Source organism: Lactuca serriola, chromosome 3, assembly GCF_051521515.1.
Source record: "Lactuca serriola cultivar US96UC23 chromosome 3, Lser_US96UC23_V15, whole genome shotgun sequence".
In the NCBI taxonomy this organism is placed as follows: Eukaryota; Viridiplantae; Streptophyta; class Magnoliopsida; order Asterales; family Asteraceae; genus Lactuca; species Lactuca serriola.
The window spans coordinates 241,938,263-242,010,351 of NC_136410.1; the positions used below are offsets into that span (position 1 = coordinate 241,938,263).

General features: G+C 35.7%; 1 long non-coding RNA gene across 2 annotated transcripts; it reads right to left on the reverse strand.

The window, feature by feature from the left end:
- Positions 1 to 9,206: 9,206 nt before the first annotated feature.
- Positions 9,207 to 20,102, reverse strand: LOC145093786 (uncharacterized). 2 transcript variants are annotated; one of them, XR_013703090.1, is made up of 6 exons: positions 19,693 to 20,102; positions 19,517 to 19,599; positions 19,326 to 19,384; positions 10,677 to 11,919; positions 10,215 to 10,349; positions 9,207 to 10,100 (listed from the first exon to the last, which is right to left on the reverse strand). It is a non-coding gene; the product is annotated as an uncharacterized LOC145093786 (long non-coding RNA). The 2 variants fall into 2 exon arrangements; XR_013703089.1 differs by having other exon boundaries at positions 9,207 to 10,104.
- Positions 20,103 to 72,089: the final 51,987 nt, after the last annotated feature.

The following is a 72,089-nucleotide window of genomic DNA, read 5'->3' on the forward strand; positions in this document are numbered from 1 at the left end:
GTGACCATATCGAGTCCTGAATGTTGTCTTGGAAACATCATTCTCGTGAACTCGAAGTTGATGGTACCCTGATCTAAGTTCTATCTTCGAGAAGTAACTGGCTCCCTGAAGTTGATCGAAAAGGTCGTCTATTCGAGGAAGAGGATAACGGTTTTTGTCGGTCAATTTGTTCAACTCACGGCAGTCTATACACATCCGAAAGGATCCTTCTTTCTTCTTCACAAATAATACAGGGGCTCCCCAAGGTGAGGAACTCGGTCGGATGAACCCTTTGTCGAGCAGCTCATTAAGCTGACTAGATAACTCCTGCATTTCTGTTGGAGCTAAGCGATACGGAGACTTGGCCACAAGATTAGCTCCAGGAATTAGGTCGATACGAAACTCGACTTGACGTTCGGGAGGAATTCCCGAGAGCTCTTTGGGAAAGACATCAGGAAAGTTGCAGACTTCGGGGATGCTCTCGAGGTCTTTAACTTCCTGTTTCTCGTTGATTACATGAGCTAGGAATGCGTGACACTCCTTTCGCAGAAGCTTTTGAGCTTTGATGCAGGAAATGATGCGGAGATTGGAACTAAGTTTATCGCCGTAGATCATGAGAGTCTGGTTAGATGGGAGATTAAGACGGATGGCTTTTTCATAACAAAGGATATCAGCATGATTGGGACTCAACCAATCCATGCCAATAATAACATCAAAGCTCTTTATGGAAACTGGCATTAGGTCAATGGGGAAAGAATGATCATTCGGGTTAAGGGTACAGCCTATGAATATGTCGTTAGCGTTCTCTTTCTCACCGTTAGCCATCTTGACGGTAAATGTTTCGGTTACTAGACGAGGACTATGTTTAAGAAGATGTTTGAATGAATGGCTAATCAAATTTCTTTAGTACTAGAATCAAAAAGGATGCGAGCATAAGAATTGTCGAGAAGGAACGTACCCGTGACGATGGTGGGATCGGCGATTGCCTCCTCCTGCTTTACAGTCAGAACGATCCCGACGTTGTTGGTGGTTGTTGCTCTTGGGCAGTTTCACTTGAAATGCCCGATTTCACCGCACCCATAGCAGGCTTGATTGATACCCGCTCCGGAAGCTTGATTGATTGGTTGAGTTGATGCTCTGCAGTTTCGCGTAAGATGACCCTTGTTGCCACAACTATTGTAGATCAACTCATGGCATGGGCCAGGGATATGATGGTGGTAACTGCAAATGTTGCAACAAGGGAGGTTACCAGTATACCCATTGGTAGGTGCTTGAGCTGTAGACGCAACGACAGAAGTAGTAGTAGCTTGGACTGCCACAGTTTTGTGCTTCTTGGAGGGTCCTTGTGAACTCTGGCCCTTTCGCTTTTTCCAGAAAATTTTCTTACTCTCATCATCACACTCATTCTGATGCTCCTGATTATCTTCATGGTTTTGGGGATATGTGTTACTTCCTGGTCCACTGGACCTGCTGGGGTTCAAGTGCGCCATTGCAGCCGTCACTGCGGCAGTAACAGCTGCCTGAAATAGGACAGGGTCGAATTGAGAAGGATACGGTGGCGGAGAGTTGTTGTTCCTGGAGTTGGGTCCTTTCTTTGGAGGCATATTGATCTATAATGATTAGGAAAGAGAGAATGGTAAATCCTCTGAATTGAATAATGAGATATAAAAAAAGAGATATCTCATTAAAACAGATAAAGTGTTCTACTAAGCGATAATATATAGGAAAAACTACCAAAACAAGGGAATTTATCGCTAAGGAAAGAATGAGTAACAATACTTGGAATGAATCTCTACAACATATTCGGCTTAGTCTAAATACTTTTATAGTTTTTATGGTTTGATGCGACGACGACTCATTATTTGGATATTTGGTAAGTTTTAGGCATGTTGCACACCACAGTCACTCCCAAGCACATGTTGGTCGTGTCTCGAATGAATATAGTTGATCAGGCAATATTGACCCTAGACACGACTACATAACTGCCCAGGTTTAACCGCAGTGCATAACACCCAATTACTTATGTTTTGTTCTACTCGAGGTTACGGTATCTGACGTTTAGGTATTCTTGTATACTTTTGAAAAATACTTATAATTTTAAAGTATACTTTTAGTTCAGAGCACTTCGGCCCCTTAGTTTTTATAGTCTTATACCATGTAAGGTTTGGTATACTTAGTTCACTATAAACAAGGGCTCTGATACCAATCTGTCACACCCCGAAACCGATGGCAGAAACGTTCTGCGGCGGAGGACATCATGTAAAGTATCACAACCAATGTACATAGTCAGCATAGTAAACAAAAAACATTACATTACATAGGAATCATTACATTTGTTTGAAAGCAAAGTAATACATGTTTTATAGATACATTAGTTTGAACAAAAGTAAAGACGTGAATTCTATATGCTCCGTCTTCTGCAAAAGAACGCGGGATACCTGTCTAAGGAGAACCTGAGAATATAAGCAGTTTTAAAAATATCAGCATAAAGTTGGTGAGTTCATAAGCGGTTTGTTTTCAGAAAATGAACAAGTTTCCTTTAGTTCTTTGAAAAAGTTGTTATCCAAGAAAATCTCATATTTTCTTATAAATAAAGTTTAGTTATCCGATTGTTACACAGTTTGATTAAGAACAGTTATGTTATCCTAGGAAAAACCCTTATTTTCCTTAAAAGTTGGTGGTTGGTGGTTGGTTATCGGTTCGGAATAGTGTACTAGTATCTACCATACCTGTAGTGTTAAGATAAGTATTCTAAAAACCTAATTGTCCTTGGAAAGTACATTAATTTTAACACGTATATATAACTAATAAGTAAGTAGAAAAGTTTTCATAATCTAAATTGCGAGTTCCATAACCATACAATAGACTAGATGAGGCTCGGAACGGGGCCAGTATCGTTTTATGACTTTTGTCACCCTTGGACCTTTCGGTCCGACTGTAGCTAGCAGCCAGGTGTGGGGTAGTCAATCACGTATAGATCTATGCACTCAAGTCACGTTCTCCCTCAAATAGATTCTGGTTACGGGGGTAGTCCTACAGTCTCGTAACTAGGGGGAGTGTTACAAGGACGTGCCTCCAATCTTAAGATTAATGAATTAAAAGATAATAAAACGGGAAATTCTATTTTATTGGTCCTTCACTCTCGTATCTAGGGGGAGTGTTATAAAGGACGTGCCTAAACTTCTAAATTTAATGTTATTAGTCCTTCACTCTCGTATCTAGGGGGAGTGTTATCAAGAACGTGCCTAAAGTTCTAAATTTAAAGTTATTAGTCCTTCACTCTCGTATCTACGAGGAGTGTTATCAAGGACATGCCTAAAGTTCTAAGGTTCACGCTTTTAACAATAATGATATGGAAAATCGATTGTGAAATATGTAATATATAGCATTTTATAATGAGTTTCACAAATGGTTTGACAATTTACTCTACAAGTTAAACGGTTGGTTAATACAGTTTCCGGTGCTAAAAGCATACGAAATATGAAACATTTCAAATGAAATAATAACTTTGACTACAAGATTTCCTTGTACTTTTGCTAGTATTACCCCTGAAAACATTGAAAAACACGGAAAAAAGGTGTAGCGGTATGAACTCACCAGACGAGAAATGTGCCGGTTAGGATGCTAATTGTCAGTTCGGGGCTTGAATACACTCAAGGTTCCTATGTAATATGAAGAGATACATAATTGCATCTAATTAGACTTTGAACTACTAATTAATTGAGATAATACACTCCGAGGCGCGAAAACACTTCAATTCAAGTGTTAGGAGTGATCCGGGTTGCATCTAATGGTGTGTAGGGCCTAGATAAGGAGTTTACTCTTCAAGAGTAAGCCCTTAGGGGTGTTTACGGTCCAATGACCATATCCCCATGAGTTTACGGCCGTAAACTCATGGGCAGTGTGTTCTTGGATGTTTAAGGGTCTTACAATGCACAAGGAAAGGTTCTAGGGTTGATTCAAGGGCTATGGAAGTGATCGGGACTTGATTTGACCTTGGAAAATGGGTTTACGGTTCTTGAAGGACACTTGGCGAGTTTACTACCTTAAACACATGAGTTTACGGCCGTAAACTCATGTTTGTCCATGTATCATGTGATTTGGTGGTTGTAGGTTAAGCATACAAAGTTATAGACCCAATTCTAAGTCCTACAAGGTGTTAAGGGCACTTAAACACCCCATTGAAGGTGTTTACGGTTTTGGGAGACCTTCCCAAACCGTAAACTCATTTTTAGTTCATTTGTGTATGTTTTGGTGCATCTCATGAAGGAATATAAGGTTCTAGGCACTCATGGAAGCTTTTGGAGGTGTCTAAGGGGCAATTTAACACCTTAAAAGGTGTTTATGGATTATGAAGGTGTGTTTATGGTCCTTGAAGGTGTGTTTACGGTCCAAGAATGTTCTTGGGCCGTATACTCATGTTTACTACCCAAATAACATGATTTTGGTGTTCTAGGCTCTTACATGCAAGTCCATAAGTCATATCTAAGCACTAGAAGGGACTTGGAAGGGTTTTGGGGCTTCAAAACCCCCTTTAAGGGAGTTCACGTTTTTGGGAGGTGTTCCCAAACTATAAACACTTGTTCTTGAGTGTTTTGGGTGATTTAAACCTAGATTTGCATGTCTAACAAGGTAAACAAGGTAAGGTAGATTACTTACGATTTTGGAAGCTTGAAGAGGCGTTTTTGGATCAAACTCGAGTTTTAGAGAGAGAGTAGAGAGAGAAAGTTATGAGGTGGGTAAAAAACATAAAAGAATGTCACTCATCCTTTATATAAGGCTTGATTTTGTGGCCCATTGGAAATCTACCCGATACCGACGTTAAACGAGGCTTATGGTCATACCCGATTTAATTGTCGTAACCCGACTTAGTTGTAACTATAAATTTTCCAATTAAATAACGAGGGTATTTTCACGCGTTTCTAATGGGTTTGGACACTCATGAGGTCACAATAAAAGTCTTAATTTAAATGACCTAATCCAAAATGTTAACGGAAAAAATGAAATACAAACGGTTTTACTGACGGAAACGGGTTACCGTGATGGAAAAACTTTCAGATTGTCACATTACGAAAGGAAATTCAAGGTAAATTTATAATAAATATATCAATTATTTTATCATACATGTGCATAAATATTAGTTTTTCTAAAAATAAGTTTTATATGTTTCAGGTAAAAAGCAAGGAGAACCAAAGGCTTTTGATCAGACGATTGCATATGATGAGGATGATGTTGAGTAATTTTTCAAGCAAACAAATAGAACCAAAGATTGAAATTTCTTTTGTGAAATCATATTCTCATTTTGATGGTTGATAGACTTTATGATTGATGTAAACACAATCTAATTATGACATCTGGTTTGGATATCTTACATAAGTTGAAGTTATTTTTTGTTTAAGTTGATTTGAACATAGAACAGGGATGAACCGGGGATGGGTCGGGGATAAGCCCAAAATTTAAAGGGGATGGGTGTAAATTCCCCGCATCCGTTGGGGATGAGGATGGGGATGGGGATGAGGTTACGGACTCGGGGACGGGGACAAGGATGGTAAGGCCCGCCCCATTGCCATCCCTACTCTCATGTTTAACAATAATTGTTCTTGAAAGTCCCATGTTTAAGATTATTCCATTCAAGTTGTGATCCACCAAATCGTTTCCACTCTTTATCTTGTAATGAAAAATTCTACTATTTTCAATTACATGTTTGTTTAGAGACTCCAAACTACTTGTTGCATCAAGACATTTCTTTATTCGTTGACTTGTGGGAGTCCCACATGGAAGAAAGTAAGAAACAATAAAACCTTATCAGTGTGGTCTATACACCTTATTAGATGTATCAAGTAAGACAAAAAAGCATTTAGGCTAGAATTGTGGTGTTGGCTAATAATTGAGTCTTGATTATGCATTTTATTAATTATAAATAATAGTTAAAGATACGGCTTTGGACCTTGAGACTCTTGGGATCTTCTTGACTATATACTAAAAACATGGTCTAGCATATATATTGTTATTTTTAACTAGCAACAACATACTTTTTTAAGCGAATACAACATATTGTTATTTTTAACTAAAACATTAATTTTTATTTTTAACATAAAACTACATATTATTCTTTATAACCGAAAAAAACATACTTATATTTTTATTCAAACAACATAATTATATATTTTTTTTAAAAACACTAATATATTGTTATGGATAATATTTCTAGTTTTCTGTAATTAAATCTAATATCTTGAATATACACTAACAAGTTGAATGCTCTAACATTCTGAAATAGTCAACATCTTGGAACTGCCATCGTATTCTTTATGATTGATCTTTTCAAGACTAATAGCTTATCTAATGGAGCATGAACACGAGGTCAATGAGAAAATACGTTTAGCCTCCCCAGTCAAGCAAGAATAAGGTGAAATTGGAATAATTATGACAGTTTTTTATCTTATCTTTGTATATAAAAACATGTTGATCATTATTCATACACGTACACTAAGTCATGCTTTCAACTTATACGATGGTAAAGATGAAATTTGCCGTTGTAGAAGTAGAAACATAAATCTTGTTGAAGATCCCGTCATTTCTCACTTTCCACGCACACCAAACAAAAACTTAGATGTATTTCTCAAGGTTGCCTAAAGAAGTAGAAACATATATGTGGGGTCGGTGCCCAACGTGAGAAGTCTAATGGCCCAACAAGGCCCAAACCGTAAAGTCCAAAATATGGCCCAAACCAAGAAAGTCACCTGAAAGTTAATGTTGTTGAGTACGCCCGGGATACTCAGTCTTATGGCCTGCATTCTACGTCGGTTGCCAGTACGCAGAACGTACTAGCTGCGTACGCGCAACGTACAATGCAGTTGACAAAACTTCACCATTAAGCACTTAATCGGTTAAGTCACTAAGCCAAACTCTCAAATCTGATCCCAAACGGTGACTTAACAACTAAAGTTGGCAACTTTACTCCCATGCATGACTTAATAGGACCCAAAACTCAAAAAGAACCATATTAAGGATCCTAGTGCATGAATGGACCAGTATAACTCATAAAGATTACATTTTTATGGTCAAGGGACCTCAAAGGTGCTAAGATCTAACATCCATGGCTTCTGAAGTGGACTATACTCATAAATATGGTTTAAGGACCCAAAAATTCACAAATGAAGCACTAAATTGGATCTAACATAAGGAATCATCAAGTAGAGAACTTTATACCTCAAATAGCTTGCAAAGATAATGCTGATTATGGATCTAAAAGATCAAGCCACTCTAACATAACCTCCAAGTGTTCTTCCTTCATATCAACAAACTCACTTCCAAGCTCAAACAAGCCACTCTAAAGTAACCTCTAACTGTTCTTCTTCCTTCAAATAAGCAAAACTCACTTCCAAACTCAAAAATGACAAAAGGCACTTAGGGTTTCATTCTTAGGGTTTAGGGGAGTGCAGGCTGACCAAAAGATATGACTAAGGCAACATAAGTTGCTTAAATAGGGCACAAACCCTAAAAATTAGGGGTTGACCTTGCTTAGCGTATGCTCCACATATGCCCAACATACGTGTCCGCCTATGCAACTATCAGAAGAGCCAATACACCCAACGTAGTCATAGAGTACGCCCAACATACTCGGCTAGGGACCAAATTGTAAAGAATTCACCTAAAGGGTTAAAAAAGAACATACCACTAAATCTCGAATGTTACATTTGGTGGCATATGTAGCAAGATCAGGACACATGTTTGCATAGTGACCATTCTTTCGGAAAAAGCTGGCAATATAGTGGGCGTCTCCCACAACCATCACCACCAGAGAAGGTAACCCTCGAGTTTCCAGATTGGCCACAAGTGGATGGTTGGTTGTTGCGACGAGTTTGTGTAGTGAAGGGAGCAGGTGGCGGTGAGTTGGTCACTGAAGCAAGAAAGAGTTTATGGATTTTAGCTTGGCCATTAAATCGATCAGTGTAGGACGAGGACGGACGACTCTTTGTGTTGTAGAAAAGGTTTCAAACGAGGAACCAAGGTCACGTAAAAACCAGTGACACTTATCATTATCACTGCAAGATCGCCGATAACACATAATTGGTCGCATATAGCTTTGAACTTGCGTCCAAATTCTGCAACTGTGGAGGTACCTTTTTTTAGTTGTCGAAAAAGCCCTTGAATGGTTTGCATGCATTCTTGAGAACCATAGCAATACACACACTGAAGGGTTGTCGAAATACCTTTGGCGGTTTGGAGACCTATGGTCTCATACATAGTTTCCTCAGAAAAAGAAGATTGCAAGGTGAGGTAAGCTTTTTGATCAACTTCTTTCCAGGTTGAGAAGGAACGATTGGAGGTAGATTTTCCCTCTAATTCGATGGTTGCAGCTGGAGGAAGAAGGGTACCTTCGACATGATCAATCAATTTCTGAAAAGAAAGAAGTGGTAATACATGATTACGCATAATAGATAGTTGGTTGAGTTGAGTTTAACCATGAGCAGATGAAGTATAGTGGCAAGAGGAATAGAAGCCTTTGATGTAGACATGATCGACGAGCATGGAAGAAAAGATCTATAGGGGCAGAAGAAGGAGACGAGGGGGAAACATTTAGGGTTGGACCATAATTATGGTTGATACCATATAAGAGTATGTTCCCTTCAATATGTATCTTGTATATTGATGAATATATATATATATATATATATATATATATATATATATATATATATATATACACACACACACAACAGATAAGGTAAGAAACTAGCCTAACATATATGGAGATACAAGAAATCTTTTCTAATTATTCTAAATTATCTCTAATACGAAGTCATTAATAGGTCCACAATGTCATAAGAAGTACTTAATAAATTGATAATGATAATTGTTGAGAACGATATATTAGATAGTATTGATTATAAACAGTTGAATAACTTTGTTGCTAAGAATGCTAAGAGATCCTTGATATTCATGTAACTATATAAGAGTATTTATGGTACTATCATTCATTTGTTTTGATTATTTTATACTCTTCTGTCCCAAAATAATTGTTCATAGACAAAAACACACAGATTAAGAAATATTAATTACCATTAATTTATTAAATGAAATGACAGTTTTACCCTTTTGTTGCATTTAATTTCATGGTATGTTAACTAATAATGATGGGTATTTTAGTAAAAGGGATATTTATTTTTAGAAATAGGCTATTATTTTGGGACAAACCAAAAATGAAACATAGACTATTAATATGGGATGAAGGGAGTAATAATTATCAACTTATCGTACCATTAATGAATTTTGCTTACATTGTGTACATAGTAACCTCACTACAAAACACTCCCCTATCCTACACTCAACTATATTGAAGAAAAAAGAAGATTACACATGAAGAACTTTTCTATAAACAACGAAGAATCCCTATGACTGAGAGAGCTAGAGAGCGAAAACAGATATGTAGTGTGTTGTATCTTGTTGTTATGACTGAACAACACACACACAATCTAATTTATACATCGGGTAGAGATTCGGGGCATGGACCGAAGTAAACACCGATCATAAGCAATCGGGTAAAACCTGTTTGTCCTTCAACCTAGAAGTTTGTAATAAACGAGCCGAAACCCAAAAGTTCTGAACATATGACACATTAAGTCCCTCTCAACAATTCTCATACAAAGGCACTCTCAATATATCTATAAACTAAACCTCCAAAAAATACAAACTTTTCAGACTTGATATGTATGTATTCTCAATGAGAAGTTTGTAAGTATAATAAAATATTTCAATAAGTAGATTTCTCTACCGATGCAGATTGATTGATAGTCCTCTGTAAATTGTTCTCCTTGGACATTGGTCTTTGTTTTTTTCTTTATAGTTAGCTTGGTCGTTCTAAAAATATATATTGACCTGGAGGATGTAAAAAAGTGTCAACGAGGGTGTAATACAGTAATTTCCGTCATGTTTTTGCTAAATTGTGGGTCTTCTTTAGGCAAACCAGAGGAAGAGGCAATGGCATGATCCTTTTGTGAGTCGTGAGTTGGATCGGTTGAAGTTGGGAGGGTGTCGTGTTCACTTCCTAGCATCAAAATCACATTTGACAATGGCATGTTTTGCTCATATTGTTGGACTCAAGTTCAATCCTACGTCTGTCTTAGATGAAACCAAAAATAGGTGATGGTAAGCCTTAGCATATAAACATACAAATAATACATTTTTAAAGGAAAAAAATGTGTTTATCTACAGTATTTGTAATAACTTACCTGCTATTCTATTCACCAATCTGGTATAAGACATATACACAACCACACAAAAGATTGTAACCCCCAAAACAGAAAGACCAACAACTAGAGGAACAACAAGTTTCTGAAATTCTGATCGCCCTTTGACTTGATGCCCTGAAAACAAGTTTTCGTGAAAAATAAATAAATAAACTATTTACAAGATTTTTTTACGCCGAGTCATGCAGTTAATAAAATTTACTAAATAATCAACCACAAAACGTGACTAAAGGGCTATCAGATATTTTGCTTGATTTAGAAATGAAACGTGTAGAATTTCCTATGTTTTCTTAACAAACTTATCTGCTCTTAATTTTATAGACATGATCATCTCTCATTAATTTCTTTTTATATATCATTCTTTCGCAAATTAATGCAAATTCTGTGAAAGGTACAATCGGTTCAGAACTGTAGCAAGTTAAATTGACAGATATTAAAAAGTACCTGCAGAAACACGGATGGAGATATTATGTCTGCCCTATGCTTTGAGATTATGAAGCTGAGAATGCCAGAACCAACAACCTTGGGTATCAAGGCAGCTTTCATCCACCAGTTGTTCCTCTTGCTAAGATGTATAAGCATATGCTACACACTCATGACATTTCTCTATGCATACAGACTTGTTATTTGATTTTTGGAAGGTCACATATGTATCACCAACACTAATCATAGTAAGATTCACGAATGTATCTGTAGTATTCTCACAGATTTCAGATTTTCTCTTGCATCCAACCTTATGATCCCTTTGTAAAGCACGCTGAAATCCAATCAAACAACTACTACACAATGGCTAATGATCATTTGTTTGGTTGCATATCTTAATGACCCACACACATGGTATTCGCTACAATAATCTCTAGGCGCTTCCCATTCCAAAACCCATTGTTTACTCGCTTTTCACCAACTAAAATACTGTAAATGGCCTGTGTAGTTCATTACCAACCTTGAGTAAGGATTGGTCACAATATAAGTTATGTTATAAGTTGTAATTACTTGTTGATCTCCTGTGGTTGTGTTTGATAGCAAACTCACAGCCTCGAGGAACATTTTGCTGTCATCAAAGTTGTTCTTTGGATTTCTGCTTTTCCAATGATATGTTGTATCTTTCATAATAACGAAGTATTGGTTGCCTCTTTCATCTTGCCGAAATAGGTAGCTTCCAGTTCCTGGATCATTGAGACTTTTCCATGATGTCACCGTTAAACTTTTGTCCAACTTCATTCCAGTATTTGTTGCTGTTTGTTTTTTCTAAAAAAACCACTTCAGACCACTTATTGTTGCGCAGCGCAACACACACGCAACACTTGACTCTTCATAGCTGTTTGTTCTTCAAAGCTGTTTGTTTTTTAGAAGACTTCTGACTTAAAAACCATTGCGCGTCTGTTGCATGGCGCAACACTAGGTCAATTGTTTCAAACCTCTTTACACCTTACTTTAACTTACTACAGCAGTATGCAGACGTTAAAAAACAAACATACTTTTTATTAAATGTTGCAGCCGTTTGGTCCACCTCTTCTGCTACAAAGAGTTGCAGAGATGGTCTGCAGACTTCAGGCATTTTCGCTTCAAAAAAACAAACAACACCTTGGTGTTTTAAAACTCTGCCATAATGTTTTTCCTGCTGCATCCTCGATAAACTTAACATTTCGGGTACCAAACAGCTTCAAGGTCCTTGAACCAGTTCCTTCTGAAAACACCATAATGTAAATAATTCGTCATTTTTCCATGAAAATTGAAGGTATTATTAGTAACTTGGCATCACGGGATTTATGAACAAATATTTGCACTTAATGCATGATGACTTTTTTAAAAGGCAATAAGCTTAAGTGAAGTCTCAAACTATGCTTTTTTATCTTTTTGGTCCTTCATTTGACTAAATACAAATATTCACCAAATTTATGAACAAATATTTTTTTTTATAAAATAAGTATATTTGTTTAATAAAAATAAAGATAAATCTCAAAATAACATCACATACAAATTAAAAATAGATAAATTGATGTTTTTATACTTCAATTTTTTAATTGAAAACGAAAATATTCAATGATGTATTGTAGTTTGAATATTTTAGATAAAGTTTAAAAAAAAAATTATTTTTATATTAAATAAAATAAATTCGCATTATGATTAAAATTAGTATGTTTTATTTTTTTCTTATTTATATAAATATTACATTTTCTATGTTTTAGTTTTATGAATTTTTATATGATTTATGTTAATTAACATGATATTTAATAGATTTTCTTAAATTTCAGAAACGGTATTGAGACGGAATTTCACAAATGATCATTAGACAAAGTTTCATAAAATGTCTAAAATAATTCTTATCTAAAATTCATAACCTTAACGTATCCATGTAATGAACATTCATCGCAAGGACCAGTAAAATGCAAGGTATTATCTAAGGGACCATTCATTATATATATATATATATATATATATATATATATATATATATATATATATATATATATATAGAGAGAGAGAGAGAGAGAGAGAGAGCGCTAGGTTCAAGTATTGTAACTAATTATTGTGCGGATATCGTATGTATGAAAATTACTAAGAGAATAAGTTGTTTAGCAATGCGAATACGTTCAACCTTACAAACATATCGTCATTTTCATGCATCTTTGCTAATTATTATTTATTTTTGTTCTCACACATTGTTTTTCAGTCATTTTCATTCGAACAAAATACGACCCAATAAACATTCTGACAATTCTGACAGAAATGAAAATAATAATAATAAGTGTATAATAACCTTATATACGATTTAATTAGTGAAATATATGTTAATGACAATATTTATGTAAGATTAAACGTATTATATTATCAAACAATATACCCATTTTTATAATTAAATAGTTCATTATAAAATAATGATGGATAGATTTTTTTATAATATACAAATCATTTTCATTTTTTAAATCTATTTAATAAGACATTTTATTAAAACTATGTTATAAAATATTATAAAGTATTAATAATATATTCTTTGTGACGTTTTATTCGTTTATTTTAAAGTCTTGTTCTAATTTTTTTTATTTTTTTAACAATTTTTAATGTTTTATTTAAAGTATTTTTTAATGTTTTATTATTGTTTCTTCATGTCTAACTAATTTATTTTAAAAAATGTATTCTTGTTTGTATAATTAATTTTCTGTAAGAGTGGATTTTTTTTTTAAATCTTTGACGTTTTGTTTGAATATATTGTTTAATGTTTCTTGTTGTTTTGTTCGAAGATATTGTTTACTATATATATTCGAACAAACGTTTAAAAATTAAAATAAATATCCGAAATCATAAAGATAAATATAATAATAGTTAGAATTAAATAACATATAACGACAAGCTAATATTTCTAATCAGATAAATATGTTGATTTTTTAAAACTTATTCTTGTTTGTACATTTGTATAACTAAAAAACAAGCAAAATGTAAAAACAAAACATTATTTATTTATCTTTGTTTGTATAGTTTATAAAATATTTTCTAACGGCGGATTTTTTTAAATGTTTGACGTTTTGTTGTTTGAATATATATATATATATATATATATATATATATATATATATATATATATATATATATATATATATATATATATATATATATTGCATGTGCGTCATATGCATATCATTTGGAAAAAATTTGATCCAAATTGATCTAGTAGATGATCATTAACTATTTTAGGATCATTAGGATCACTTTTTTTAAACCTTGTTTTAGATCGTATCTTATATAAAAATAAATAAATAAAAATATGTAAATTCATCATGTTTTAAGCTCTTACACATTGATATATATATATATATATATATATATATATATATATATATATATATATATATATATATATAACATGTGTATCATATGCATAAGATGTGGAAAAGTGTTTTTTCGTAACTTTACTTATATAAAAAAAATAACTAAAAATATATAAATTCATAATTTTTTAAGTCTATCCATACTGGTATTCGATATTTTTACATAAAACATAAAATATGCACTATTATGCACATCATTAGAATAATATTTTTTTTTTAAATTTTTTTTTCAACTAATCACCTTCTTTAGCAAGGTTTTAACTTATTAAAATGTTTTTGATCCGTACATTAATGTGCACATATACATATTTGCATATATGCATATTTTAATATGTGTATATATGCATATGGTGCACAATTTACTTAAATTTTTTTCAACTATTAATATAGAAAGATGTTAAAAAAATATTGAATTTAAATATTTTTAGTTATTTTTTATGATACGAGATGAACTCTAAAATAATGTGTAAAAAATTATGCACATTTGAGTTTGTGCATATATGTATATTTTTTCAAAGTTTTATAGATAGTTATTTAAAACGTCTTAATTTGCTAAGACTTTACTGTAGAAGGTAATTCGTTGAAAAAGAAATTAAAAAATGTTTTTTTCAATAGAAATGTGCATATGGTGCATACTTTTCATACAAAAAATTATTTTATTTTTCAAATATTAATATGGAAAGAGGATGAAAAATAATGAATTAACATTTTTTTTGATATTGTTTAGGATAGACAAAACTGCACAAATGGTCCCTGTGGTTAGCTGAAAAATGTCACTTTGGTCCAAAAAGGTTTTGACTAGCACCAGAGGTCCAAACTTTTCATTTTGTTGCAAGTTTGGTCCAGTTTTCTATAAACTTTTTCATAATGACTATTTTACCCTTGTTACTTTCTTTTTCTATTTATTTATTTATTTAAATGCTTATTCTGATTAAAAGAAAAATAAAAATCTCTCTCGCTCCCTCTCCCTCTCCCTCTCCCTCTCTCTCTCTTTTCTCTCTCTCTCTCTCTCTCCTTACTTTACTGTGTTGTCACAAACACTCAAACCTAATTTGTGATTATACCAGAGATCTGGAGGATCATTGATGATCTCATTTTGATGCTCCTGGATCCCGATTATCTCTTTTAAAAGATTTTATCAGAAAACTTCACCGGAGTTCATTCAATCTCGCTGGAGATACCATTATTTTCTGATTTTTCTCTCTGATCTTTTTCATTCTAAATAAAATGTCGATGTGTGAGTTCACACAGATACTTCTGTAATTGGTAGCCGGAGAGTTTCATTTAACAGAGACCTAGAAACGACTTCCCACCTCTTTGATTTTATCTTCAAGTGTTTAGCTCTCAATCACAACACTCTCCCGACGAAAGGAACTGCAGTCGAGGAACACAAAGCCATTAAGCTTCTAGCTGAAAAATCAAACAATATCCTAGTTCAAATCAAACCACCCTAAGCACCAATCGTTTGTATTTCTCAGTCGATCGAACCCAAGTTCAAGTACCCGATCCAATTATGTTCATCAACAGGTCCAGTCATGGCATCGTTCTCCACCATCATCAACGACTCAAATGGGCGTATTCGAAGAACCCCTAAATCAACAAATTGTAGCATATAAACATACTGATCTTACCCTTAGATGATTTTGACGAGACCTAGCAAGGTAGTAGTGGTTGTCGTTGGAACTTCCCCAGCAGCTGTGGGAGGCGGCGATGGCAGCCGATGGTGATTGAACTCACCACGACAAAATCAATCGGTGACAGCTTTGCCTCTTCCTTCCTCTTCTTCGGTTATGAACAACGAGTGGAGAGAGTGAGAGGTGACACCGGTGATGGATGGGTTATGGTATTCGAAGGAGGAGGTAGATTAAGATGGTGGTGGCAGGCAGCGTTCCCAACTGCCCGTCGTGCGCTGTTTTGATGCTTGTCGATGAGAAAGCAGGTGAAAGGAGATGGGGACGACAGAGGGAGGAAGCAGTAACTTTGATCGATGGTGGGGTGTTTGGATTGTTAAGTATTAAGAGAGAGAGAGAGAGAGAGAGAGAGAGAGAGAGAGAGAGAAGAGATCCTTTTTTATTTTTCTTTTAATAAAAAAAACATTTAAATAAATAAAAAATAGAAAAAGAAAATACCAAGGGTAAAATAGTCATTATGAAAAAGTTTATAGAAAACTGGACCAAACTCGCAACAAAATGAAAAGTTTGGACCTCTGGTGCTAATCCAAACATTTTTGGACAAAAGTGGCAATTTTCAGCTAACCACAGGGACCGTTTGTGCAGTTTTGTCTTTAGGATATAAGATAAACTTTAAAATGATGGTTAAGACTTTACTATAGAAGGTAATTCGTTGAAAAAGAAATTAAAAAATATTTATTTTCAATAGAAATGCGCATATGGTGCATACTTTTCATACAAAAAATTATTTTATTTTTCAAATATTAATATGGAAAGAGAATGAAAAATAATGAATTAACATATTTTTAGATATTGTTTAGGATATAAGATAAACTTTAAAATGATGGTTGAAAAAATTATTCTAACAATCCTAAAAAAGTTAGTGATATTATTAAAACTTTACTCTCTCTCTCTCTCTCTCTCTCTCTCTCTCTGTATATATATATATATATATATATATATATATATATATATATATATATATATACCAAAAAATATTAGGAATCATAAGAACAACTTCTAATTAATTTTTAATTAAGAGTATATTTGTCATTTTTCAAATATATATTTATAAATATTAAAAATGACAGTTTTGTCTAACAATTACTAGAAAAAAATGACATGAATTAAAATTAATTGTGACATTTATAATCACTAACCAAAACTACAAAAATCGAAAAACTATTTTAGACCTACCATCGCTCATCGCCCTCCAACGCCTTACTACCAGAGAGTTGACGTTCCTCCCTTACTCTCTGGCCGCTTACCGGTCGCCGGAGAAGAAGCAACTTGAAAGCATCTTTGATGCGGGAGAGGGAGGAGTTTCATTTTGGCTTACTAGAGTTTTTTTTTGTTAATGAGGTAGCAAATAAACGACTTGGATTCTGGAAAGATATAAAGGTAATATTATAGTATTTCTTTTTAATTTTGTTAGCATTACTATGAATCGTATAACCTAGATAATGTTATACTATTTCTTTTTAAATTTGTGTATTAAAACTGCGATTTATTGTATTAAGCTATGAATTTTATAAATTAAGTTGTGATATTTGGGTTTTAAATTGTAGTTGAATGCATTAAGCTGTGGATTTTATGTTTAAATTGTAAACTGACTATATTAAGCTGTGAACTGTATATATTAAACTGTTAATTTATTATATTATGCTGTGAATTTTGTGTATTGGAGTGTGAATTGAATATATTAAACTGTGAATTGACTGTATTAAATTGTATATTTTTTATGAATTTTTTGTTTATATCTTAAATATGATATAAATGAAGCATTTATATGTAGATAGATTTTCTATAATTTTGAGTAAAGTGTGTAAAGTTTAAATTGTGAATATTGTGTAAATTGAACTTTGAAAGAAACACTGTCCTCCATATCTAAAGGTGTATGTGAATGTATACTTTTTGTGTATTAAACAGTGAATTTGTTATATTAAGTTGTGAATTTCGTATACTAAACTGTGAAATGGATGTATTAAGTTTAACTAAACTGCAAATTTGGTCCTTGTGGTTAGCAAAAAAATGTAGATGGAATTTCTTAAAAAACATGTGCAAATTTTCTTAAAAGACAACCTTTGTGACATTTTTTTTACAAGATGGTGCTATTTGATGCTAATTACTCCCTAGACATGTGCAAATTTTCTTAAAAGGCAACCCATTATGGTGCTATTTGATTCTGAGTTTAGTTACTTACGCCCAAAATCTGTGATTTCATTATGTGTGTGTGTGAGTTTGATGCGAAGACAGCCCAGACAAAGAGTCGTCGTTATGATTATCAAGCTTACCGGGAGGGGGGGTTACTCAATGTTGTCGTGGTCTTTTTTTTTGAAAATATTAAAATATATTTTAAAAAGTGTAAAAAGAAAATAGGAAGCGCATAATAGTCCTTTCAAGTTATTTTAATTTTATCAGGGACCAAAACCACAAAAAAAATTCAATTTTGGACTAATGGTGCAAGTCAGAAACTTTTTGGACTTAATCCATATTTTTTGACAAGCCATAGGGACCAAATTTGCAGTTTAGTCTTAATAGAATTTTGGCATATTGACATTTTGGTTTATAGAATGTATTTTTCTTATGCTTCTTATTAAGAGACATGTATATCTTCGAATATGATACAGACTTGAAACTTAAAAGTTATAACGTTGCCCTATAATCTATGTATTAACTTAAATCCTTAGATTTGCCCTTCATAGAAACATATAACTCATACTGATTCACTAAGGTCAAGAAGTTCGCTCTTTGGTTAATGAAAACAAATGTGTTTATGGCTAGTAATCGAATGAATTTAGATTCTTGAATTGAAGTTACTTTGCAACGATTGTATCAAATAAAAAAGCAAACTAATCAATTAACTTTCAAAGCAGGAAAATATTTCCTTCAAAAAAAAACTCATTTGTTTGCATATTAGAACACAAATATAAAGGAACCCAACTGAAAAATGATGTTGATTGATGCATGGCATGAGATTGTGACCAAGTTGAAAAGATGTTGAGGATAGAGTGTTCATAGATCCGGATGAAAAGATTCAGAACAATGCTTGTGATGACATTAAGTGTTTTGAAATAAAACAAATTGATGAAAAAAAAAAAAAAAGCAAAATGAGGATATTAGAGAAGGAACTGTCTTCACGCTTTGGTTAATGGTTATATTAAATTCAAGAAAAGGACAAGAACAGAAGTCACATGGTGTGTCAACAAAGGCTGTAGTACATTGTGTGTAAAAGAAAAGACAAATCACGTGGGTCTGTAAAAAAAAGGGAAAAAGTAACGTACTTTGAAAGAAAAGACAAAGTTGTGAACATAAATGTGTTTTGAAAAGTGATAACATGGAACCCAAAACAAAGGTTAAAAAGATTGTAGATTTTCATAAAGTTAAGAAATGTTAAAGTCTAGATTACGGGGGAGTGTTGAAAGGGTAATCTAGTTTTTCGTTTAAATTCTGGTTATTGGGTAGTTATATATGAAAAGGTGCTATGGTTACATTGAAAAGTCACGATGGTTTAGTGATCGATATGTATGGTTGTAAACAGATGTAAAACGTGTTTTTCATGATATAATAAAAGATCTAGTTTAGAGTACAAGTACCTCTTCTTTCTCCTTCATATATGTGTGCACAAACTTTTCTCTTGTTGTTTTCTGGTTTGCTTCCAACAAATCATAGAAAACCAGATTAGAATGCATAACAATTATAAAACCCCCAAAAAGGTAAACAATTGAAGGATCTCAAGAACAAATTATCAAACAGAACACATTAAATGCATGGACTGTAATTTTACCTCAGGGTCAGGGGGTTCTTCTTTGTCAAGATCAGACGCCATGAGTGTTCCACCCAGTCATTTTCTGAATCTCACGTTTTCTCCTGCATATTATCCACTTAATTAACAAATCCAATTCGAGAAACGTCACTAAAGGAAGGAAATTGTGTAAAAGACGGATAATAATGAGTCATTACCATTAACAACAGCAGCTATTGAAGGTTTTCGGGAAATGAGGATTAAGAAATAGACGAAAAAAAAGTACAAAATAGAACAAAGAAAGAGAAGGGTGCGAGAAAATCAGAGTTTCGGTTCAAGGACTATGAGCCCTCAATTGCGAGGCGAGCTCTTAAGAATGATCGTGATCTACTGTTGAATGATGTTTCCTTTCTGCTCAATAGAAGTGGGATCTTTCTATGCAAAATGCAAAGGAAGGGATTGATGATCTTCTTGTGATTTTGCTTCGTGGGTATTGTGGGTATTTATGGGCAGAAATGAAGTGAAGATCGCCATGTGAGGTCACTGATCCCTTTTGCTTTTGGGTACTGATACATCCACTGAAAATATTACATAATGGGTTGGTGAACCCTAGTGTGAGCGTTGAATATAATGAATATTTTGTCTTCATGGCCTTTAAGTAATGGACAGAGATAGAGATTGATTGAATGAATTTCTTCTACCAACTTCATTAAATGCAAATTTATTGAACACAATTGAACCATATATTTAAATGCATTCTACCAACTTCATTAAATGCAAATTTATTGAACGCAATTGAACCATATATTTAAATGCATTTGACTGGCATCTTTTATTTATTTATTATTTTTTTTGTTTTATAAATCTATAAATATAAATACACGATTCATTTATTTGTAGAGTTTTATTTTAATTTATATTTTCTAATTTAATTAAATAAAAAGGAATGATATAAAAAATGAGTTGAGTGGGTTAGGAAATATAGGATTTACATATATCGTGGGTTGGAAAAAATAGAAAAAAAAAATAAAAAAGCTAATGTAGCAGGGAATGACTCATTCCTCCATAATAACAATTATGTCATTTTTACTTAAATAGAAGATTTAAATGGGTGAGGAGGGAACCTGATAACAATTATGCACTTTTTACTTAAAAAGAAGATTCTAAATTTTGTTTAAAACAAAAGAAGATCTTAATTATGTCAAACTCATTATATTTGAGAATTATAAATTTTATTTCAATATATTAAATTATAGATATTTTAAAAAAAATCTTCCTTAATAAATAAATGTTTTTTTTTACAACATGTCAATCCCTCATGAGTTTTGACACTTCTCATTTTATGATATTTTTGAAATAAATATTATCCACTTGTTAATTTTTTGTTTGTTTCAATTTTTAAAATTAAAATCATATACTTATATATGTAAAGTATTAAATATCATATATATGATATTAAATTAAAATAAATATGTTTCTTCCTTTCTTATTTAAAGTTGCACATTAAAAAATATTTTCAGTTTACATTTTAATGTTTAATCTTTTTTTAAATCAACTCGTGTATTACATGAGTCTAAACACTTAGTAACTATTATATCTTTTTTATTTATTTTTCTTTTTTTTTCTCATCGAATACACCATCAATTTTCTTCTTTTAACATTACCCCTCATTTTAATACTTATTTTTTTTTATTCGGTATTTTTTACACCACCGAATCTATTTTTTTAAAGAGATGATATAAAACACATTAATTTAATAAAACAATTAATTTAAAAAAAAAAAAAAGATGTTATAAGCACATTAATTAAACAAATCTATTACAAATCAACCACTTAATAAAAAAGAAATTTCAAAATAATGGATATCAAATCATAATAAAATGTTACCCAATAAAAGTATTCAGATTAATATATATCAAATATTCTAATTACTACTTCTATTGTATATCATCACTTGAAAAAGTTGGTTATGTATTTAATCTGGAAGTGGCATGTTATCAAACTATATCATGTGTTCTTCCTTTTATCTATGGTCACAATTTATCTCAATAGGAACCGCTATAAATCTCGAACAGATACTCTATATCCTTTTAGCGTAATAAAAATTTTGTACACACTTTAGTAATTCATCATATGATTCAAATTTGAAGTTAGATAAATAGAGCTATTGATTTTGTGTCATAGAACTTGATAAATAATTCTTGTTGAGTCGATTTTAACACAATCAAACATCACATTAAGGAACAAGACACAAAAAATTAATAGACTCATAATCAATAAGTAGTTAACATGTGGTTTTAACATAATTACAAATTTTGGAATTTTTTTTGAACCGGAACTAGTTACACCGAACGAAACCGCATTTTAAAAATATTAAATTGTCAATCATGCAAACTAATCACACAACCATGAATGTATCATCCCAAGTACATCAAATCTTCGACTAAAGAAATTTGTCTCAAGTACATCTACATTTTTTTACATAACTTATAAAAGTTCACCATAAATATGAATTTATAACTTCTAATTTAATTGATAATTATTCCTAAGTATGAATGTCCTAATTTTCTCAATTACATGTTCTAGGTGCTCTTTCTATAAGAAGCAACATGGCTTTCCATAATACTCAAGTGAACATTAAATTACTAATGTGTCATATGCATGTACATGAAGTTACTAAAAACTGTAAAAAAAAAAAAAAAAAAACTTAAAATTGACATTTGTTGGTTTAATTGATCCGAGACAACAGTTCTCAGTTAAAAGTTTACTAAAGATACAATCGCAAATCGTAATTTGTTATTGAAGCATAGCATAATAAAAAACAATATATCACACATATTTTAATAGAATCAACATCAAACCTCAAATTTAGAGTTACCGTTTGAGAGTGGGATATGAAGAAGAAGTCGTTAAAGCAACAACACCAGAGGAAGCAGTACCAGCTAAAAAAGTGTTATCAACCGAAGAAACATTGTCGAAGGAGGAAGAAGCATTTCCCGCTAAAGAAGCAGCATCATGGGATGTGGGTCATGCATGTTTGGAGTATGCAATCACGGGGTTTTCCTTTCTTAATGGGCAATTATCCGTACATAATCTTTTTTAGCCATATAAAAAAAAATGTTTTATACAGTTGTACAATACAATCATCTAAAACATTAATTATTGTGTATGGCTAAAAAGTGTTATACAAATCACCACCTGTTCATAATCAAATACCTAGAAATTAAATGGAAGGTATATTTGTCCATAAACCTTTTTTTTCTATGGATGGATTAAAAAGTGAAGTGGATAAATCATCACACATCCAATTATACATATTTTTGCAAACTTCTAATAGATTTTTGTTGGAATCGAAATTCGTTTGGATTTAGGTTATAGGAAGATGATTGAGTTTTTAAAGTATAACTAGCACAGTCAGCATCAATACATTTTGTAAATTAAATTTTGATGATTATATTGATAAAAGTTAGATGTCATTTCATATGTTGGCAGGTAAATATACAATGTCGATGCAACAGTAGGTTTATAGGTTAACATGAGAGTTTAGAAAACTCAAGGGGATGAAATCGATATTTTATAAAGTTTAAAGGCGAGGATGTCAAATTGACATTTGACAGAGTTGAGGGGACAAGTAGATAAAATAAGTAAGTACGATTTTTTTAAGTTAACGAAAGAATGTTCAAATAATAAAAAAGGTATAAGATGTTATTAAGAAAAAAAATCAGATTATACGAAAGTTTAGAAATTTGAGGGGTGAAAGTGACATATTACAAACTTAAACGTGGTAGGGACCAAAAACTAATAAAAAAGATGACAGCTAATGAAATTGCCAAGTAAAAATTAGGCCTAAAAAAGACAGGCTAAAATTGCCAAGTAAAAATAGGATTAAAAAAAGGAAAAATAAGGGGGGGGGGGACCTACCAAGCAACGTCGCTACCGAAATTGCTTATTAATATAAATATAATTTTGATATTGCTTTTAAATAGGTCAGAATGGAGGGCACCACAAACCGCGATAGGTGACATGTCACCTGGTGGTGCGGTGAACACAACACCCTCTAGTTGAGGGACCTACAGTTAGGCCACCGCACAAGATTAGCCCACCACACCTTTTTTGTTGTCGTTGTGTGTGTGATTGTTTTAAAATGACTACTTTTGTATTTTTTTAAATGAACCACAACAAATACCATATTCTATATCACACAATTCACACCACCACAGTACATTCAATTCTATACAAAAACTTAAACTTTTGTGTTTCAGAAATAAATCCAAACAACACTCCCTCCAATCTCACCCCCAAGATCTGATTGAAACAAATCACATACAAATGTTCGTCCTTTGGATTCGTCAAGTTACCGACTCTATGATTTCGCCCTGACCCCAACCCCAACACTTTCATTATCAACAAATTCCACAACAATATTAAATCATGCAACCCATTAGCCCAACTATATTCCAAAAAAAATCCCATATCTCCGAATACATTCCGGGAAGCTAACCCACATTTCACATTGTAAAGCGATTTCACATCGTTATAGATCGTGGCGAATACCGTACAAAAGACCAATGCAATAGCAAGTTTCACGAAATGAACAATACGTCATGTGAAGCATATATCATTGTTGTGAATTGTTTTTCCAAAAGTTCAGAAAACATTAAATCAAGTTTTTTATTAAAGAATGTCTGATACTCCTAATTTGACTTCAATTGTTAAGACTAATAATGATAATTCTTGTGATAATTATTTTTGGTATGCACCAATTGATAATGATGATGAAACCAAAGGTCTTTTTAAGAAGATATCTTGGAAAGTAAAAGGAAAATACATTTTGGAACCTTTGAATGATGTGATGATTTCACATAAGGTTGTTGAGATAAATGAAACTCAAAATGTGAAATGTGTTTCAAATGGTGATGATGGATTGAAAAATCTAAAATAAATGATCAACCAAATCATTTTGTCAATAAAAAGAAAGAAAGAAAAAAAATGCAAGGATTGCTAGATATAAAAAGAATTTAAAGGAAAGACAAAAAATTTTGGAGACAAAAAGAGTCATTGTCAAATTCTATTAACAATCAGAAAGATGTTTGTTCTATGTCTCATGTGAAAAATCAAAAGTCTGTTAATTCATCGAGGTTTTTTAATCGAAAATATTATTCACATTCACATTTGACTCAAATTATTTTCTGAAAAAAAAATGAGAAATCAAACAAAAATGTTAATAAATCAAAGTCTTTTAAAGAAAACTAAAACAAAACAAGTTTTTGTTCAAAAGAAATTTGTTTCAAATCAAGATGTTATTTTAAAGGAAATTGAAATAAAACAAAAGAAAGAGGAAAAGGAAAAGGAATTTTTGAAAAACATGATTCCAAAAGCAAAAGAATTTATTTAACAAAAAATTCCATTAATTGAAATAAATTTGTGTGATAAAAAGATTTCGGTTTTTAAAAAGGAAAAAATTGTGAATAATGTTTTGATTACGAAATCATTTAGGAATCCAAAATCTCACATGGGCCCATGCTGGTTTGGGTTCCTAAATTGGTAGGATTTCACATGTGGTGGGTGACGATCAGTATGATTCAGAATGATATATCGATAACGGTTGTTCTCGTCACATGATTCGTAGGAAATCATAATAAAGAGAATTTCAGAGTCTGAAGGATGCAGGAAGACTGAAGTTTGGAAACAATACGACTGGAAAAATCAAAGGATATGACATGATAACCAATGGCAAATTCATAATTCTGAATGTAGCATATGTTGAAGGCTTACAACATAATTTGATAAGTGTTTCCCAAGTTGTTGGAGGACTGCTTAAAAGTTAAAATTGATGAGGAAGGATCTGAAATTTTTCATAAGGAATCAGATAAAGTTGTTTTGAAATCAAAGAGGAAATATGAGATGTATCCTCTCAACATGTAGCCCATTGAAGGAAAACCTTATATCTGCTTACTTATGAAAGCATCTTTGGAGGATAGTTGGTTATAGTATAGACGTCTTTTGCATCTTTTTTTTAAAAATGCATCAACAAGCTTGTTCTTGGAGATCTTGTGCAAATACTTCCATTACTCAAATTTGAGAAAGATCATTTGTGTGCTGCCTACAAAATGGGAAAGCGAAGTAGAAAGATTCATTCTTCAATAATGAATAACCAGATAATCGAACCACTTGAATTATTGTATATTGATATTTGTGGTCCATCTTCAATTGAAAGCATCAGAGGTAATAAGTATATACTTGTTATTTCTTGATGATTTTTCACGATTCACTTGGTGTTCTTTCGTAAACAAAAGTCAGAAACTATGCAAAAGTTGATAGATTTTGTGAAGCAAATTGAGTTGCAGTTGCGAAATCCTGTTCGGAAGATTAGAAGTGACAATGGAATTAAGTTCAAAAATTAAACATTTGAAGATTTCTTGACAAATAAAGGAATTGGTCACAATTTTCATCGCCTTACACTCCACAGCAAAAATGGTGTACTTGAAAGACGAAATTGTAGAGTATTGTATGTTATGAAGATATTATATCGAAGTCTTATGGTCTTATTGATGGATTTTGAGCATAATATCATTCATATGGTGTACATGCAACCCTAATTTCTTTGATCTAGGTTTTTCTAATTTGAACATACAACAATGAATACCAAAGCATAAACCCTAAAACTAGCATACAAAATCCTAAAAATCACGTATGATTAGGGTTTAGATCTTACATCTCTTGTTATGTAGTAATAACAAGATTAATCCTTCTTGATCTTGACTTCTGAAAGCCTAGTGCCCCAAGTGTTGCACCTCTAATGGAGTCACAAACACTCAATGCAAACAGCATGACTTGGGAGAGAAGAAGAATTCGGCTAGGGAAACTCTAAGAAGCATAGGCCGTATTGCACAAGCTGAGGGGTCCTTATATAGTTGTGTGGGCTGCTAGGGTTTCGAGTGGAAACCCTAATTCTTTGTTTACGCCTTAAGTAATCCATAGAACCCTTCTACAAGGCCCCTTAGACGAAATCCTTATGGGCTTCCCATATATTTCATCCAACCCCTTCTATTAGGAGTCTATAGCCCAACTTGAAACTATCTGATAATTAAAATATTAGTCCCCTTTATTTAATCAGTCTCTTTTGACCACCAAATTAATTCCAAACTAATTTCTGATCAATACTAATTAAATCATATGATTTCCAAATAATATATTAATCTTGTATATATTAATAAAACCATTTTAAGTATGAATTTATTATTCATATAATAAATTCTACTCTCTCTCCTCTTGTCATCTTATCAAGTTGCATGAATGAAGGCAACCCAAAATGACCATGCTCATAATCGGGTCAAGTTCATACCAAAATAATTATGGGCTTAGACACCTAATCCAATAGTCTCCCACTTGGATAATTCTAATAACTATTTTGCAAGTACGACTTCAGAACCTGATTAGCAATCGTAGCTTTGAAAAGACGATGTCAAACTCTGATCTTATCAGCAACGTATCCTTTAGATAAGGGATCATATATTCCTCCATTCTACATATCGTATGAACTGAGACATGGATTATAATCATTCTCTCTGTTCATGTGTTGTTTCTCGATTTCTGATTTATGACGACTGACTAATTGAACAAGTCAAATCAATCTTGGCTTGGCCAAGCGCTTAGGGTGTCATCACTAAATCATCGAGGGGCCCACAAATATCGCTTTTATCCCTCTTAGGGTAAAAGGAACGGATAAACTTCGACTCAAATGCTCGCTTGTACTTACTCATCAAATCACACACAACAATATGTTTTATAACACCAAGTTACTGGTGCGTTTACATATGTCAATGTGCAACCGACTTACAAACTACAACTCACATTTCTCCGTTTCAAGAATATGCGATATTATCGTCTCACTAATCACTCGTGATAAAATCCATGAAGTTATTCAAGTGAGCGTGGGTTTAATCCAATACTCAAATCTTATTTCAGGAGCACTCATGAACACTGCAACAGACTTTTGCTATGTCTAAAAGGCTTTGGACAATCTACAGTCAGATTCATGACAGTCTTACCTCATTACCTACTTCTAAAGTATGATTGATTGTAGATGTTTGAATAACCTAGTTATTTTGGAAGTCAAAACATGCGAAGTGAAACACAAGAATAATCGAATCCAATATGGTCTCAAACTTTTGAGTATAAATAAAATGCATTTTATTTAATCACCATATCGATTACACATTATTCATTGTATAATGTTTCGAATAATCAACTTAACACTTGAATTGAAACAATAGTCATCCCATGCTCCAAGCATGCACACTATGTTTATCTATGATCCTTACTTTGTGAAATATATCAATTGAACACATTTCGAATGATGCCCATTTCACAATTCCCAATCCTTGTCACAAGTGTAAGAAATCAAATTCTTGCCACTATCAGAATATGTTAGATTCTAACATTTTATGCAGTAATCCTTTTGTAATTTCATAGCACCAAAGTCACAAAGACTTTGCCAATGATATTATAAAGTACTCTATGAAGTCTCACATTCAAATTATATTCCTTTGAACATCCTTCTTGCATAAAAGTTTCTAATCTACATAGATTCTTAATATCCAACTCCTATTATGGAAACATTTCCATATTTTCCATATAACAACTCATTGTAAATAGAATCCTATCTATTTATAATAATGTCAATATGGTCAATCCATTACTATACTACCAACTTCCCACAAGTGACCAATCCTTGGTGAACCTTAGATTGTCCTTGACAATTGTTTAACTACTTTAGTAATATTCGGTTTTGGTCCTTTTCCCTCTTAATGCCCTAGGCATTTGGAAAAGACAGAACAGTCGAATATTACAGCATATGTAATCGATCCTATATCTGAAGCGTATGGGATACATTACATAATATCTTACATAAAGACATGATACTTTACCAGTCTCTTGCTATAATATTGCCATATATTGAATTTTCTTTTGTTGAACCTTTTCAACATAACATTCATATATGTCCTTTGACTAAATTTTATTAAAATTTCTCGATCTAAGCTTTTAGATTTGAAATGAAGTATAAATTTATCTCCCTTAATTATAGAAAACCAACTTTTCAACCTCTACGACGTTGCAAATTGAAACTATTGTTTTCTATAATCAATATTTGCTAACTTGCAACACATATTAATCATGCTCCCACTAACATGATGATTATATCCTAATCAGCATAACACTTATGCTCCCACTAGCTTTGACATGTACTCAGAAAATAGTTAGACTTCCACAAATCAATACTTATTGACTTTCTCATCGAAGTTCATATTTCTGATACGTGATGCTTTGATAAGCCCATACACCTTACATTAGAAAGCTCATGTGTATGTCTAAACTATTTCAGAACTTATATTAATAAGTCCTAAATGTTAAAACTAAATGCCAACTCTCACAATTCGAACTATGAAGAGGGATGTCATAATCATAATCGAATTTGATAATGCAATTTACACAATCGCTATCTCCTTAAAATCTTCCTAGTGAAAGCGTTTCCTCACAATCATTTTCATGAAGTGGAGAGAAACCTTATCACTTAGATTTTTATGGTGTATGTGTTCCTATCCATGTGAATTTTTCATAACCATAATCATAGGACAATGTTTGTGACAAATCCAAACTCACATGGGCTAAACTTGTTCAATTTTTATTTCTTGCCATCTGGCAGCACATGGGCCTACCATGTCTTCCAAGTAGTTGCGCAACTCACCCATACAGATCAATGAACTTTGAATAATTAAGGTGCTTTTCCTTTATATATTCAAGTGAGAACTCATAGAACTCACATGCATATTCAACTCAACTGGAATGACACAAAAACAAGAATATGTCAACACGATAGGTTACAAACCTCAAGTCGTGTACTAGTGTTTAACAATAGGCTTACACTTGATTAGTTATTGAAACTTTTCAAGATCATTTAGACTCCCACTGACTTCTTGACATATAAGATTCTCTTGTCAAGAAACATTCTTTGACAAACAAATATTCAAGATCTAGTGTGGGTTCTTATCAAGATAAACACTTCACACAATTAGTTTTAGTTGATCTTTGTCTTATGCAAGACATCACAACTTACCAATTTCAAATCTGCATGAATAAGAAGACAATTTCTAGTCCCCATTTGATGAGTGTGTTATAAACCTTCTTTAATATGTATCACTCAAGTCACAATATTGGATTTCAACTCTAAGATATGATTTCAGAACGAAGTATGATTCACCTTTTAATTTAACCATTCCAACAATTTTTGATTCCTCTTCTTAGCCATACTAGTGCACTAAGGGTTCCTTAGAGGATCAATTGTAACACGGTTTCATAATCACTAAGTTGATCATAAAATACGATACTTAAGTACTCTCCCTTCTTTTCATATTGGAGAACCTTTTATCTTTCAGCCTAATTGATTCTTCTTATTAGTTCTGCTATACATTGAAACTTTTTCAATGATTCGGAATTACACTTAATCTTGTAAGCATAATCATATTTACTAAACTTTTAGCAAATCATGACGAATATTCTTATCGTTCTTTGTGGTGGACTTAACCTAGTGCACAATAATGCGTACTAGATCTCCTAGTCCTTCACTTGACTCACATACTTATATGAACAAGGAATTAGTCTAAATTTCCCAAATACGAAGGTTCTCATTCATCATACAATACCAGTCGCGTGATTCCTAGTTTTTGTCCAATTGAAACTTGGGTGATGAGAATCTTCCTTATTTGTAAATTTTTAACACTACCACAAAAAACATAACTAAGAATCACATCCTTTTCAATATTGCTATCAACATAAACATACAAACACCAATTTTCACAAATGCCATTGCACGGATAAATAAGACAAAACAAAATTTATTTTATTTATAAAAGTGCGGAAAAAACTTGTACGTACAATGCAAGTACAAATGAAAACTATGTTACTAAACATTTCTAAGCAATCTATCCTAACTCTTAAACAGCAGCTCAAAAATCCGATCTTCGAATTATGCGATCGAAATCCATTTCTTCGTGATCAAACTCAGCTCACTCTTCCTTTAAGCTTCCTTTCTTTTCTTCGATCCTACAAAACGTCAAAATGCAATCTTATAGCATCATGTATTAAGAATCTACAAATAGGAGCTTAATAGAGATAGATTACCTGAAGCAGAGTCATACATCTTGACTCTCCCACCCCACCTCTCCTAATTTATTTTAAATATTTAGAAGATATCATATTTTAGACAACACCACCACCATCATTCAGTCACCACCACCACTATAGGGCTGTCTCCAACCCCTATATATATATATATATATATATATATATATATATATATATATATATATATATATATATATATATATATATATATATATATATATTTCAATAACTATTCATGAAGTGAGATCATCGTGTGTATTTTAGTTTTTGTGTATTCACATGTATCTAAATTTATTATATATTTCAATTAACTTATGATTTTAATTTAGGATTTTGACATATATAATTTCCCTAAAAATATTTCTACACGAATTACAAATCCGTGTACTCGCTACTCGACAGTCGACCGAACAAGTACCGAATAACGAGTTCTACAACCTTGCCACCACCTGTAGTGGCTATGGTGGTTTGAAAACCCTCGATCTAACATTGTCATCATCGATGGCAGTATCAATAATGAATGGTCGGCTGAAGGCTATATGTTTTCTGGGGTTTGTTGCGCATTGTGTGGGTAGTCGACCGATGTAGTTTTCGTCGACAATGGCCGGCTGTAGGTGATGATCAGTGATTTCTAGCGAGATGATACCACGACACAAGGTGGTAGAAGGCAACGAATTTGTAACATCCCAATATTTGTGACATCCCCAAAATCATGGCCAGAAAAGACCGATTTTGTTTATGCTTTGTAAAAATCAGAGTACTTCTTTTCATAAAAATGTTGCGGAATTTGTTCCCAGAAAAACACGATAAATACGTTATTAAAACATTTTCGAAGAAACGTATTTTTATTCATCTTAAAACGTTTGGGATGTCATCGTTAATACAGAAACATAAGCATAAACAGAACTTACAATTATTTACACTAGTGATCTACATCTCTTTAAATCTCTCAGTGTAATGTCACTTCATATCGCCACCTGTGATGTAAATAAACTGAGTGGGTCAGGTTGGGAAACCTGATGAGTACATAGGGTTTTCAACCCACAATAATATAGTTATTATGTTTAAACAATCAAACAATCAACCCAATTACCCATCCCCATTATCTTCTTTTAGTCTTCCCTAAAGATATTATCTCAAGGGTCATCTCCTATATCATATTTACTTCTCGTCTCCTTACATCGTATTTCCTTATATGATTGTTCCTACGAACTTTACCTAAGGATCATTGCCTATATTGCATAGACAATACTAATCCGGGGATTACTCCCTCAATAGGTGTCTAGCAAGAGTTAGGGTATCATCGCATGATTACGCAGCCACAACATCGCCTGGACTTGTAAATCATGATAAGGGTTAGTCTATCATCGCATGAATACGTAGCCACAACATCGTCTGGACTCGTACTTCATAATAAGGGTTAGACTATCATCGCATGAATACGTAGTTACAACATCGCCTGAACTCGTAATTCATCACCTACAGGTTACTAGCCTGCTGGTGTTTCCACGGGGTTGTCTATAATAGTCCGTGGTCGCCATCTATACTCTGGTAAATGACTACATCTCCAAATTGTCGGACAAGGTTGTAGTATCCTACATCACTGATTCATAATCACCTATCTATCATCACCTTCCTATCATCACCTATCTCTCATTATTTTATTTCATCACTCACCAACTATTTCATCTACCCATGTTTTATCCCAACATATTTGTAGATATAAAATAAATATATAGTTTAAATCATTTAAAACATGTATAAATCATTCATCCAGCATAGACAACAAGTATTCAAACAATATGCACACATAGCACGTAATTTATATTAAAATACTTCATATCTATGTGTAAGATGAAAGGGACTATGCACTCACCTGAGTAGGTGGTGACTCAGCACTCGGACAGCGCTTCGATACTCTCAAAACGATATTCCTTCGATAAAACCTAGTATCGATACCACTAGGGTTTAGTTTAACGATAACCGCGACAAATTAATTAGTCCGACTATTATCAGGCGTTAATAACACTCAATATAACTCATAATAATAGCCCAAATAATTATTTTAGGGACCTAATAACATTCCTATAATTATTTGAAAGCTATATTAAAAATTGCGTAAGCGTAGCACACTTACAGCGAATTTTATCGAAAACCGGAACTTAATTAGAGCAGCGTTTCAAAACCGAAAAACTCCTTTTTCTCGGGACTCCGGGAGCCTCGGGGCTTCCTTAGGGTGCTAGGGGTTTTACCTAGGGCTTAGGAGTGTTTTGGGACCTTAGAGAGAGAAAGTAATTAGAGAGAGAAGTGAAAATGTGCAAGAAAGTCGGCAGCCTTCGCTGGCTTTTATAGGCCGAAGTTCGGACCTTACGCAGGGCGTACCGAGGGTACGCTGGGCGTACTCCTCGGATAAGATCAACAGGTGGCACTCCTCGGATGGGTCATCGTGGCATGCTCCGGAACCGTTCAATCCGAAGTCCGCTGGGCATAGCCTTCTTCTAACGTGGGGCGTACTCGGACGCGGGGCGTTCCCTTCGTACGCGAGGCGTAACAAGGCCAGGTGTCCGAATCCGAAGACCAGACCGTGACCAGCAAGCTACGGCCCTGATCGAGCCACGTCATCACCCTCGCACCAGCTTTGCAATTTCGAGTTACAACTTCAAATTTGTATCTTCTTCATACGAGCTCCGTTTTTAACGTTCTTTATATCCACGCGAAGGTGGGAACGTACTCTACAACTTTTGTTTAGACTTTGTCGGCTAATTTTGGCTCGATTTTAAATTTTATATTATGAACGGGCCGGGACACAATTGGTCCGTTAAATCCTTATAACTTCTTCATCCGACGTCCGTTTTCGCCCATCTTTTTCTCGTTACGCTACTTTTAACGAGATCTTCGATTCTCGTTTAGGTTGTGTCGGCTAAAAACCGCTTGATCTAATATTCGAATTTCGGGCTGTACACTGCTAGTCCGAAACTTCGAAAAATCATAACTTCTTCATACGAAGTCAGATTTGGGCGTTCTTTTTATCGATGTTCTTAGTTTAACATATTCTACAACTTTCGTTTAGATCGCTAAGGCTAAATCTCGCTCTATCATAAATTCACTATTTACGCTTCCAGGTATCGTGACGGTTCCATCGCGAAACTTCAACGGGTCATAACTTCTTCGTTATAACTCGGATTTTGGCGTTCTTTATATGTACGGAAACCTTATGACATATTCTACAACTTGGTTAAGATTATTTGTTCTAAAAAATCTTTTGTCGAAAAGTCGTTTTCGACCCCTATTGCCTCTAATTAGCTAGCCCGGATTTGCGGGCGTTACAATATTCATAACCAAAATTTTAATTTTTAAATAAGTAATTATAAAACCAGTAGTTTGAAACATCAATAGTGTCAATCCGTATCTAAATCAGTATGTCAATTAACTAAAACATGTCATAAAAAATATTATCAGAGTACAACTCCCAAAGATCTCATATGCGTAAAATCATAGTGTGATGCGTTGCGATCATGCCAACTCCTTTCCTTTCGAAGTAGAAGTACCTGAAACCAAAACTGAAAATCGTAAGCACTAAGTTTAGTGAGTTCCCCCATCATACCACATACCATACAATAAACATACTGTCAGGCATATCTGAGTGCCCGACCTACCCTTCTGAGCATACCTGAGTGCTCAACCTACCCATGTCAGGCATACTGGGTTGCCCGACCTACCCCTGTTAGGCATACTTGGGTGCCCAACCTACCCATGCCAGACATATCTAAGTGCCCGACCTACCATCCGATTTACTTCAACCGGTTACGGGGTCTATTTCACCCCTACCCCTACCACATAATATCATATCATAAACATATTGTCAAGCATATATGGGCACCCGACCTACCCTCCAGTTTATTTCAACCGGTTACGAGGCCTACTTCACCCCTCCTTCCACTACCGCATAATAACATAGCATACAAGCACATAAATCTTTACAAATAGTGGCATACTAGACAATTATCACAAAGACAATCATCTCTACTATAAACAACTACTAGTGGGTTTCCACATAGAAGCCTTTGACGATTTCTAATGGGTTTCCACATAGAATTCGTCCACTCCAACTTCTATGGAGTTCATTAGCCCATCCATGTAATTATCTTATAATTACACAATAAGTCCCTTAAGTTTAATTAATCTCTTTTAGCCACAAAATTAATTCTTAATTTAATTCTTGACTAATATTAATTAAACAATATGATTTCTCCTTTAATAAATTATTCTCATTATATATATATTAATAAATCATAATTAAATCTTTCTCTCCTTAATTCATCCTACATATTGTTATGGTGAAGGCAACCCAAAAGGACCATACTCATAATCGGGTCAAGTACATACCAAATTAGTTATGGACTTAGACACTAATCCAAAAGTCTCCCATTTGGATAAGTCTAATAACTATTTTGCATTACTTCAGAACCTGATCAGCAATTGTAGCTTTCAAAAGCCATTGTAAACTTTGGTCTTATCAGATACACGTGTCCTTTAGATAAGGGATCATATATTCCTCCATTGTCAAGATATTGTATAGACATAAGACATGAATTTTAATCATTCTCTATAAATTGTTTCCCGACTTCCAATTTGTGACGACTGACAACAAACTACAATTGAACACATCAACTTAGTCCCGACTTGGCCAAGCACTTAGGGTGTCATCACTAAATCATCGAGGGGCCCACATATATCGCTTTTATCTCACTTTGGGTAAAAGGAATGGATAAACTTCGACTAAAATGCTCGCTTGTACTCACTAATCGAATCACACACAACAATAAGTTTTATAACACCAAGTTACTGGTGCGTTTACTTATCATCAATGTGTAACCGACTAGCAAATAACAACTCACACGTCTCGGTTTCAAGAATATACAATATTATCGACTCATAATCACTCGTGATAAAATCCATGAAGTGATTCTTGTGAGCGTGGGTTTAATCCAATACTATAATCTTATTAAAGCACTCATGAACTCTGCAGCAAACTTGTGCTATGTCTAAACTTTTAGACAATCTACAGACTCTTCATGACTGTCTTGCTTCATACCTACTTCCAACGTATGACCAACTGTGGAGGTTCGAATAACCCAGTTATTCTGGAAGTCAAAACATGCAAACTGAAACACAATAATAATACTTAATGTTATATGGCCTCAAAACTTTTGAGTATAAATAAAACACTTATTATTAAATCACCATATTGATTACTCATTATTCATTGTTTACTGTTTCAGAAAATCGACTTATTACTTGAATTACAACAATATTTGTCCCATGCACCAGGCATGCACACTATGTTTCCTATGGTCCATGCTTTGTGAAATAGATCAATTGAAAACTTTTCCAATAATGTTCATTTCACAATTCCTAATTCTCAATGATAGTGTAAGAATGCAAGGTTCTCGCCACTACTAGAATATGTTAGATTCTAACATTTTATGCAACGATCCTTTCGTAAAGTCATAGCACAAAAGTCATCAAGACTTGGCTAATGAAAATACAAGGTTCTCTATCAGAAATTGTTACAAAACAATTCTATAAACGTGATGTTTCTCACTCAAAGTACATTCCTTTGAACATCCTTTTTGCATAAAATTTTCTAATCTAGACATATTCTTAATTTCCAACTCCCAATATGGAAACATTTCCATATTTGCCATACGACAACTCATCCTTAATAGAATCTTATCAATTCACAATAATGTTGATATGGTCCATCCAACACTATACTTCCAACTACTCACAAGCTACAAATCCTTGGCGAACTTTAGACCATCCTTTGATAGTTGTTTAATTATTTTAGTCAAAAATTGTTCTAGTCCCTTTTCCCTCTTAATGCGCTAGGCATTTGGAAAAATTTTAGAACGATCAAACATTATAACATATGCAATCGATCCTATACCCGAAGCGTATGGGACACGATTCATAATGTCTTACATAAAGACGTGATACTTTACCAGTCTTTTGCTACAATATTTCAAATTGTCATGTTCTCACAATTTTGATTATGAAAAGGGATGCCGTAATCATAACCAAATTTTGAGAATGCAATTATCCTTTCCATTTATAGAACTTCCTCATGTTGAACCATTCCAACACAACATTCATATATATTTGACTAAATTTGATTAAAATTCCACAATCTAAGCCTTTAGATTTGATTCTCTCCCTTAATTATAGCAAAACAACTTTTCAACCTTTGCGACTTTGCAAAGTATAACTCTTGTTTTCTATAATTAATATTGCTAACTTGCAATACTTACCATAATAGTCATGCTCCCACTAACATGATGACTATTTCCTTATTGGCATAACACTTATGCTCCCACTAGCTTTGACATGTATTCAGAAAACAATGGAACTTCCAGAAGACAATGCTTATTGAATTCCTTAAGTTCATATTTCTAATACTTGATGCTTTGATAAGCCTTTATCTAATCTTCTTAACTTCATACACCTTTGCCTTATAAAGCTTACATGTGTGTCTTATACAAATTCAGAACTTATGTTACTAAGTCCCAAACGTTCAGACTAATTGCCAAATCTCACAATTCGAACTACGAAGAGGGATGCTGTAATCATAATCGAATTTGAGAATACAATTTACACAACTGCTATCTCCTTAAAATCACTCTTAGTGAAAGCATTTCCTCACAGTCATTTTCATGAAGGATAGAAACCTTATGTCACTTAGATTTTATGGTGTATGTGTTCCTATCCATGTAAATTTGTCATAAACACAATCATAGGACAATGTTTGTGACAAATCTAACTCATATGGATTGAACTTGTACAATCTTAATTTCTTGCCTCATGGCAGCATAAGTGCCCACCATTGCTTCCAAGTAGTTGAGCAACTCATCCTTACATATCAATGTACTTTCCATTGATCAAGGTGCTTGCCTTTATGCATACAAATGAGAACTCATAGAACCCACATACATACTTAGCTCAACTGGAATGGTACAGACTCAAGAGTATGTCAGCCACGATAGGTTATAAACCTTAATTCGTAAGCTAGTGATGATCAACTTGGTTTATTCTTGATTTATTCTTGAAACCTTTCAATACCATTAAGGCTCCCACTTACTCCTTGACATATAAGATTCTCTTGTCAAGAAACTTTTCTTGACAAAAAAATATTCAAGAGTTAGTGTAGCTTTTATCAAGACAAAACACTTCACAAAATTGGTCCTAGTTACTCTTTGTCTTATCCAAGACATCACATGTAAGTCCCCAGTCGCATGCGTATCAATCAGATCCAATTGATGGTGCGGAATCCCAATCAATTGGATGATGTCAGATCAAAATAGAAGAGAATGAGAAGAAGAATTAAGATTGATGAGTTCAAAACTCTTAGATCGTTTAGATCTTTCACAAGTACGATAAAAGAAAACTTAACAGTTTAAGAACAAAATAAGAACGAACACAGAACAGAATAAAATATGAGCTTATGATTCAAAACTGAGTCATGCCTCAGCAGAGCTCGATGAAGAACTTCCACGGTAGAGGCGAGCTAGGGTTTACAAGCTATGAAAACGAAAACAATGAAAGCGCTATTTTCTAAGTCTGCATGCATGTAGCTTATATACTAAACCCTAAAACAAAATAATGCACGGCTGGACAGGCCCAATACCGGCGTTTAAACTAGGCTATGGACCGAGCCCATGACACAATCCACTAGACTCAACAATCTCCCCATTTGCGTCAAATGAGGCGAGAGATTATTTCTTCTGAGCAGGTCTCACTGTCTTTATAACTTTAAACAGTTTAGGAATAATGGCGAGAAGAGTCTGTCAGAATAGAATGTACCACCTCAACATGTCGACGAACAGCTTTTTATCAGCAGCATTGTTTTGGTCGCACCTTTGTATGATCTCCAAGTTATGCTCGAGACAAGTCGTCGAGAAAAGGTGTTTGTCAACAAGAGCGAACATACATTTTTGACCTTCGCCCATGAGAAACATTACTGTGTGATACTTGGAATCTATCTTCCCCTTGATCATGGAATTGACATTGCCAGCTCTGCCCATGGGTTTGATCGTTGGTCGCTTGTGTATGGCAGATGCAATTTCCTGGTCCATCTTCGCTACCTCATGTATGTAGCAAACAAGCATACGCTTGACATGATCGATAATTGGCTGATACTCTTGAGGATTTGACAAAAGAATGTTGTTGAGGAGTATCCAATCATGGGGGTTGAGGTTTGGTAGATCAGCAAGGGAAAAATGGTGAACTGAGCCTTCGGTTCCTCTAGTCACCCTCAATTTGACATTGATAAATTTCCCTGCTTAATAGGGCTTCATCACCTTGACGGTGGTTATCTACTTTGAGCTCCAAGTCTGGTATTGAGGTTGAGCAAACTCCAAGTAGAACTCTAACAGATCCCTATCTACCTTCGGGTCTAGAGATGGAATGGCAGCAGTCAAGTTGAAACAGTGGAAGATGAATGCTTTCGAGTGATTGGCATATCGAACTGCGCATCCTTGGAGTTGTCAAGGCTAAATGACATTATCGGCTCGAGCCATAGAATAGCTGGCTCATTAATTGCACACCTATGAAGCGAATCTTTTGTCCATTTAGGAAACATGTCCTTTTTCTTTTCTAGGAGCTCCGCCTCCATTCGCTTCTGTTCTAGCTCTGCTCTCTGCTTCATGGAAATTTCTTCAGTTTATTTTTTAGAAGAGTTAACCTTTGGAACAGGCTTCCTGGGAATTTCAACGTAGACATCATCTTCGTTGTCTGTATCGCCTTCACCAATCTTCTTCTTTTTCTTATCATTGTTACTGACCGAAGCTTCATTACCCTTCGATTCAGCAGCTGGCTTGGAGCTAGATGGAGGAGGTTGATTCGTGTCTTGCTTCAACTCTTTCTCTCCCCCTTGTTGCGGTTGGACACCAGTCACCAGAACATCCTCGATACGGCTGAGAACGTCCAGTGTCGGTCGGAGCTTGTCTGCCAACTGCCTTCGGATGCTGATAGTGACCAGTGGATCATGACCTTCAATAAGATGAAGAAGGATAGAGTGAACATCTGCAGCAGAACTCCGTATAACCTCCCTTTCTGACTTGAGGTCATCAATCTCAGCATGAGCAGTTCGCAGCTTGTGTGTTTGCAATTTAAGCTGATTTGTGCGTCTGGCAAGCTCATCCATAATTCCATTTTCCATAGCTAAGTCCACTTGCAGTTGAGTTAAGCGTTCGTTGACATTAGCATGGAATGTTTCATTTGCCTGTTCAATAGCAAGGCGTGCCGCTGCAACCTTCGAGCACTCAGACTGAAGAGTCTGTTGAAGAGTCTCTACAAAAGAATTAACGGTGGCAACATTCTTGGCAGCAGCAGCCTGCAAAGAATCTAAAAACAGGTGAGCCTGGGAAACTAGTTTATCGACTTTTACGGTCGCTTCCTTGCACTCCTTTGTAGAGGCATCAACAACATGAGAGGCCTGTTGACATTAGGAAGTGGAGGCTTCAATAGCCTTGGCTGCAGCAGATAATGAGGCTGAATGTTCAGCAACAACGGAAGAGAACAGGGCCTTCAATGCGGCGTCTGAATAAGCTCCTGAGGAAGAGAGGAAAGCAATTGATCCAGCTTGTCGTTTACCGCTTTAAGATGACTTTTGGTGATAGGCTCATCGTCATCATCCTCACTTTGTACTCGGTAAGGACTGAAGTATGTGGAGTCGAACTCCAAGTCCTCACCGCCCAAAATCGGGGTTGTTTCTGTAGAAGGTGTTAGAGATAAGGGTTTGGAAGAAGTTGGAGGTTCGGTTGTTACTGGAGGTTCGGTTGTTAGAGGAGGTTCGGTTGTAAAAGTAGGTTTGGTTACAGGTGGTTTGGGAATAGTGAATGTAGGTTTTGTGGTGGTGGTAGAGGTTGTATCAGTGAAAATGGGAGTAGGAATGGGTTTTGAAGTGAAGGGTTGAGAGGTAGTTGTTTGAGAGATAGGAGGGATAGAAGCAGGAATTGTAACAGGTGGAGTTGAAGGAGGCAAAGAACGAACCGGAATTTCTAGAGTAGGGGAGCGAGGTGGAGTATCCCCTCGGCCCGAAGCCTCTTCATCAGAACTTTCGTTCTCAGAGTCTGAAGACGGAGCATTCTTCTGCCTAGGAGGAACATATTCTGAATCTGAATCGCTTGAGGATTGAAGAATAAGTCTCCTAGCAGGCTTCTTCTGCTTTTTGGGTTGAGGTTGAGAAGGAGTAGCTTTATCAGTTTTCCTCTTCTTGGGGGTCTGCCCCTTGGATGGTTTTGTTACCGGTCCATCCTTCTGCAATTCAGGTTTCTTGCCCCTTTTGGCTGGTTTGTTAGCCTCTTCAATGGAGCGAAGCATTGTAGGATTAAGCTCACGTGGACCAACGGACTTACGTTTCCTGTACTGCTGAAGAAGATTGCTTGATGCTGAGATACAACCGAGCATGGTTTCAGGAATAGAGCCGATGTAAGAGAATTTGGTGGGATCAGTGACGATGATCTTCGTTGTATAAAAGGTGGCGATGGAAGAAATCAAGGAATCTGCCATAATTGGGACACGATTACGATCCATTGCCCACTTAGTGATGATAGTCCAGAAACGCCTACATGAAATTTCTGAGTGCTTGGACGAAGAGATTAGGCTTTGAACCAGCTACTGCCAAATAATGGAGCCATAGTCAAGGTTGAGCCCACTGTACAACCCATACAACACCGTCATGAAAGCCTTGCTAGCACCGTCAGAACCAGCACTCCGCTCAGACAAACCCTTGAATAAGAGTGTGAAAAGTCCATTCCATTAAGGAGGAAGGCAGGACTTCTTGAATTTGGTGACAGTTGTTAAGGTTTCAGTATACCCCATCTGATAAAACATTGTAAACAGTTGGCCAGTTGTAATGGAATCAGGGTTTACCAGAGACGGATCTTGAGAAAGACCGATTAGGGCACAGAATCGACTCTTGGAGATAGAGACCTTCTCATCATGAAGCTCGAACTGGATACATTCATTCGCCTTGTCGTAGAACACCGTAGAGTAGACATGTGACAAGAACGACATAGGCATAATTTCAACCTTGGTCAGTGCATCAACGAGTGGTGAGTATTTGAGACACTCAACCACATACAACATGTATGGCTCATAAACGAAGGGAGTGAGATCGATGATTAGGTTTTGTTGGGGTTTTATAGTGAGTAGTGGTTGACGAACTGAGGTATCATGAACAGATGAAGATTCTGCCATTGTAGGAGCTTGAGAATGATGATGAACAGTTGCAGAAAATAGCCGGGTTTCTTTGAGAGCTTTTTGGAAGTGATAAAGGTTGAGATAGTACCGTTCCAATATCTTTTATACGTACAAGGAAGAGAGAGAATAATCTAGCTGAAATCTTGGATTATCTCTAAAATCGTGCCTGAGTTGATATGGGAACAGTTGGCGTGTCGAAGATGACGCATGAGAGAGAAAAACATTACCCCTTTTTCACGCCTTTTCATAAAAGTCACCTTTTTCAAATCGCCAAACCGTTTGGATTTCTGCTGAGTCAGTGACCTTTTCATCCCAATCGTTTCATCTGATGACGCTTGAGTGTTCGTGCCTTGAGAATCTGTGTAAAACTTAGAGTTTTGGAAAATTTAAAATTTTCGTGCAAGGGGTGTAAAAGATAAAGAAATAAAACGAGCTTTTTAGTAGTTTATGTGATGTCGTATTTAGACATAAAACAAATGATTTTGGGCAAAAATCACTTCCTTCAAAGCCAAGAGAGACATTGAAGTACTTGTTTGGTTTCCCATGAAATAACGATCAATAACTTGTTGAGAAGTTTTGAAAGGCATCTTTAAAGGTTAAAGTGGGTGGCTTTCGCTTCAATTCATAATTTCGATACTTAACATAAGACCAAAAGAGAATGAAGTACTTGTGAGATCATTATGATCTGTTGAACAAGTAGGTGAGAAATATTTTATAGTGACGAGATAATTTAAGAAATCTCAAAAAAAAAAAATAAACTGAATCTTTTAGGGTTAGAGAAACCTTGGTGAAAGGCAATCTCATAAAGATTACTCAAAAAGAAAAGAGATTTCATTGGGTAACAAGTAATATCTTGAATTTTTGAATTCACCGTCAATTCATTAGTGGTGTTGAATTGTGGGTTTCACTTAGTACATAGTGACATGAAACTAAGATCATGAACACAAATTTTGTATAAACATAAACCTCAGTGGTTAGAACGGAGAGTCTTAGGGGTTATATTGATGAAACGAAATAGATGGAGAAAGATGATGGAGATGGTATAAGAAGCGAATGTACCTCTGCTTATTAAAGAAAAGAGGGTCCAAGCAGACAACTCTAAACTCAATTTGAGTAGAGTAAGGTAGCTCATGATTAGAGTGAACTTGATAGCCTGGATTGGGAAAACATGATTGGTGTTGATCATGTTATTAAGGCTTCACTCAAAATCAGTTGAGGCTTGAGGCTACATACAGCAACATGCTTCTCGGGACGCCTAACTAATGAAAAAAAACTTTACCTGCCTTAGATGTGCCATCGAGAATCACACTTAGACAAACATAAAAACTTTAGAAATATGGAAATAAGTAAAAGAAAATATTTTTGGATTTTTGTGAGAATTGACCAATTGAACAAAAAAAATATTTTTGGTATTTTATTAGTAGAAAAGAAGTAATGAAAAAATATACAAAAGAATACATTTGAAATGCCTTTAAAAAACAATAGGCTCAGAACGACCGAACCCGAAATAGACCGAACGCTCGGTTCATGGACCAACTTCACCCGAAATAGACCGAACGCTCGGTTCATTTTGGTTCTTATAGGTTCGCTCTATTTCGCTTGTTACCTTTATGGGAGCGAAGGCGATTTCGGTACTGACTCGGCTTGCATCATTCCTAGGCCTTGTAAAATCTTATTGAAGCTTGCTTCAGGTAAGGCCTTTGTGAATATGTCTGCCAGTTGATCAGTCGTTCTGACGAAGTGAATTTCGACGTTGCCATATTCGACGTGATCCTTGATGAAATGGTACCTCAGTGCGATGTGCTTAGTCTTCGAGTGTTGCACTAGGTTGTGAAAAATTCTTATTGCACTTTCAGAGTCACAGTATAATGGGATTTTCTTCATGTTTAAGCCATAATCCCGGAGTTGACTCTGTATCCATACGACTTGAGATATACAGGATGTTGCCGCAATGTATTCGGCTTCTGCAGTGGATAACAAAACACAAGTTTGTTTCTTTGATTGCCGACTGACTAATTTTCCATCCAGAAATTGACATCCTCTTGTGGTGCTTTAACGATCCAATCCACAACCACCTAGATCGTCATCTGAAAATGCTTGTACGAAGAATCCGGAGTTGGCTGGATACCAAAGACCAAGAAATGAGGTTCGCTTTAGATAGCGAAAGATGTTCTTTACTGCTTGAAGATGAGGTTCTCGTGGGTTGGCTTGAAATCAAGCACAATAACAGACAGAGAACATGATATCAGGTCTACTGGCTGTAAGATACATCAGAGACCCGATCATCTGTCGATAAAGCGGTGTATCAGCAGCTGGTTTCTCCAATGATGGTGTGAGTTTCGTTCGAAAAGCCATTGGCACTTTTATTTTGGAGTCCCCCGTCATTCCAAACTTGGTGATCAAAGTCTTGGTATATGCTTCCTGATTAATAAAAATGCCTTCGGGTCCCTGTCTAATGTTCAATCCAAGAAAGAAATTAATTGGACCCATTGAGCTCATCTCAAACTTAGTTTCCATCAACTTTCGGAATTCAGCTGTTAAGCTAGGATTCGTGGAGCCAAAGATGATGTCATCAACGTAAATTTGGACTCTCATAAGGTGGTTACCTTCTCGCTTACGAAAGAAGGTTGGGTCAACCGAACCTTGTTTGAATTTAGACATTTTTAAGAAACGAGTGAGAGTTTCATACCATGCTCTAGGAGCTTGTTTCAGGCCATAGACAGCTTTGTCGAGAATATAGCAATGATCAGGATACTTCTCGTTCACAAATCCTGGCGGTGCTCAGCATATACAGTTTCTTCAAGTTCACCGTTGAGGAAGGCACATTTGACGTCCATCTGATAGACTTCAAAGTTCTTGTGAGCAGCGTACGCTAGAAAGATACGAACAGATTCCAATCTAGCCACTGGAGCGAAGGTTTCTTCATAATCAATTCCCTATTCCTGACAATATCCTTTGACCACCAGCCTAGATTTATTACGAATAACATTCCCTTCTTTGTCCATCTTGTTTCTGAACACCCATTTGAGACCGACAACCGAAGCATCCTTTGGTGTTGGAATAAGACGCCATACCTTGTTTCATTCAAACTCATTTAGCTCATCCTGCATGGCTTGAACCCAGTCTGAATGATCAAGAGCCGAATTAATAGTCTTTGGCTCAATTTTGGACACGAATGAATTGAACATACAAAACTCAACTTTTGAAAATAGAGCAGTCTGTTTCGCTTTGATTTGAGAGCGAGTCAACACCTTTTCAGAGGATTCACCAATGATTTGAGTCTGGGGATGATCTTTGGTCCATTTCACAAGTGGAGGAAACTTTGGATCATAGATGGGATCCAATTCAACATTGATTTCTTCTTCGAGTTCAGATAAATTGTCATCTTCACTGGTTGTTTTCTCCCCCTCGAAGAATGATCCCTGTTCAGAACCAGCATTTGTACCTCCTTCATTGGTTGGAATTTCAGTGGAGGCTGTTGTATTTGGTGATGAGTTCTCCCCATGGAAAGAAGAACCTTGATCTTGATGAGGAGAACAACCCTCCCCCTCGACAGTAGGATGGTCACCAGAAGGTTCGCTTCCGTCTGCACTTTCGGTTCCTTTGGATTGATCATCAGCCATTTTTCTAGCAGCATCATCTATAACTTGTTTCATATTGTCAACTTTGTTGTCTTTCGCATTTGATTCTGAGTTAATTGCTTTCTGAGGCTCATCAAACAAGAGCATGAATTGGTTGAAAAGATTCGAGATGGAGATAGTGACCTGACCATTCTTTGGAAATATGTCTTGTGATGCATCTTCGGTTGCTCTTAACTTCTTAACATAACTATCGTCAAAAGTGACATAGTATGTTTCTTCAATTTTCTTCGAGCGTTTATTGAGAACTCTATATGCCTTGGAGTTCAGGGAGTAGCCTAAGAAAATTCCTTCATCTGCCTTAGCATGGAACTTGTTTCGATTCTCTTTGGAGTTGAAAATGAAGCATCTAGAACCGAACACATGAAAGAATTTCACGTTTGGTTTTCGATTGTTCAGGATCTCGTAAGGAGTAATGGAGAACCGTTTATTCAAGTAAGATCGATTCTGAGTATAACATGCAACCACAATTGCATCAGCCCAGAAGTATAATGGCAAGGATGCGAAGCATAACATGGTGCGAGCAGCTTCACACAAGGATCGATTTCTCCTTTCAACAATGTCGTTTTGTTGTGGAGTATAGGGGGCTGATAAATTATGAGTCGTCCCCTTTTCAGCAAGAAAACTTTCAAAATCATTGTTTTTGAATTCTAGGCCATTATCGCTCCTTATATTACAAACTACCTTTCTAAGTTGCGTTTCAATCCGTTTAATGAAGAGCTTGAGCTTTGGTGCAACTTCAGACTTTTGCTTGAGAAAGAAGGTCCATGTGAATCGTGAGAAATCATCTACTATAACCAGAATATATTTGTTTCCTCCAATGCTTTCGATGGATGATGGACCACATAGATCAATATGCAGTAACTCCAATGGTTCTATTACCTTAGTGTTGATTATTGAAGGATGGCTCTGCCGACTTTGCTTTCCCATTTCACACACTGCACAGAGATGTTCTTTATCGAATTTTAGAACTGGCAGCCCTCGAACATGATCACCTAAAACTAATTTGTTTATGTCCTTGAAGTTCAGTTGAGAGAGTCTTTTGTGCCATAACCAGCTTTCATTGGAGTGAGCCTTTGTGAGTAAACAGATTGCTGGTTTACCTCTTATCGGATTAAGGTTCAGTGGATACATTTCTCCTTTTCGCTTGGATTTTAATAGATCGTTGCTTGACTTCTTCTCGACAATTTCTGAGCCTTCATCGTCGAAAGATACTTTTAACCAGGTACCAACCACCAGCTGTGATACAATGACGAGATTGTGTTGGAGCCCTTTAACGTATGCTACCTTCCTTATGGAAAATTCGCCATTAGTGATCATTTCGTAGCCTTTAATAGTTCCAAAAGAGTTGTTGCCATACTTTACAATACTGCCATCTTTGAGAGAGCGTAACTCCCTTAGTTCCTCCTTCCTTCCTGTCATGTGACGTGAGCAGCCACTATCAATGTACCATTCTTCGTCAAACTGCTCGTCACGTATAACCTGCAAAAGATTAAACAGATTTAGGAACCCAAAGTTTCTTGGGTCCTTGTGATCCTTTTACAGGACATGGTATAGTAAGAGAAATATCAACCATATATGTGCGTTTAATTAAAGTTGTTTCATCTTTTCTTTTAATGGTGACAACTTTAATTTTTGTTGACTTAGAAGGACTAGTGTTTTTGACAGAAGGACTGGAATTTAGAGATTTGGAATTAGGAGAGACGTTAGGTTCTTGGATTTTGTGATCAGACTTGTAGGCTTGAGGACCGAAAATTTTCTTTCGGATGGAGTTGGATGAGGGACCGAAACGCCCCTTTCGGTTGTTCAAGGATGAGGGACCGAAACTCTTCCTTCGGTTAGAGTTAGATGAGGGACCGAAACTCTCCTTTCGGTTGTAGTTTGAAGGTGAACCGAAACCACCCTTTCGGTTGTTGATCGGTGATGGACCGAAACTGCTCTTTCGGTTGTATTCAGTCGAGGGACTGAAACTACCCTTTCGATTCCTATATGTTGAAGGACTGAAACTTTCTTTTCAGTTCATAGCGTAATTGTGCTTCTGGTTCCTTGAGTTTTCTTCCAATTTAGACTTCCTTTCAATCCTTACAAAATCAGGATTCTGAGAGTTCCAAAATCGCTTTCTTTCGGAGAGATTCTTCTTGTATCTTACGTTTCGTTGATGCTTTCAATCAGCCACCTGTTTTGGATTTCTATGAATGTTGGCCTTTCTTTTAGAAGCATGAGCGCAACATTCACTCTTTGTTGAAGAAGTATCACTCGTGGTTTGCATCGGTTCATCCACAGATGGTTTAGTTCCACTTGTGCGTGGTACATCATACTTTGTAGGCTCATTTAGTGGTTCAGGTATATATCTACCTTTCACTGTCCAAGAGGTTTTCTGAGAAAGACCCTTCGTCTCGTCTGCGTTGTCGATTGGGCCGACCAAAAGAATTCATCACATCCACCAGCGTTGTCTTCTTCTACCATCGCGGTTAACTCTGCAGTTTGTTGTGGAGTGGCTCCTGGCACAGTGTAGACTTGGTTTGGGGTAGTCTGAACCTTTTGATACACAACAGCTTTAGCTTTGAGAACTTTGGACTTGTTGGTAGAAGAACAAGCAAACTCAATAGAGTTTTCAGAAATAAGGTTCTTATTGGACTTTGGTTCATTATTGGCTAATTCAGAACAGTCTACCAAATCTTCTACATAAATTTCACTCATATCATCATCCTCATTAAGTTCAAATGTATTTTCAACATCAATTTTGTTTTCTGAACTTAATTTGGCATTCAATGAGTCAAATTTTTGTATTGTTTCGGCTCTCAGTTTCAATCTATCATTTTCATCTGGTAGACTTTTGAGCATGTCCTTGTGGTCCTTGGATTTTATGTAAGATTCAATTTTGTCCAGACCTATCTTATATGCTGGAGACAATTCATCTGAAGATACAACGCTTTCACAGTTGTATGCTTCTGCATCGATTTCATCCTCCTTGAATTCAAGGAAAGGTAAAATCATACGATGAATTTTCTTCCCTATTTCACAATCAAGATGCAACTGAGTGATGTTAAAATAAAGTCTCTTAGCAATTAAACAAAAAACATTTCTCTGCTTGAGAAGTTTAAGATTGTCTCTTTGTAAATAAATGGAATCATCTTCAGATCTAATTAATTCCTTTTGCTTTTGCTCGATCCACATTCTTCGTTCCTCACTCTTTAATGAAATCCTGCTGATTTGATCAGTTAGGTTAGAATTTGTGACACGGGTTTGGGTGAGACTGCTACTTATGCTAGAGAATTTTGACTTCAAATTATTTAATACCTTTTCATAATTATTAGCAGGTACTTTTAGAGAAGCAAGAATATCTTGTACCTTTTTTATCAACTCATCACATTCGTTGATCTGAGAACTGACAGGCTTGGCAGCAAAACATCTGTCCTCTCGCTCTCTTTCTTCTTCAACTCCCCCATCAGTTGTGTATCCTCTCATTTGGGACACAGCCTCGGTCACTGCAAAGCATCTTCCCATTGACTGCTCTGCTTTTGCCATCATAGCCTTTCCGTGAGTAGGCTTCCTAACTTCATCATCCTCCGAATTTGTGGACCAGACTTCCACACCTCCAAACTCATCACTGTTGGTTGAACCCTGCACAATTAAAGCATTCATAGTAGATTTATTAACAGCAGACTTTATTTTATTTATCTCCTCCAATCTTCTCATGAGGCTCGCTTCCTCATCATCTTCGCCTGTCTTCTCGTCCTTCTTTCTTAGCATGCAGTCTTTGGCAAAATGATTTTTGCCTCCACAGTAATGACAATCAAATCCTGAGTCGCCTCCAGTTTTAGCTTCCTTCTTTGACTCTTCGGATTTTGATCCCATCTTCGGTTCCTCTTTGATCCGTTCGGCGCTATAACTTCCCTGCCAGTTTCAGTTCTTGTTGGCTGGGAATTTCTTCTTGATGAATTTTCTGGGGTTTGACACCATCATTGCATATTCTTCGCCGGTTAGATCAAACTCAACAAGATCTAATTCCTCTTCTTCTTCAATCGAACTCTTTCCTTTGGAGACAAGAGCTAAGGAACCCAGACCCGAAACTACATTCGTTTCCTTTGATAAGGCATTCTCATGAGATTTTAAAATACCCACAAGTTTTGCCAGAGAGTATGAGTTGAACTGTTCATGAGCTTTGACAGTTGACACAATGGCCATCCATTCAGGTTTGAGACCATTCATGAAAGTGACCTTTTGTTCAATCACCTTTCTTTCAATCCCATGCTTTATCATCTTACTCAAAAGATGATTGAAACGATCGAAAGTTTGGATAAGTTTTTCTTCAGGCTTTTGCTTGAAATCACCAAACTCTGATAACAGGAGGGTTTGAATAGAGTGTTCCAGATCTTCATCTGTGGAATATAATTTCTTCAATCTATCCCAGATCTCCTTAGCTGTAGCACAGGAACTTACCAAACGAAACGTATCCGATTGCAGCGCAAACCTTATCATCCTTAGAGATTTGATGTTGCACTGAAACTTCTCTTTTTCATCCTGAGGAATGTCTTTGACGTCATTAACAAGCTGATTGTATTCTTTCTGCGTTTTAACAATCTTTGACGTGCTACAATGAGCGAATGGGCTTGAAGTGATTGCTTCCCAGATTAGATAACCATTGTCCTCCGATCCAATAACGTAATATTCAAAGTGATGCGTCCAGACTTCATAGTCTTGCATATACAAGATCGGTATTCTTGTTGTAGACCCTATGCTGTTGGAGATATTTATCGGATTGGTTTGAGAATCGTCCATAGACATTGTGAATACTTTTGATCGAAAACTTGTAAAAGATCAGACTTGTAATTTTTCGATTAGGGTTAGATTAACAATTAATGAGATACGCCAATGAAGAACGATGGCTTAATAAATATCAATCAATGCGGAATAAAAACCCTATGAACTTCTTCGACAGAAGAGGTGTGTATAGATTACACAGTCTCCTGCTCTGATACCAATTGATGAGTTCAAAACTCTTAGATCGTTTAGATCTTTCACAATTACGATAAAAGAAAACTTAACAGTTTAAGAACAAAATAAGAACGAACACATAACAGAATCAAATATGAGCTTATGATTCAAAACTGAGTCACGCCTCAGCAGAGCTCGATGAAGAACTTCCGCTGTAGAGGCGAGCTAGGGTTTACAAGCTATGAAAACGAAAAAAATGAAAGCGCTATTTTCTAAGTCTACATGCATGCAGGTTATATACTAAACCCTAAAACAAAATAATGCACGGCTGGACAGGCCCAATACCGGCGTTTAAACTAGGCTATGGACCGGGCCCATGACGCATTCCACTAGACTCAACAAAGATGAATCTAATGATGTACTCAATAAATAGAGTGATGCTCCTTACAATAGATTCTTTCTCACACACACTTCGGCTCTCTAACTTTCTCTCTCTTCTCTATCCTTACCTCACATGCACTCCTCACCCTATATATATGGGACATGGGCCACAAGTAGCACACGAGTGTACAGCACACGCGTGTGCGGCCGTACACAGGGTGTGCAGCCACACACACATGACAGCCATACACAGCCACAATATTACATATTATATTATAGAAAAAATATATTTTCCTAGAAAAGCAAAGTATAAACCAATGATTATGACCCAACAATCTCCCCCTTGGTTTATAGCTTTTTTTTCTAAATGACCCAACAAGCTCCCCTTAAAAAGTAGCTGGCTTTTCTTGTTAATCTTCATCCAGAGCTTGACTTCAGCATTAATCCTCAAATTCTTCACATTATAAGGATGAACATATGAATCTTCCATGAATGACTTCATCTTGAGCAGTTGGGCATTTCTTCAAGATTTGACTCTGAACGCACATTGGGTGAGGAGGCTTGATGAAAAGATTCTTGAACGATAGCACTTTCAGCTTGAGAATCTTCAGAGAGAACAACAGAGAGAAATAATCTTCTGGATCACTTCAGCAGGTTCATAGATAGCAACAAATTGATTGAGGAGGCTTCAATACAATCTGTCACATAATCTTCAAGTACAACTTCACCATGCTTCTGGGGTTGACAGATTGAATGTTGAAGAATAATCTTCATTTCTTGCTCCTTCGAATGAAAATTCTTCGATGCTCACGGATGAAGCTTCGGCTCAGAAATTTTCGACAAAATCTCCGTGAGTCTCATTTTCACCTGAATTCACTTTTCAAGACAAAACAAAACTAAAAGAAAATTTTAGCACACACAATATATATATATATATATATATATATATATATATATATATATATATATATATATATATATATTTGATTTTTCATATTTTCTGAAAAAGAAATAAAACATAAATAACACTATTTTTGGATTTTTAATTTTCTGATTTTTGTTTTTTTGTTTTTTTGTTTTTTTTAATTCTCCCCTAATGTTTAAATTAGAAGAAACTATAAACAAATTTAACAAAAATAAAATGATATCTAACTTTAAGAGTGATTTAGGATCAAAGTTTTTAGACAGCCTTTATCCGCTTGTCGGTACCTTCTATCTTCACGTCTTTGTCTGGTCGATCATCGGTATTGTTGTCCACTTAAACACAAAAAATTGTGACAAAATTAGGACATACTATTAGTTATAAGACAATGTGATCCTAAGTTCCTAGAAAATATTTCTTAAAGACCATTCATCTGACGACGACCAAGGATATTGTTGTCCACCTAAATTGAGTAGCGAGATTTATAGACAATCTTTGAGTGTTCAATTTTAATTGTACCGGAACATGTTTCCCGCTTCCTGATATGCCCCAGTAATCAAGGACTTCCAGAATACTCCTTACATCGGGTGATCAGACAATTATAAAGAGAGAAGATATATTTAGAATGCATATGCTATACACCCAGGTCGGATCTCTTCCAATCACGTAGAGGGTGAAACATATGACTAATTGAAGTTTTAGAGGGATTGAGAAGTAAAATGGTGTATATACTGTGTACCAGGTCGGATTGTGAGTCACGCAAAGGAGACAATATATGGCTAACAGATCCGCACATCGAGGAAAAGTTAAACCACGGTTCTAGATACGGGTTCATTTAATGTGACAAGTAGATTCCCATATATATCTCCCTGCTCAACCTATCCAAGCATCGTATTGTCAGGCTAAACGGATCTAACTAGGTCAAGATTTGTCAAGTCTATATATTTCCTAAGTTTAGCTCTGCCTAGTCATGTCCATTTAGAATCTTTCGTGCCTACCGACGCATCAAACCAGAACATAGACCCTTCAACTTTTGGTACGTTACGCATACTTAGATTGCCTGTTATCACTTGATAATATCACTACCCAAAACATCTCCCTCAAGCACATTTCATAACCAACATATTTTTTTGATTTTTTGATTTTCTAATGTTTTTGGATTTTTAAAAAATTTTTGTTTTGTTTTTATTTCTCCCCCTAAATTTGTGCATAGGAGTAAAACGAAAGTAAATGCGCAAATTTAAACTATCCTAAAACAAAAATTAGTCTTTAAAGCGAATCAGCTTAAGAAAAACTCGGGAGTATAGAGAAGAAAACTCAAACCGTAAGTCACCGATTGAATTTGCATCCAGAAGGTCTGAGAACAGCACGCCTAATCTCATAACAGATCCGAAAATTCTTCATGTCATTAAGCACTAACCCCATGAGTGATCTCTTCCTTTCTTCCTTTCACGCAAAGAACACATACTCTCAAACAAAGGTCTGAATGTTATACAGTTGAAAGATGCCTCCTATCAAGTTTCTGGAACAACCACTATCAACAAACCAAAGTACGATGATATGCCTCCATAACTACTCCGACACATAGTGGGATCAGTTGGTCTTTGGAACCCAGTCCATTTTGAAACTGGGTTGACCTTTGTCATCCTTGCATGGTACTTTCTCCCATGCCATGTCCTGCTTATCACAAACAGAAGATGTAGAAATATTAGAATCGTTAGTATATTTGGGAGAGTGAGCCTTTGGAACCCATTTGTAGTTGGGTTTAACCCATTTCTTTTTCATTCTGATGGGTGGCTCAGTACTTGCTTTTGATCTTGATGTCGGCCGTTGAGATGACTTTGATTTTGGCTTCATGCGAGCATATCTTGGATTTGGCTTCTTGACCGACATTCCCTTCTTGACCTTGGAATTTAGATTCTTGGCCTTGTGGGTTTGATTCTTGGCCTTCTACGTGTTCCAGTCACCATTTTCTGAACATGAACTGGAGGGGTTTCTTTTGGGGTATCTCCCTCTTGGTGTTTTCTGCCAGCCATGTGCGTAGTAGGGAACGTATGCACGATTTGGACAATTTATGGCAATGTGTCCAGGTGTTCCACAGTGAAAACATGTCTTTTTCTTCACTATGGAGTTGTTTCTTCCTGCCCCTGGTGGCATATCCATGTCTTGTCTCTTGCTTTTCCCATATGCACAGTTACAACAGGCACTCTGTTTCACTGGAATTGGTGGCTTGTATGTAACAACAACAGGTTGATCAGAAGCAGTTGAGTTCGAAGCAACAGATTCAGAGTTCAAGGAGACATTGGATTGTTCAAAAGTGTTCTCCTTGTTCTGTTCTTCTATTACTTTGCCTTCACAGGAAGTAGAAGCATTAGTATCTTTCGTCTCAACACCTTCAGTTGGCCTTGATTGTTCAGTCTTAACTGAATCTGGAGCAGGGGTTTCACCATATTGAGCAGGCATTTCTTCCTCATTGGTCTCAAGGGTTGGGTTATAGTTGTGATTAAAAGGAGGGGGCACACTGTGATACCCTACACCCTTGGTTTGATTATCTTTAAAACTCAATTGTTTTTCAACTAAGGACTCGACTGTCTTACTTGACGCAATATAATTTTTGAAACTAATGTCTGTTTTTCCATACCTAATTTTCAAAGCGTCAAGTTCTTCGGTTACAATAGCAAGTTTTTTCTTAATGTGATCATAATTTTCACACTTGTTACCGTAATCTTCTTGGAGTTTTTGGAAATCCTTGATTTTGGTTTCTAATTGAGCTTTTAACGGTTTTTGTTCTTTCCTAATGGTGTATCTTTCATATTTTAGGTCTTCATTTTCCCTTTTTAGCAAATCAATTTGTTCGCGAAGAAATTTAATCGTAGCTTTACAAGATGGAGTACATGAAACTTCATTTACCGGAATGGATGAGGAACTCATTTTATTATTATTATTTTTTTGTTATTAATTTATTTATTTATTTATTATTATTTTTTTTTTAATTTTTTTTATTGCCCTTGACTTAAAAACCGAGAAAGTCAACCTTAAAAGTCAAATTCAAAAAGTCAAACTCAAAGTCAAACATGAAAAGTCAAACCGAAAAGCTAAATTTGAAAATTTGAAAGTTAAGTGAAAAAGTCAAAGATTAAAGTCAAAGGTCAAATTTTAAAAGTCAAAGTCAAAATTTTAAGGTCAAAAGTCAAAAATAAAAGTTGAAATTTAAAAACTAAAATTTTGGGTTGGAAAAGGATTTTAAAAATAAAATTTTGAATTTTTGGGTTGAAAATGTCAATTTGTGAAATTATATGCGAAAAGGATGAGTTATATTCTAAATTTCGGATGTATGACACAAGGAGCCTCCTAGACGAGTTGGTAAAGCGCTGAGGTTGCTCAATTAGAGGTCCCGGTTTCGATTCCCGGCAACCTCAATTTCGTTCCCTTTTTTTTAATGAATCGCTGATGCAAGCCTTAGACCAAGCCGCTGTTGCAAGCCGTCCTCCAAGCCGATCACCGAGCCACTACCTATTTCCAAGCCGAGGCCGCAAACTGTTGAGTCGTACACCGAGCCGCACACTCCCTAGCCGCACACCTTCAACAGATTCACAAAGAAACGACGTTTTCACCATTTTTTTGCTCCAAAACTCGATTAAAAACTCGTTTTTATGAAAAATGCAAAGAAGAAACCCCCCTTATTTTTCAGAGATCTATCCAAAAACACAATTATCTTTTCAAAATAAGATCAAATAAGCTCAAGATCTGACAAAATTGACTGATACAACCTTGCTTTGATACCAACTGTAAGTCCCCAGTCGCTTGTGTATCAATCAGATCCAATTGATGGTGCGGAATCCCAATCAATTGGATGATGTCAGATCAAAATAGAAGAGAATGAGAAGAAGAATTAAGATGAATCTAATGATGTATTCAATGAATAGAGTGATGCTCCTTACAATAGATTCTCTCTCACACACACACTTCTTCTCTCTAACGTTCTCTCTCTTCTCTAGCCTTACCTCTCATGCACTCCTCACCCTATATATATGGGACATGGGCCACCAGCAGCACACGAGTGTACAGCTGCACACGCGTGTGCGGCCGTACACAGGGTGTGTGGTCGCACACACATGTACAGCTATACACATCCACAATATTACATATTATATTATAGAAAAAATATATTTTCCTAGAAAAGCAAAGTATAAACCAATAATTATGACCGAACAATACAACTTACCAATTTCAAATGTGCAAGAATAAAAAAACTTTTCCAAATTCCACATTTGATGAGTGTTATAAACCTACTTAAAACTTTTCACTCAAGTCACAGTCTTGACTCTAAGACTTGGTATTGGAACGAAGTATGATTGGCTTCTTGATTTAACCATTTCTACAACCCTCGATTCCTCTTCTTGGACATACAAATGCACTCAGACTCACTTAGAGGACCAATTGAGAAATATTTCTTAATCATTAAGACTTATCATAAAACACAATAAAATGTACTCTCCCTTCTTCTTGGAATAGAGAAACTTTTATCTTTCTACCTACTTGATTCTTCTTATTTGTTCTGCTATTAATTGAAACTCTTTGAATCAACTCAGAATTATACTTAATCTTATAAGTATAACCATATTTACTAAACTTTAGTAAATCATAAAGAATATCTTTGTCACTCTTGTGGTAGACTCGATCAACGTACGACCTAGTGTACTCGATCTCCTAGTTCTTCAATTGATACTTTGTCAAAGAATTAGTCTAAATTTCCCAAATGTGAAAGTTTTTCATTCATCATACAATACATGTTGCATGATTCCAAGTTTCTATCCACTTGAAACTTGGGCAATGAGAAACTCTCCCTATTTGGTAAACTCTCGACACTTCCACAAATAATCAAATTAAGAATCAAATTCATCATTGCTAATAATGGAAACATTCAAACATCAATTTTTCACACATGCCATTGCAAGGATAAATAAATAAGACAAAAACAAAATTTATTTTATTGCGGAAAATTTTTGCCCTTACAATGCAATTCAACTGAAAAAACTAAGTTATTACATATTCCTTAGCAATCTGCCTTAACTCTAAAGTAGCAGCTAAAAAATCAGATCTTTGAATCCATGCGATCGAAATCCATTTCTTCTTGATCAGATCCAACACGCTTCTTCCTTAAGCTTCCTTTCTTTTCTTCGATCCTGCAAAACATCAAAATGTAATCTTATCACATCATGTATTAAGAACCAAAAAAATAGGAACTTATGGAGTTAGTTAATGGATTTTACCTGAAGTAGAGCCATACGTCTTGACTCTCCCATCTCTTAGATCACTCAAGTAAACAGGGCAGCTTCGTCTCCAATTCCCTTCTTTTTGCAGTAAAAGCAAATGGATTCCTTTGGTACATAGCAAGGGACAATCTCAGCCTTTTCTGGACTTCCAATGTAGCCAGTGTCCAATGAAGTATGGGAGTTTGATCGACCAATCAAGTTTGCTTGACCAGTGCGCCAAATCGCCACTAATTCAACAATAATAAGCAAATAGGTCAAATCAATGAGGGTCACGTCGTGAACAATTGTATAGTACTCTCTTATGAACTAACTATACGAATCAGGAAGTGAATGAAGAACCCAGTCAATAGCCAACATCTCTGAGATACCGACACCCAACATCCTTAACCTATCAATGTGTGACTTCATCTCTAAGAAGTGTGCACACACAGGTTTCCCATCTTCGTGCTTTCTTGCCAAAAAGGCTTGAGTGAGCTTGAACTTTTCAAGCCTTCAAGCTTGTAGGTTAGGGAGAACAATAGGAGGATGTGGAGGAAGTGAAGCATGATCTCTTGTTCCTCGATCGTATCTTGGAACATCATCTTCATTTGGAAAGCTTGTTCCAAGGGATTTGGGAAGACCATTGTAAGATTCAGACATCTACAAAATGGGAGAAATTCAAGTGAAGTTGATTAGAATCCTTGATGTAACACCTAAATGAAACATCAAGTCTAGGATCCAACACAATACTCTACAACCTAGAAGAGGGATGCTGTAATCTAGTTGCAGAATATTTGAAGGTAGGTAAATGAGGATTTACCAATTTCCACCATGAAAAACAAAAATGAAGTTCAAGTTTTAAATGAATTGAAACTCCTAGATCTTTTGAGATTCATTGAACCTTTCAATGGCATGTTTAATCTCGATTATGCCCTTCAAGTTTGCGGCTGGGATGCCGAGGATCACAAATAAGATGTGAATAACTGTGTGAATCACGTGGTACACTCAATGCTACTATCACCTAATCAATGTGTCGGTTAACCAGACACGCTCCATTGATCTATGATAAACATCGAGCCGCCCTTCACTACCAATGTCAACCCCATATTAGTGTGTCGATTAAACACACACGCTCCACTAATGTTTGACAAGGGTACGAAGTGTAATTCCATGGATTAGCATACAATTTCACATTTTGCCAAAAGTAACTATGATTTGGGAATTTGTAAAAGCATGTAGTTACTTTGTACTTCATTATGCTTATAAAGGAAGGTTTTTGTCCTATCCTACCCATTCGGCTAACGACCCTCCACTAGTCAAGAGTGCGGTGGGTAAGAGTGGATACCCATTCAATTGCCATTTTATAGGCAATTTCCTTAAACACCCCTTATAGATCAGCTTCGTAAATGAGGCCTACTAATGGTAAGACTGACTCTTTACTCATATATATATATATATATATATATATATATATATATATATATATATATATATATATATAGTACAGGGTGTATTTTATACTTTTAAAATACTAGGTGGTTTTATTAACTTTCTCTTTTAATTAAACTTTTAATTAACTTAACAAAACCATGTGGGTGTAATTTGAACTTTTCAAAATACTAGGGTTTAAGAATTTAAATATTATGTAATTAAACTATTAATCAAAAAAAATTTTAATTCCAAAACTTGAGGGCAAGTTTTGAAACATTTCAAAACATTAGGGTTTAACTATTTAAATTTGAAAAACAGAACTTTTAAGTTCAAATTTAAACTATAAAACTTAAAAAGGGAGTAATTTGAAACTATTCAAACTTTGTCAAGAACATTCTAGATCAACAATTCAAATAAGGCAATTATCTAAGTTTGACCTAGTCCAATTTTTTTCAAGATAATACACCAAATAATTCAAATAATTAAATTTAATCATATAAGGAAGTAATTATTCAACTAATATAAAATTATCTTTTATTTTGAAAAAGATAATCACCCAATATCATAAAAATCCGATTTTAATCAATAAAAACATTTTGGTAATTATCCCACAGCAAAAATAGGCAAGAAAGCCCAAAAAATCCTCCATCTGACCCTCTGACTCGTCGAGTCAGGCTTGGACTCATCGAGTTCACTATGGACTCGGCGATTCACCTAGTTGACTCGGCGAGTCAAGTCGAAAAAACTCAAAAATTTTGATTTTCAGCCAAAATTCGATCAAATAATCATCAAATTCACTAAAAAACAACCCTAATCTCTGATACCACTGATGGGTTTCGAGCAATACATCAATATTATGGGTACATGCAAACCCTAATAGCTTTGGATCTAGTTTGTCTAATGAACATGCAATTGATTATCCAAAGCCATAAACCCTAGATCTAATAAACTATAACTGAAATTAGGATTTAGATCTTACCTTTGATTGTTATATAGCAATAACAATCAATCCTTGGCTTCTGAAAGCTTAGTGCTCAAGTGTTGCACCTCTAATGGAGTCACACACACACCACTAAGCAACTTGGATGAAGAAGGAAGAGAGAGGAGGCACCAAAAACGGTTAGAAACCCTAAAGGAAGTATTCACCACGTTTTTGGGGCCATAAGGGTTCCTTATATATGCTGGCTATTAGGATTTATAGCTAGGAAACCCTAATCTGACTGCTTAAGCCCTAAGCAGCCCATGGACTCCCTCTTTAGAAGCCTTGGACGATTTCTAATGGGTCTCCCCATAGAATTCGTCCACTCCAACTTCAATGGAGTCCATTAGCCCATCCATGTAACTATCTTATAATTACACAATAAGTCCCTTAAGTTTAATTAATCTCTTTTAGCCACAAAATTAATTCTTAATTTAATTCTTGACTAATATTAATTAAACAATATGATTTCTCCTTTAATATATTATTCTCATATTATATTAATAAATCATAATTAAACCTTTCTCTCTTTAACTCATCCCACATATTGCTATGGTGAATGCAACCTAAAAGGACCATGCTCATAATCGGGTCAAGTACATACCAAAATAGTTATGGACTTAGACACTAATCCAACAACACTATCCCTTTAGAACCCATTCTGTACTTCATAACCCTTCAGGGCTCAACCTCGGTCAAGTCAAGTCAAGGTCAAAGTCAACATCCAATTCATCGTCAAAGTCAACGCTCCGAGTTGACACAACTCGTCAAGTTGTCTTTCAACTTGGCGAGTTCCCATAAACCACAAAATCGTGATTATACGAATCAACTCGTCGAGTTCTTTTCCTTTCAACAGAATTGGGTCATACTCACATCAACTCGTCAAGTTCCTTCATGAACTCGTCGAGTTCTTCGGTCTGTGTACTCTTTCTTCATGCATTAAGTCATTTTTCTTCAGATCTAAACCCAATACCCTAGATCTAGACTGGAAATACCTTTTATAAGAGTAAAGTTTCCAACTTTACCCATTAATCCCTTCCAAAAGAGAATAAGCTCAAACCCTAATCCAAAAAGGATTAAATATAAATCCAAGAGTCCTCAAAACTTCAAGATAAGACATAAGAACATAGATCGGGATTCCAAGGACTAGAAGGGCATGTAAAGTATTAAACTTTACCCACATACATGACCATTTAGAGCTTGAAAGGTCAAAACAAGAGCTTAGATGTTGCATGGGGCTTCTAGGGCCACAAAGTTGGCACCTTTGTGCCATGAAAGCCCCTCAAGACCCTAGATCTGAAATGTTCTCCACTTGGGATGTCCAACTCCTCACTAATCATCTCATTTCGACCAAAACAAACAAAAAAGGATACTAAATGGAGATCCAATCAACTACTTGGCAAGTTTGAGACTTGATTACCAGAAAGTGTCGATTATGGAGTGAGGTTTCTGGATCTAGCAACTCCTCCTTGTTCCTTCAAGCTTTCCTTCCTTCCAAGAGATTCAAGCACCCACAAAAACACTCAAAATGGCTCATAATCACTCAAATATGCTTTAGGGTTTCGAGGTTTAGGGTTAGAGACTTGGAGGTTGGAAATGAGGCCAAACCCTAGTGTTTAAGTTGTTTAAATAGGGTGCAACTCGATTTTGGGGTTTCCAAAACCCCGTCCAACTTGTCGAGTTGATCCTTCCTAACTCGTCTAGTTGGTCTTCCAAAAACAAGCGGCCGAACTTTCCAACATGTCGAGTTTCTTGCCCAAACTCGACGAGTCGGCCTTTAGAAATGAAGATTATATTTCCTTAATTGGCCTTCTTGATTCCGGGTGTTATAGAATGGAGGAGCTGACCAGGGATGTTTGGTTCAAACATCCTGGTGGTTGTAGCATAATATGGTTGGCTTAGTGGCTGATATAGATGATTCCGACGGGTTGTGATGAGGTTGTCCAAGGTGGCTATACGCGGCATTGGGTGTAACAAGTTGGTGGGGTTTCCGTCAAACAATCAATGAATCTGATTGGTGATTTTCCTGCCGATTTTCGACGATGGGACGCGACACTTTTGTGTATTCTGTCGACTTTATGGTTGAATCAATAAAATTAAAAAGAAATAATATTATACATTAGAAATTATTAATCTGATGAAATGATATTTATTTTATATAAAAATAATAAATTAAAAATAATAATCTAATAAAAAGAATTAACATAATAAAAAAATAATAAAATAATAAATAGAAATTAATAATACAATAAAGTAATATCTGTCATTAGAAAAATATTATTGTTAAAAAAATATTTATTAATATATTTGATAATCCAATACGAAATAATTAATCCAATAAAGCAGAAATTAAAAAAATTAACTAAAAAATTAATAATATAACAAAATAATATTTATTAAGATATAAGTAAAATATAATAAAATTAATATTTATTAATATATATTAATCTAATGAAAAAGAATTAACCCAATAAAGAAGACATTAGCAAAGAATTAACTAGAAAAATAAAAAAAATATAATAAAATAATATTTATTAATATATAAATATAATATATTAAAAAAATATTTATTAATATATAATAATCCAATAAGAAAGAAATCAAAAAAAGAATTAATTAAAAGAAATAAGAAAAAAATCAAAAAAGAATTAATCAAAAGAATTAATGTATAATAATTCAATAAAAAATACAAAAATGGTCCTTATAGTTTGGTAAAAATATAAAATTGCAGAAATGGCCCCTAGGGGTAACTTCGTCATTTTTATAAACTTAACAACATGATGTTAAACTTAACGAGGCAAGGAGCAAAACTACAATAAAACCACCAAACAGGGACTTTTTTGCTAATAAACTCTTTTTTGGACCTTACTCAAAGAAATTAACAAACTATAGGGACCATTTTTGCAATTTTATCTATAAACTTTTTTTTCATTTAAAATAAATAATCTGAAAAAAAAAAAGCAAAGCTCTTAAAATTAGATTCTATACAAAAAGTAAATAATCATGAAATTTGAAAAAAAAATATTTTAAAAAAAATTTATTTTTATAAAAATCCAAAAAATAAAAAAAAATCTCTAAAAGTTCTAAAAATTTAATGAATACTCCTACTCAATATACTGGTGACTTTTTAAAAGGACATAGATCCGGACTCCATGGACTAGAAGGGCACGTAAAGTATTAAACTTTACCCAGATACATGACCTATTGAGCATTGACTCGGAATCGGGTTTCTTCTTGGGTGATGGTTGTTCTTTTTGGTAGAATCCACGTCCGGTTTGCTGATACTTTTCTTCTTTAGTTTTCTTATATTTATCATAAGGCAACCCTTCTTTCTTGGGCTTCCTCCAATTTTCATCAAAACGATCACTACTAGAGTAGCATACTTGTGCTTTTCGATTCCCAATCTCATCCAAGTCACAATCTTTTGTTAAGTGTGGTCCACTATAATTGTCACAACCCACTTGTATAGCATGAATATATTGAACCATTTTGGTGTTCATCCTATCCATATTGTCTAACTTTTCCAACACCACTGCCAAATTCTTACTTCCTCCATCCCCACTATTTTTCCTCTTATAACATCTTCATGAGCGTTGTGGTATTCACATGAATGTTTGGCGAATTCTTCAATTAATGCCTTGATTTTAGCAAAATCTTTCTTCGTCATTGGTCCTTGGGAATCAAGGAGTTGTCTCACAGTCACATTTATCCCATCTTAGAAAATAGAAACTTCTTGTTGAACATTCAGATCGTGTTGTTGGCAACATTCATTTGTACTTCTCCCATTCTTCGTATAAAGACTCGTCGTCATTTTTAAGCTTAGCTATTTTCTTTTTAAGCTTAACTATCTTCGAGGGAGGATGAATTGCTCAATAATGGCATTGCGAAGGTGGGTCCAAGTTCTAATCGTTCCAGGCAAGGTTGTAAAAATCGTTCGACGGACGAGTGGAAGGGATTAATCGGTCTTGGCGGGGATTAATCGGGGACCATAGATTATTAATAAAATATTAAAATTAATTGTAACATCCGGGATTTGTAGGTATTAATATTATTTATTTTATTGAATAACGGGTTGTTGGTTTGGGCCAGGATAGTTGGGCCTTAAGTTTTGGGCTGCGAAAGGCATTACGCGGGGCGTAACATGCTAGGTACGCGCAGCGTACTCAAAAGGATGAGGCGGGAAGGCCATGCCGTACGCCCAACATACCAAAGGGTACGCGCAACGTATGCGCGCAGGTTCTAAAACCCTAACTTTTAGGGTTTGATCCCTATTTAAAGGACATTATGCCTTTGGTCCAGCCTCCCTCTCAACCTTATATAGCCACCACGAAAACCCTAACCCACATTTGTGTATTCTTGTGATTTGGAAGCCACTTGAGAGCAATTTAGTGTTGTTTTGGTGTTTAGAAGAGAAAGGAATTTGAAGAAGGAGCAAGGATTCAAATAGAGCGTGTAGATCCAGAAGATTAGCACCATTTTTTACTCATTTCAGGTATCAAGCTTCAAACTTGATCATTGCATGTTTAGATTTGATTTTGGGGTGTTTTGGGTCACTTTTGGACTCCATTGTTGAGTTTGCTTAAGTCTTGGTAGTTTCAGAACATAAGAGTTGTCCTTTTGGGCTCTTAGAAGCACTTAGAGTAATAAAAATCGGACCTTGATGGTTAAGACACAACCATCCAAGTGTTTGATGGTCATAAAGCTTGTTAAAAGGACCAAAATCATGTTTGACCCCAACCATGCATGCAAGCACATAAAGTTTGTGACTTTATGGACTAGGAGGTCTTAAAGGACCTGAATCTACATTTTAGACGTAAAGAATTAATGAATTAAGTCACAAATGAAGTCCCAAGGAAGCTGGCCAGTACGATAAGCATACACCATGTTACACTGTGCGTACTGGGTCAACTCCCCGTTTTGGTCAAGGCCAGCGTACGCTGGGCGTACGTGTCAGGTACATCGCATGTACGCATGCAAAGTGGTTCTATTGGCTTTTGGGGCCTTAGAGAATTGAGCCTTGACTATTGGTCCCCGTGGCCCACTGTGGAGTATAGTTATGGGCCTGGGAATTTGGAATTAGAAGTATTGGGCCTTTTGGGCCATATTCGGCCACTCGAGATTATTCATTTTGGGCTAAGGATTATTAGACTTGTGAAAAGGCTCATTTGAAGAGTTGGGCCCAATTTAGAAAATCGGGAAATTAATAGGCCCTTAGGGAGCCTTTGATGGGCCATGGATGCATTGGATTTAATAAGTTAGCATTAGGCTTTATGAATGGTTCAATTTATGCTAAGGGGGTAAAATGGTCATTTTACCCTAAGTAGTGTTATAAATTCTGATTGAGTGTCATTATGATTATGATAGCCGAGAGTCATCGGAGAAGGTGTTAGAGATCCCTTTCTATGAGATTCAACACTCAGTTTTATGATGTTTGTTACCTTCCAGTAGAAGTGGGTCTATGGCCACAATGTCGACCCACTAGTTGGAGCGATTATGGATAATTGTCTTCGTGATAATTGTCTAGTTTTCACTATCTAATATGTTTATGTGATAGCTTGATATGATGTTATGTGATAGTGGTAGTAGGGGAATAATCCCCATATCTGGTCGATAGGGTCAAAAGGGTAGGTTAGGCACCCCGGTATGCCTGAAAGTATGATTATGTTATGTTTTATGTGGTAGTAATAGGAGGTGAAATAATCCTCGTAACCGGTTGAGATAAACCGGAGGGGTAGGTCGGACACCCTGGTATGTCTAACATGGGTAGATTAGGCACCTCGGTATGCCTAGCAGGGGTAGGTTGAGGACCCCGGTATGCTCAAAAAGGTAGGTCAGGCACCCATATATGCCTAGCATTATGTGATATGTATGATATGTGGTATGATGGGGGAACTCACTAAGCTTTGTGCTTACGGTTTTTAGTTTTGGTTTCAAGTATCTCTTCCTCGAAGGGGAAGGAGCTGGCATGGTAGCAGCGCGTCACACACATGATTTATGCATTTTGAGATCCATGGGATTGTACGATATTATTACTATTGATGATATTGTAGGATTAGGTGTCTAGCCCCATAACTATTTTTGTATGTACTTGACCCGATTATGAGCATGGTCCTTTTGGGTTGCCTTCACCATAGCAACTAATACTATGAATTGAGGAGAAATATGATTAATTATGATTTATTAATATATTATATGAATTATATATTTAAAGAGAAATCATATTGTTTAATTAATATTGATTAAGAATTAATTTATAATTAATTTTGTGGTCAAAAGAGATTAATTAAACTTAGGGGACTGGAACTGTAATTATAAGATAATTGCAATTGGGCTGATGGATCACCTGTTGGATTACTGTCTAAGTCCATAACTATTTTGGTATGTACTTGACCCAATTATGAGCATGGTCCTTTTGAGTTGCCTTCACCATAGTAATATGTAGGATGAATTAAGGAGAGAAATGTTTAATTATCATTTATTAATATATTATAAGAATAATATATTAAAGGAGAAATCATATTGTTTAATTAATATTAGTCAAGAATTAATTGATAATTATTTTTTGTGGCTAAAATAGATTAATTAAATATTGGGGACTAGACTGCAATTATTGGATAATTGAGTTATTGGGCTAAGGAATGCTAAAGGATCAAGGGGTGAACGAAATTATGATGGGAGACCATCATATTTTCGTCCATGGCCTTACCCAGAAGGTTCCATGGGCTGCTTAGAGTTTAAGTTGTCCATTAGGGTTTTGACTGAAACCCTAGTAGCCCACACAAGTATATAAAGGACCTCTTAGGCACCAAAAACGGGGACAACTGAATCCTTAGGGTTTCTAGACGTTTTTGGGTGCCTCCTCTCTTCTCCTTCTTCACCTAGTTGCTTAGTGGTGTCTGTGACTCCATTAGAGGTGCAGCACTTGAGGCACTAAGCTTTTTGAAGCCAATCAAAGCAAGGAATTGATTGTTATTGCAATATAACAATCAAAGGTAATTACTAAACCCTTATTTTAGTTCTTATTTGATAGATCTAGGGTTTATAGCTTTGGATATTCAATTGCATGTTCATTAGACAAACTAGATCTAAAAGCTATTAGGGTTTGCATGTACACCATAGGATTGATGTTTTGCTTAAAACTCTAGTTTCATATTCATTAATCCTAGACATATGGCATAGTGGTCATATAGCATATGAGGTTAATAATCAATAGATGTTCATGCTAATCAATTATCTTCCTATTAACAGAAAATTAATTATTATTCACACACAAGGTTCTTTAGCAAGCTAAATTACCAAAAATTCACCAACTTAGAATTAATCCTACCAATCAATCAAACCATATTGTCAACTTTGTATCCCCAAACAGAAGTCTAAAGGTTTTAGCTCATAATTGAAGTAAATAACAACAAACAATCAGAGTCAAATTGTTTAACCATAATGATAAAACAAAAGAATAAGTGGAATGATGAAATTTTGCCTCAATTCTTCTTCGGGATTGAATTCTAGCTTCTCTCGTCGTCTTCTAGGGTTTTTCTGCCTTCTCAATCGTAGCTAAACTCTTCTGAATTGTTCCAGAATTTTTTTCATCGTTCTGAGGAGTTATCTCTATATATACAAATCGACTCGTCGAGTCAGGTGGCGACTCGTCGAGTCCATCTCTCAGTCCCCATATTGTGATAAGTCTCTGGGATCCCGAGTCATTATCTTCTCGATTCTTCGATCGGACTCGCCGAGTAGTCGACCCTACTAGCCGAGTAGGTGTTATTTTTGGTGTTTTTCTTCTTTGTTCCATTCTTGATCTCTCAACCGCTTCTCCTACTTCCTTCTGCTCCCGAGCTTCATTTTTGGACTGAAAATATAATTCAAACACTTTTAAGTAACTTTTGTCCATAAAATGCAATAATTTAGCTAATAAATGAATAAAAATCTATACTTAATATGAACTAAATATGCACATATTAGTATCTACATAAAGGTACTCATGTAATGTATTCATGTAAGGTACTCATGTAATGTATTCGTGTAAGGTACTGATGTAATGTATTCATGTAAGGTACTCATGTAATGTATTCATGTAAGGTACTCATGTAATGTATTCATGTAAGGTACTCATGTAATGTATTGTGTAGACTCATGAATGAACTGACTCTGATGTAATTCCTTGTAATAGGAATATTGTTTTGTATCTTCTAACTATCCCTATAATAGTTAACAGGAAGGTAATTGGTTGTTCAAGTAGGTTAAAAAAATGGTTTTGTAAAACATCTAAGAGTTTTGAACAATAAGTAACAATGACTTGATGTCATTTTAATAAACATTTCAAAAGTGATACATTTGATAACAAAGTATTTTTAAGATAGAAAACCATTTCATGCATCACATATTGTAGTATGTGAAATCTGCTGGATGAAAACACAGTTATAAATACATATGAAAGATTTGATAACATGTTGTTTTCTACTTGTATTCCCCCCTATTAAAGCATTTAAAATTATTTAAACATTGGTTAAGGGGTATGAACTCACCTGTAGATGGTGGTTTGGATGTACTGAATGATGTAGGATGGCTAGGTGACAAGTGAAAACTTGTTCATACTCAATGATCGTAGTTAACATTTAATCACACATATATGTACCCAATTAGACTTTAAACCACTAATTGACAAAGTTAAGACATCCCAAGGCATGTAAAACACCTTATATAAGTGCTACAAGCCATAAGGATTGCATCTAAGTGCTAAAGGACCTTGCCATTGTCCTTATATACGTGCTACAAGCCATAAGGATTGCATCTAAGTGCTAAAGGATCTTGCCATTGTGTTTGGGGCTCAAGGGTAAACTCTTTTGGAGTTTACGGTTTTCATGACCTTGACCTAATGAGTTTACGGTCGTAAACTCAGAGTTTACAGTCGTAAACTCCTCTTCCTTCATGACCTTGACCTAAGGATTTGCAAGTCCTTAGAGGCATTTCTACTTGGTGGTTTGGACTTTGGAAGGGACTAGGGCAACAAAACACCCCTTGTTAGGTGTTTACGGCCTTATGGTCATTTCACTTTGGGTTTACTACCTTAAACCGATATGGAAATTGGTATTGTTATGTTTTCATGTCCCTAAATCATCAAGGTAATTGTCTATGCTAGATTTTAGGCGTAAGGAAGGAACATCGCCCAAATAAACACACTAAAGGGTGTTTACGGTTTTGGGAGCTCCCCAAACCGTAAACACATGATCATGGCGTTATTTGGTGTTTTTCTTGGTTTAAACTCATCAAGGGAAGGTTCAAACATGCTAAGGAAGGCTTAAACATCCAACTAGGGCTTAGATTTGTGACTTAGGCACACTTTGGTGCCTTATATGGTGTTTACGGCCCAAGAAACTTCTTGGACCGTGAGCACCATTTTCCATGTGTTCTTGGCATATTTTCTTGATGCTAACTTGTAATACTAACTCAATAAGACTCAAGGAGTGAAGTACTTACTATAAGGAAGCTTGAAGTATGCTAAAAGTCCAAGAACACTTAGTGAGTGTTCTTGGTGTTTTTGGAAATCTAATCAAAAACACAAAAGTGAATGGATGAATAGATGCACAAACACTAGATTAAGTGTTTAATCAACTTGAAATGGATAGAACACTTACCACTTTGGAGATCTTGAATTGTTTCTAGTTTGCTACTTGAGAGTGTTTCTTAAGTTTACTCATTTGGGAGTTTACTCTTTTGGATAAATGGGGAGTAAACTCATATTGACTAGACTTAGGGAGTGAACTCATGGATATGCATGAGTTTTCGGATTTTGGTATGATGTTTTGACCCAAACGAAATAGTTTGGCCGGGAACTTCTAAGACGCGAGGTGTTTGCTGTTTTTAAAAATCAAAACCCGAGACGGCACTTTCTCACACCCGTTAGTTTAAAGAATAATATTAAAATAATCAAACGAACTCTAAATTTGTTAAAATAAGAAATGATGACATTAACTTATAATAAGAAGTGATTTACTTCTAGGGTTTGACCGAATGAAAATTCCGGGTTGCCACATCATCCCCCCGTTAAAGGGAATTTCGTCCCAAAATTAAAGTCTAAGAAAATAAAGTATTTATAGGTAACTAAGGAAAAAGATGAGGATATTTCCGTTTCATCTGATCCTCTCGTTCCCAAGTGAACTCAGGTCCCCGTTTTGCGTTCCGGCGAACCTCCACTATCGAGATACTGCTTTGTTTCGTTTGCTTAACTTCTCGGTCCATGATCTCTACTGGTTCCTCCACGAAGTTGAGGCTCTCGTTGATCTCGATCTCGTCGAGTGGAATAACAAGAGTCTCGTTGGACAGACACTTTTTCAAGTTCGATACGTGGAAGGTAGAATGTACGTTAATGAGTTCACGCGGTAGATTGAGTTTGTAAGCTACCGGGCCGATTCTTGCGAGAATCTCGAAAGGCCCTATGTATCTTGGATTTAGCTTTCCACGCTTTCCGAATCTTATCAAGCCCTTCCAGGGTGAAACCTTCAGTAGAACTCGGTCGCCCACCTGGAATTCCAACGGTTTTCTTCGCTTGTCAGCGTAGCTTTTCTGTCGGTCTTTAGAGGCTTTCAATCATTCACGAATTTGAACGATCTTCTCTATCGTTTCCCGAATGATCTCTGGACCCGTGAGAGCGCTTTCGGGAACTCGTCCCTTAGCTAACTAGGTATCATCCACCTCAGCCCAGCACAGAGGGGATCTGCACTTTCGGCCATAGAGGGCCTCGAATGGCGCTGCCTTTATGCTCGTGTGATAACTGTTGTTGTAGGAAAATTCGACAAGGGGTAAATGGATATCCCAAGATTTTCCAAAGTCAATCACACAGGCTCGCAACATATCTTCTAAGGTTCGGATAGTTCTCTCACTTTGTCCGTCGGTCTGTGGATGGTAGGATGTACTCATGTCCAGCCTAGTTCCTAGAGAACTTTGTAACGACTGCCAGAACCTCGAAGTGAATTTACTATCTCTGTCTGAGATAATGGATATAGGAACACCGTGCAGTCTTACAATATCCCTAATGTATGTTCGTGTAAGTTTCTCCATCTTGTCTGTTTCTTTTATTGGTAAGAAGTGTGTAGACTTGGTCAATCTATCGACGATGACCCATATGGAATCAAGTCCACCCGTTGTCTTGGCAACTTGGTTATGAAGTCCATAGTGATCCGCTCCCACTACCATTATGGTATCTCCGGTTGTTGTAGAAGACCGGAGGGTTTCTAGTATTCGACCTTCACCTTCGTGCAAGTAAGGCACTTACTTACGAAGGTAGTAATATCTGCTTTCATGTTAGGCCACCAGTATAACTTTTTAAGATCCAGATACATCTTATCAGAACCCGGGTGGACGGAATAACGTGTGTTATGAGCTTCGGTCATGACCAAGTCTCTGAAGCCACCGTGTTTCGGTGTCCAGATCCGATCCATGAGGTATAAGGCTCCGCTACCCTTGACTTCCATGTTCTTATCCATTCCTCTCACGGATTCACCTGCCACATTTTTAGGTTTCAAAGCGTCGAGCTGAGCTTTTCTAATTTGTGTGGACAAGTGTGAATGGATGTTTAGAGTCAAAGATTTGACTCTACGACCAGTATATTCTTTCCGACTCAGGGCGTCGGCTATTATATTGGCTTTACCCGGATAATAACGAATTTCGCACTCGTAATCACTGAGTAGCTCGACCCACCGTCGTTGTCTCATGTTGAGCTCTTTCTGGTCGAAGATGTGTTGTAGACTCTTGTGGTCTATAAAGATCGTGCTTTTTGTACCATACAGGTAGTGTCTCCAGATCTTTAGAGCAAACACGACTGCTCCTAGCTCAACATCATGGGTGGTGTAGTTAACCTCATGTGTCTTCAGCTATCTCGAGGCATAGGCTATGACTTTACCTCGCTGCATCAGAACACATCCGAGTCCTTGATTGGATTCATCGCAATAGACAATGAAGTCTTCTATCCCTTCGGGGAGGGATAGTATTGGTGCGGTGGACAAGGCTCGTTTGAGCGTTTGGAACGCTCTTTCCTGTTTCTCTTCCCAGTCAAAGGCCACGCCTTTCTGGGTCAGGGTTGTAAGAGGTTTCGCTATGCGGGAGAAGTTCTGAATGAAACTGCGATAGTAGCCAACGAGACCTAGAAATTGACGAATTTCTGTAGGTGTCTTCGGTGCTGACCAGTTCTCAATGGCCTTGATTTTGGAAGGGTCCACGTGTATTCCTTCTTCGCTAACAACATGGCTCAAAAATTTGACTCGTCGGATCCAAAATTCGCACTTGGAGAACTTCGCATAGAGCTTCTCCGCTCGTAATGTTTCTAAGACTTTACGGAGATGTTGACTATGTTCCTCCTTACTTCGAGAATAGATAAGTATGTCATCGATGAAAACAATGACGAACTGATCCAAGTAAGGACGACACACCCTATTCATCAGATCCATGAATACTGCGGGCGCGTTAGTTAATCCGAACGGCATCACCACAAAGTCGTAGTGTCCATAACGAGTTTGGAAGGTTGTCTTGGGGAAATCCTCCTCTAACACTCGCAGTTGGTGATATCCGGATCGTAGATCTATCTTCGAGAAGTAGTTGGCTCCTTGAAGTTGATCAAATAAATCGT